The sequence below is a fragment of the Tasmannia lanceolata genome, unplaced genomic scaffold, assembly GCF_043159265.1.
Source record: "Tasmannia lanceolata isolate RefF3 unplaced genomic scaffold, GAP_Taslan_0.1 ptg000003l, whole genome shotgun sequence".
Taxonomy (NCBI): domain Eukaryota; kingdom Viridiplantae; phylum Streptophyta; class Magnoliopsida; order Canellales; family Winteraceae; genus Tasmannia; species Tasmannia lanceolata.
The window spans coordinates 11,545,237-11,604,486 of NW_027518680.1; the positions used below are offsets into that span (position 1 = coordinate 11,545,237).

The 59,250-nt window shown below is 39.1% G+C and overlaps 5 protein-coding genes across 8 annotated transcripts in view; 2 read left to right on the top strand and 3 right to left on the bottom strand.

Annotated features, from left to right (window-relative positions):
• Positions 1-696, top strand: part of LOC143861250 (BRISC/BRCA1-A complex protein) — a 10,875-nt gene extending 10,179 nt beyond the window's left edge. The window contains exon 3 of the mRNA XM_077372197.1: positions 142-696. Coding sequence (XP_077228312.1) covers positions 142-498 — 357 coding nt within the window. The 3' untranslated portion in view covers positions 499-696. The remainder of the gene's footprint in view (positions 1-141) is intronic.
• A 1,031-nt stretch (positions 697-1,727) lies between these two features.
• Positions 1,728-9,525, top strand: LOC143851089 (disease resistance protein At4g27190-like). Of its 4 annotated transcripts, none has more exons than XM_077360415.1 (4): positions 1,728-2,046; positions 2,160-2,225; positions 5,970-6,141; positions 6,262-9,525. In XM_077360415.1, exons 3-4 carry the CDS (start codon positions 6,139-6,141, stop codon positions 9,325-9,327), a joined length of 3,069 nt encoding a protein of 1,022 aa, XP_077216530.1. In that variant the 5' UTR covers positions 1,728-2,046; positions 2,160-2,225; positions 5,970-6,138; the 3' UTR covers positions 9,328-9,525. The 4 variants fall into 4 exon arrangements, with proteins under 4 accessions (XP_077216530.1, XP_077216545.1, XP_077216551.1 ...); XM_077360430.1 differs by having other exon boundaries at positions 6,006-6,141; XM_077360436.1 differs by having other exon boundaries at positions 6,013-6,141.
• A 5,707-nt stretch (positions 9,526-15,232) lies between these two features.
• Positions 15,233-17,600, bottom strand: LOC143861260 (jacalin-related lectin 19-like). The gene is made up of 3 exons (XM_077372206.1): positions 17,546-17,600; positions 16,804-17,022; positions 15,233-15,786 (listed from the first exon to the last, which is right to left on the bottom strand). Exons 1-3 carry the CDS (start codon positions 17,546-17,548, stop codon positions 15,415-15,417), a joined length of 594 nt encoding a protein of 197 aa, XP_077228321.1. The 5' UTR covers positions 17,549-17,600; the 3' UTR covers positions 15,233-15,414.
• Positions 17,601-28,275: 10,675 nt separating this feature from the next.
• On the bottom strand, positions 28,276-49,213 carry LOC143851115 (glycosyltransferase BC10-like). The gene is made up of 2 exons (XM_077360445.1): positions 48,387-49,213; positions 28,276-29,317 (listed from the first exon to the last, which is right to left on the bottom strand). The coding sequence occupies exons 1-2, from the start codon at positions 48,894-48,896 to the stop codon at positions 28,673-28,675; spliced, it is 1,155 nt and encodes a 384-aa protein (XP_077216560.1). The 5' UTR covers positions 48,897-49,213; the 3' UTR covers positions 28,276-28,672.
• A 5,468-nt stretch (positions 49,214-54,681) lies between these two features.
• Positions 54,682-58,009, bottom strand: LOC143851123 (small ribosomal subunit protein eS30z/eS30y/eS30x). Its single transcript, XM_077360454.1, has 3 exons — positions 57,852-58,009; positions 57,460-57,597; positions 54,682-54,916 (listed from the first exon to the last, which is right to left on the bottom strand). The coding sequence occupies exons 1-3, from the start codon at positions 57,853-57,855 to the stop codon at positions 54,870-54,872; spliced, it is 189 nt and encodes a 62-aa protein (XP_077216569.1). The 5' UTR covers positions 57,856-58,009; the 3' UTR covers positions 54,682-54,869.
• Between the last annotated feature and the right edge of the window lie 1,241 nt (positions 58,010-59,250).

Sequence of the window (59,250 nt, forward strand, 5' to 3'; positions counted from 1 at the left end):
CAAGTACATGGATTGTGATTAATCCTGGTAACATGGAAGTTCATCACATTGATTTGGTTTGAAAAGTTTTCTATTACTGTAATTACACTACTATTCTTCAACCACAAAACAATCTAACATGTTAGGGGTTCTTCCTTTCAGATTCTCATATACTGTAGATCATCTATTCCACCAGTATATCAATGGACTGGAACCCAGAAGCTCTTCACCTTTGATGTCCTCTATCTCCATGACAAGCCTGGCCCTGAAAACTGCCCACAAAAGGTGTATGATTCATTGGTGGACGCCCTCGAGCATGTGAGTGAGCATGAGGGATACATTTTTGAGAGTGGGCAGGGGCTCGCCCGTGTGCTCTTCCGTCACATGTGTGTGCTCCTCTCACACCCACAGCAGCGGTGCGTGCAGGACGACATTGATATCCCCAAGTCCCTGACAAAGAAATCGCCCGCAACTGACGCCGCTCCCGGTGAAGAGAGCGTTTCAGTATCCAGCCAGTGAGACCATTGGGTACTTTGGCAAGCTTATTACAAAAGCTTGGGATTCTGCGAACAAAAATATGTAATTGTGGGTTCTATCTTGATGGTTTCTTACATGTAATTGTCTCAATACTTTGATTTACAGAACATTTTGTAATACTCAGTTTCAGTATAGTTTTAATGTTACTTTGGGACTGAAATTTCGGTCCGAAATTTGGTATTAAGCTTTGAAATTTGGGACTGAAATTTCGAAATTTTGGCCGAAATTTGGTATTTTGCGAAATATCAAATTTCGGGAAATTTCGGTTTCGGTCCCCACCGAAATTTTGGTCCGAAATTTCTTTCGGATTTCGGTCAAAATTTAAAACCATGGCACATGGTTTGAAATTTCGATTTCGGCATAAATTTCGGACCTAGCCAAAACCGAAATTTCAACCGAAATTCGGTAAAGACACTCGAAATGTCTATTTTTCGGGCCGAACGGCTGAAATTTGGGAAAGGAATAAAAAATTAATTTTTTTTTCCAAATTTCTGAAATTTCTATCGAAATTTGGTACGTTTTGCCAATTTCGGTTTCGGTCTTGACTGACGAAATTTAAAACCATGGATATGCATGGCTTCTTCTTCATCTGCTTTCGATGGGACTTGAGAAGAAAAATGCGTAAGAACCAAGATAAAAAAAAATGCCATCTTTTTGCGCTGCTGATATTATTTTCCCATAGCTCCTTACTTTGCAAAAGCAATAAACTGGTGGGCCTCACATATTTTTGTGGATTTTGGCTTGAATTTCCTATTGAGGGGATAAGGGTGACATGTTAGTAGACATGCAATGATTAACTAGGAGACATCCATCGGAGTCTCTAGGGATTTCGATGCCATATTAACAACAAAACAAGGAATTTGCTAGGGTCCATCGCAGGAGACATTCCGCAGATGGGCTGTTGCATGTGAGAGCAGCCACCTCATAAATGAAGCCAAAATCTGCTGAAAAGTGAGCTTATGTTGCTGCTCTCACATGCAACAGCCCCATCTGCGAAATGCCTTGTGCGACTGACGGTAGGATCTCCCAATAAATAAATAACTAAATAAATAAATAAAAGAAGGTAGAGTTGGTGTTTTTTAACGGGAGATGATAAATTTAAATCGGGTTGGTTTTTCCCACCCGCGAAATGCCGGCCGGCCCCTTTTGTTTATCCTTTTACATGGGAAAATATCATGTCGGAAAGGAAGATGATAAATTCGCACCCCTTGCATGTGAATCGACGTCAAAAAGCGTATCATCCTACAGTCGTGTGCGAATTTATCATCAACCGTCAGAAATACTCTCATTCCGTGGACTTTCCTCTCCAATTGGGAGCTCAACGTAAGTTGAAGAACCCACTTTTTCACTTTACAAACAACATTCAAAAGGGTAGATAGATCCTGCCCATCTACTGTTCGACGAAATGCCCCACAGAAATATGAACGCGAATGGCAATCTTTGAGTCGTTTTTCAACTAGCCCAGGTCAACTTCTTGGGCGTAACACGTCACTCGGTTCTGTATGGTGGGCCCGGCGGCTGGAAATAGCTGTACTCTTTTCTTACTGTTGACTCCCTCTCTCTCAGATTTAAGTCTTTCTGTTGCCACTGTTAGCTTTTTTGTAGATAGACTTTAATCACATCTCAATCGCTTCTATTCTCAGGATCAAGTTCATGCTCTTTATTTATCTTCACGAACCCAATTCCTTCAACCCCAATCAGATTTTGAGGTATATCTCTCAACTACATAGTTCAAAGAGGATGCTTTTACTTTGAATATTATCTATTGCATAACAATTTTAACATCTTCCTTATCAGTTTTATCAAATTATTCTACAGAATGGTAGGACAACATGAGATGATGCACCTTCTATATTTATGTATTAATGACTGGCTTAAGTCCTTTTTCTTTTTCTTCCTTAAGTCACTTTTTAAGAGGGGATTTTTCAAGGCCATGAAATTCCTTCTAGTTGGAAGAAGATAAATAAGAAAATAAATGAGGTAAGAAAAACAAGAATTCTTCATCCATGTGTACTTAAGTTCAACAATTCTCATCAATTGTAACAATATGGGTAAATGACTTCAATTCCACATGTTCCTCGTAGATTCTGTGGTGCAAAACATAACCAATCCCTACGTTAGGATACAAATGACAGAAAGGTAGATTTCGTCTTGAGACTGTTATCTCAGCTGATCCCACAAAGGCAAGACCACTAATTTGTGATTATATCTTGATTAAACATCTTCTTATTAATGATGTTTTTGAAACTGTTAGTGAAATATTTGTAACAAGCAGGAAAGCAGAATTTACATGGAGGGCAGAGATTGCCCCCACTTAAAAAAAAATCTATTGAAACCACCACATATCATCATCTTGTTGGCACTTCAGGGGGTGCGGAAAAAAACCAAACACTGAAAATTACAAAATATGATATCTCTAATCTCATTGATGATGCTGGTGAAATGCCACTGCGTTGATCCACGACAAGGCATTGGACTAATTGACCTCCACCAACAATGAACTCCTACCATGATGAGTCATATACAGCCTTAGGCCCATAAGGATGGGACAAAGCTCCGTGTCATTTGAATCTCTCCTCCTGATTGGCCCACAAATGTGATTCCCTAAAGACTCCCTTGATTCTGGTTGGGCCATGGTCATCCAATGACGCGTTGTCAAAGTTGAGCTTGATTGTATTAAAAGGCGGGGGAGTCCACTTTGGACACCATTTTTCCTTGTGTACTCTATCATTGATGATGGTTTACCAATTATGAACCAAATCAAGGATGGATGGAGTACCTAAACTCCTTTCTACGTCTAGCCAACAAAAAAAAAGTCATCCACTTGATTTCTTGAACAATCCCAATGATAGTCTTTTCTTTATCGTCGAAAGTTCTATAATTTCTTTCCATCCACCGACTCCGAATAATGCAAAAGGGGCCATGCTCCAAAGTAGCCTTTCTTCTCTCTGATGTGCCTATAGCTCCAACCACCTAAGAATGCAGCTCTAAATAGCTCTCGCAACCTTACAATGGATGAATACATGGTTTCAACTCTTCTCTGAATTTAAAACTGAGTTGTAAAAACTGTTTCGAAAAATTTCGTTCCGGACCGAAATCCAGAACAAAATGGCCGTATTTTCCATTTCGTCCCGGATTTCGGTCAATTTCGTCCATTTCAGATGAAATTCGTCTGAAATTCATAATTTAGGACGAACTGGGCATTGCCAATTTATTTTCGCCTGAAATTCGTCCAAAAATTTATTTTCTTCTCTTCTTCTTTCCCCCTCTTAGTATTTATCATTTAAGTAAATGTAATGTCTATTTTCTTAAGATTACATGTAAACAAAGGATTACCTCCCTTTTGGATTTATTAAAAATAGTTGCAAGACCCAATTCTAAAAGGATAAAAAGTCAACTTTCTACTTCAAAATTCGAAAAAATCAGGTCGAGTCAAAATCTTAACTTCCAAACGATGGGGTGTTTTTCCGATCTTAAAAATTCATAAATTCTACCATGTCCAAACATTTTTAAATCCCAAAAGGCCGATAAAAAAAAATCTCATAATTTGGTCTCTAAAATTTTTTCATCTCGTCAGGCACTAGTAACATACTAGTCAACAGACTCAAAACATGCAATTCAGCTGATAGTGATTTTCCTTTAAGTAAATGTTGGATCTTTTACATGTTTGGTTCATTTAATTATTTCTTATATTTTTTAACAATTTTTTATTTTGTTTTTGGATTTTTTCAGATTTTTTACTACAAAAAGAACTTCGGCCGTCGTAGTGGAACGAAACGTTTCGAATGAAACAAGTGAAACACTGAAACGTTCTGTTCTGATTGCCAAAACGAAATGACGAATGAAACAGAATTCATAACTTAGGTGGGGGTTGATTTTAGGGTTTATATCTTCTTCAACTTCTCTTGTATAGATCTACACAAGTTTTGCACTTGAAATCTGATGCATCGCTTGATTATGTAGGATTTGAGTAAGAGCAACATTAAATTGAGCGTATTATACCCTTATCTCCTTTATCTCTTGATCATGCTTTTCCTCTTGTTGTCGAATAATCTTTACGACATCATCAAGATTTTTTTTTTTTTTTTTTTGAATCTTTTCACTAGAATCAGGACTAGAGAGCTTTCTAGGAGCCATCTTAGCTCTGACACCAAATAATATTGGACTGATTGGTAAGAAAATCTAGCTATGATACCAAACAATACAATGTAGAGCAAACCTATAATTGATGCTCTGATACCAAATAATATAGAACAACTCTAGGATTGACCCTCTGATACCAAACATGATGGATTTATTACAAAAATAAAGACTAGAGATGGTAGCTCTAGCTTATACATATCAATTAGATAACTCAAATCTAGAACTGATTTAAAATAAATTTTTACAAACAAAATCACATCAACTCACCTTTTTCTTCGTTCATAAGTCAGAAACACAAAGAACTGCAGTCAAACGATTTCAGATCTAGGTTGAACGGTAAATGGACCCCACAATAGCAACTTACAAACTTAAAGTTCCTGTGAACTAAAATATAACTTAAACTCTAACGGGAACAATAATTGATGGAGCCCACCAAAAATACAAAACTTAATAACTTAAAGTCCCTATGAACTAAAATATTACTTAAACTATAACGTGAACAATAATTGATGGACCCCACAAAAAATACACAACTTAATAACTCAAAGTTCCCATGAAATAAAACATAAACTATGATGGTTACCACAACATAAAACATAAACACTGATGGTCCCCACAGCATAAATAGAAGACAACTAGACCTAAATAAGTCATTGTAGCCCTTGGAAGTGGGTCTCAATTGCGTCAGCTATGATTGTGAACCCCATCAAGAAGATCCTCTCTCTCACATACAACAACTTCTCCCCTCTTTTTTGGCTCATGTGTGGGCCCCAATTCATTATCATGAACAATCCCTTTACTTCTTTTGGTGTATGTTTTGAAACCACTCGGAATTTCTAACTGATGCACATGCTATTTCACTTCCTCCTCAACCTCAACGTGAGCTTGTGCTTCATCACATGCACAGTCTGTGTGTTCCTCGGATAGTTGTTCAAATGTCCCTTGATCAATGAACATGCTCTTTGTGATCAACCAGGAGAAATAGTTGTCTCAGGTTCGGACACAAATCCTCACTTTGAATCTACCACGGTTTTTACCATCGTTTTCACAAATCCTTACTTTGGTTCCCACTGCCTGTGTCAACCACTGATAGTAGTTGCTCTCTTTCCCCTCAAGTGAATGCCACTAGCATCTTTCATCCTTGGTTGCTTTTTAATTTTTATATGCATCTTGTTTAAGGTGTCTTTGATACGAAGATTCCATGTTATTAATAAGGTGCATTTGTAAGAGCGCAAACACTAAAATTAGTTTTTGGATGAAATTTGGAAAGGATTTATTTGTGTTAATTAAGGCAGATGTTTCTGTTTCAGTAAGAGCAACATCGTTGTCTAAGCCCAGCTTTCTAGATTGCAGTTTACACCCAAAATGCAAGTGAGTACAAGCTAATTTCAGTTTTAGCGATCCTTGGCACGCACGTTTGATTTAGGTTGGGAGCTGATTCTTAGCCATCAAAATCTTCAATAGTTGTTAAATCGAAAGATGGTGAGATTTTCATCTGTATCTACTTTCCTGTCGTATTTGAATTGGTTCTCCACACAAACTTACTCTTTTATTGTTTCATCTCAGCTGTACAAGTGTTTGTAACTTTTTTGTGCTGTGCAGTGGCTAATGAATAATTTGGGGGCATTCACTGGACTCTTCAACTGTTTGTTGGAACCTCTTGGCAGACAATTTAATTATCTGAGAAGCCTCAAGAAAAATGTAAACAATTTAAAAGCCCAAATGGAAGAGCTGTGTGGTCGAGAAAATGATGTGAAGACAGAACTGAATAGAGCTGTGGTTGAGTTGAGAATAAAGCCTAAGAGTGAGGTACATGTATGGCTTAAAAATGTGGAAAAGATCATCAATGAAATGGAGGGTATAGAGAAGGATCTGGAACTTAAAAGACGATGCATAAAAGGGTGTTTTCCTAACTTCTACCAGCGTTTAAAACTGAGCAAGACTATTGAACAGAAGATCAAAAGGGCAGTTGAGCTTCAAGAGAAGGGCAGATTTTCTGATGGTTTATTTGTTGATCTCTTCCTAAGTAGTGGAAGGTACTTACCCAAAACGACATTGGTGGGTAAAACAACGGCCGGAAAAGTCTTGGAAATGATTTGGAACTGTTTGATGGATGCTGAGATCGGAAGGATTGGTGTTTATGGCATGGGAGGAGTTGGAAAGACAACCATCATGATGCATATCAACAATCTACTAAAGGAAACACAAATTTTTGATGATATTATATGGGTAACTGTTTCTAAAGCTTTGGACTTGAAGAAATTACAGAATGATATTGCAAACGCAATCGATTTGGACCTCTCAAATGCTGATGATGAAATGGCTAGATCAGCCGAAATGTTCGAGTATCTGTTACTAAAACAGAAGTTTGTGCTCATCTTAGGTGACATGTGGTGTAAATTTCCTTTAGATAAGATTGGAATTCCTGACCCAAGTCGTGATAATGGCTGTAAATTAGTACTAACTACCCGTTTGGTGGAAGTTTGTAGAGGAATGGAGACACAAAGAAAAATTAAAGTGGACGTTCTTTCTGAGGAAGAAGCATGGGACCTGTTCAATGATAAAGTTGGTGGTGATATAGTGTGTTCTCCAGAAATAAAAGTAATTGCAAAGCTTGTTGCTAAAGAATGTGGTTGTTTACCGCTTGCAATCATCACAGTAGGAAAAGCTATGAGGGATATGGATGACATCAGAGTGTGGAGGAATGCATTAGAGGAATTAAAAGGCTCCAGAACAGAAATTGAAGGCATGGAAGATGATGTTTTTGCACGGTTGCGGTTTAGTTATAATCACTTAAAAAATGATAGGATCAAAGTTTGCTTACTGTACTGTGCCTTGTATCCAAAAGATGAAGAGATTGATACGGAGGAATTGATAGAATACTGGATGGCAGAAGGATTGATAGATGAGGTAGGAGATAGAGAGAAGGAGATTGACAAGGGCCATGCAATACTGAATGAACTCAAAGATGCCTGGATGTTAGAGAGTTCTGAAATAAGACCAACGCGGGTAAAGATGCATGATTTAATTAGGGATCTGGCTACCAGCATCACGAGAGAGAGCCCTCGATTCCTTATCAGAGCTGGTCTCGGATTGATGAAATCACCCAACGAGGAGGAATGGATTAGAGATGTTGAGAAGATCTCTTTAATGGATAATAACTTACAAGTTCTTTTGGACAGACCTGATACTCCTAAATTGTCCACCTTGCTCCTGCAACGAAACCCTCTCTTGCAGAACATTCCTTACTCATTCTTTGAGCACATGCACAGCCTTAGAGTTCTGGACCTATCTGATACTATGATAAAGTCACTACCCAAATCACTTTCTGACATGGGGAACCTCCGAGCATTATTATTGCACTCTTGTGACTACTTAGAAGAGTTGCCTTCATTAGCAAAGCTCAAGTCACTAAGGGTTTTGGACCTTTCTTCTACGCTTATCAAAGAATTGCTACAGGGGATTGAAGGCTTGGTAAACCTCAGACGCCTTGATCTCTCCAATACACGAAACCTAAAGTTGTTTTCAAGTAGGGTGCTTCCCAACCTCTCCCTTCTCGAAGACCTATCAATGTATAGAAGTAGTTGGAGATGGTCACAGAATATGGTAGAGATGAAGGAAATCATGAGCTCTACAAAATTGGCGAATCTTGGTCTTTCCTTCATGGACGTGCCTAGCTTCATTAAATACGTGAGATCAGGGTACTGGCGAGAGTTGAGAAGCTTCCATCTTGGTATAGGGTTGTTGTCAAGTTTCCTGTCAACTTCTAAGAGGAGCTATAGTGTAGAAATCCAAGGATGCGATCTCGTTAGCCATCAAAACTCTTTAGTGCTCCCAGATAATACTCTCCAATTTGCCATCAATGGCTGCAATGATATTGTTCAGCTATCACAATTGTCGTGCTTATCGAATTTGGTTGGATTAAAAGAATGCTACGTCTCTAGATGCACTGGGTTGGAATGCATCATGATGGTCGAAGAGAATACCTTACCTAGCTTAGAGAAGTTAACTCTTCGAAAGCTGCCTAATTTAAATGCCATCTTCAAGGGAGTCGTGCCTCGAGGCACCCATTCAAGTTTGAAGATCCTACATGTCCATGGTTGTGATAATCTGAACAATTTATTCTCCCTTGAGATGTTGCATCACCTCCAAAACGTTGAAGAGATTGAGGTCTGGAACTGTAGCTTAATAGAAGAGATAGTAGTATGGGAAGAGGGAGAAGCCAATAATAGCATCACCTCAGCCATCACACTTCCGAGGTTACAACGTTTGTACTTATCTAGCCTAATTGAATTGAGAAGTGTTTGTTGGAAGGTTTTCATTTGTAATTCGTTACATTCTATTGACGTGTGGGGCTGTCCAAAGCTTAGGAGGCTCCCTCTCTCAGTTGACAACTTACCACCCACTCTCAAAAATATCAGAGGAAGTAGAAAGTGGTGGGATTCATTGGAATGGAGTGATCCCAACACCAAGAATCTTCTCCTTCCCCTTCTCAAGGTAGGTGAAGAAGGTGACGAAGAACTAGAACGAGAAGAGAAAAATGAATGGAAAGAAGAAGAAGAGGACAACAATGAAGAAGAAGAAGAAGAAGAAGAAGAAGAAGAAGAAGAAGAAGAAGAAGAAGAAGCGGACATTCATTTCCATGGGTGGCAACCAGGGTGTTCTTAGTGAACTAAATTTTGAAGCATTAATTTTAAGGAGCAGATTTAGACAGTTTAAAATTAGGAATGACACCCATGTCAGTTTCTACTATGTGTAAAAGATCAAAGGAAATTTCATGTTGTTTCTGAAAACTGGAAACTATTCTTTTTCTTTTCTTCCCATCTTTTTCTATAATTTCCCCCAATATATTTGAATCTCTCCTCAGCCTTGTGCCCTTGTTCTAGTTTAGCTAATATTGGAGATTACCTGTTTGGTGTAATGGGTAAGTCTAAGATCATAAAACATTGTGATTTTGAAGATTTTTTGTTAGTGATTAGAGAATCGACCTTTTCTAATATTTTCCTTTGAAATTAGGAAAAAGCCTTGCATTTAGTATTGCATGTACTGGTTTTGAAACATGACAAGGATGATTCTAGATTGGTAAGATCTTCAAAACTTATGATTTTGAAGATTTTTTCCTGGTGGGTATTGATCCGCCTACTTGCAGACTACTCACAGATCTCTATGCTAATGACTGAACTCTTTGGGCCGCTAAACTAAGGTCTCGCACCCCTATTTCAATCTACAGGACTATCCAAACTGCTTAACTGTTTGAATTCAATAATAATTTAGAATAATTTGTAATTATAGACTGATCTGATAGAATGATTTTCAGTGTAAAGTTCACTTCCATAGATTGCCTTAGAGCAATTACAAAAGGATGTTTATTGACCATGATCAGTTCCATAATCAAATGATCTCGAGGCTTAGGGTTTTGTCTTCTTTTATTCTATCCATTTTCTTGGGACAATTTTGCTCGACATTGGGGATAGTGGTCGTAACTGAACAGAAGATAGAATATTTACATTGAAGATCTGAAGGGCATCTTTGGATGGCATCAATATTGGTTCTTTTTTTTTCTTTTTCTTTTTTCTTTATAAATAAGAATATTTTGATTTAAACTTATTTGTAAATGGGTAGAGGGGGATCTTCTACGTTTTGTGAGGCGAGGAGAAAAAAGAGGCAATTTCATCTCCCCCCCTCCCTAGGTCGATGGAAACCTAGGGAGGGAGCCTCTCTCTCTCTCTCTCTCTAGCTTTTTTTTCTCCCCCCTCTCTTGCTGGTCTCTCTCTCCGATTGATCTCTCCCTCCCTCTCTCATTTCCTGATCCCTCTCTTTCTCCCCCTATCTCATTTTCTTTCATTTTTCAGATCTCTCCTTGATCTCTCCCTTTCTGTTTTTCTGATTCCCTCTTTCTATCTCTTTGGTCTCTCTTTCTCTTAGATCTATCTCTCATACTTTCTGATCTCTCCCTTGATGGGCAAGGGAGTGTTGGTGGCCGGATGATGCCCGGAGTTGGGCAGATCTCGCATGGGATGCAGCAATGGTGGCTAGAGGTGCGGAATGGCCGGATCTGGGTCCGAGTGGGCCGGATTTAATGGGGAAATGATCGGAACTTGGTAGGGTAGATGGAGAAAGTGGGCTGGTGAGTAGTTGAAAGTGGTGGACGTGGCAATGAAAAATGGTGGCCGGATTCGGAGAAAAAAAGGAGGTTGGATGTGGAGGTGATGGTGATGGTGATGGTGCTGGTGCTGGAGAAAAAGTACGGTGAAGGATGCAGACGGCGGTTTTGCGACGGCCAGTTATTCCAAATCCTCCTCTCCCTCGTGAAACGAGGAAGGCTTGTGGAATGTCAGAAATGGTGCGACGGATGACCGGCAAAGGGCTTTGGGAAGCTGTGAGTTGCCGGATCTGGGGTCTGTGATGAGTGGCGGAGGCGATGGGTAGCCGGAGATAGCGTTGGGGTTGTCGTCTGGAGATTGGGCTTAAAATATGGGTTTAATCAAGGTGCAGGGTTGGGGCTAAAAGGGCCGGGGTGTTAGGTTAGGATAGGTGTTTTGGGTTGCAGGTAGTTAGCTGGAATGATGGAAAGCGGTGGCTAGAGAGGTAGTGGATGAGGAATGAGGTAAGATTAGGGTTAGGTGAAAGGTAGGGTAGGGTTAGGGATTTAGGGTTTGGTGAAAATGAAGAGGAATCATGTTAGGGTGAACAATTGTGGTCTCAAGGGTTATGTGGAAGAAAGGGTAGGGTTAGTGATTTAAGTTCTGGTGAAGGTGAAGAGGAAGAAGTTAGGGTGATCAATGGTGGTCTCTAGGGTTAGACTAGGGTTTTTTTGATTGGTGGTTTAATGGGGATCCCTCGGGACAGGCGGTGGCTCAAGGTGGAGGCCGTTGAAAATCAGATTCAATGGGTCGGCTATCGTGCACGTTAGGGGCGCACAATAGCCTCAGGCCTTTGAGTGGAATTTTTGAAAATCGAACTCGTCGGCTAGAAAGTGATGGAGAAGTCTGTGTGATGTGGCAGGTCACACATATGACTTGATGGGGCCCATAAATATGGCACTGATGAAGAATTTAAAAGGGAAGCGAAATAGTTATTCGGCGTGGTGGCAGCGCATGGAAGTGTGGACCTTACTGTAGCGGTTGACTCAGAAGATCACTTCTTTTGATTTTTACTGGCATAGGAGTATGCTCGTGGTCACCCTTAATTGATTCTATGTAATGCAAGTAGGGACCCCTGGTCCCCAATGTGATCTTCATAGTATCAATGAAATTGTCAATTTTCAGAAAAAAAAAAAAAAAAAACTTATTTGTGAATGGGACTTTAGGGGCTCTTTCGAAGACGTTAGCTATATCATTTTTTTTTTTTTTTTTTAAAAGATGACATATTTTCATTGATACTAAGATTACATTGGGACCAAGAGTCCCATCCTGTATTACAATGTATCGGAGAGACTGGTTAGGGCATAGCCTGGACCAGGAAACTTTAAAGCAAAAACCCAAAAAATAACCAAGAAATGTCCATTTCCATTAGCTATATCATTTCTAAAACTGTAATACCCATTATTTTCACAAGTACCAAAAGTGGGCCGAATAATTCAGTATAACTTACAACTAATGATGAGGGACCTATTTTGTGGGATAGTCATGCACATCAATTGGGCAATATAGAGGGATTCTTCATCGAATTTCATGTAAGTGCAAATATTTTTTAAGAAATATAGTAGGGCCCACATGGGTTGATGATCAAACCATTCATTTGTTGATCATCCCCTTAGGATGATCCTAACCTTCTATAATAGACAACCTAAACAAACAAACTGAAAACCATTCACCAGCTACCAGGCATTACAGCTTGCAAAAAGAGACTAAATCAAGCTGTATGCCTCAACCACTGGAGCAACGGTCAAACGGCATGATTATTTTAACCATCCGATCAATTGATTTGTCTCTACAATCTGCAATTTTGGTATATATGGCTCATGGATGGGGGGGCCGCCAATAAGCAAGTAAACACATATGGCTTTGTTTGAGCTTTGAATTGCTTGAATCAGGAATTGGAATTGGCATCGGCTTCTTATTCCAATTTCCCTAGTTATGAAACCAAAAAAAAGCTTCCAATTGTGATGGCCCCATGACTGCTTTGGTCATGGTTGTCCTCTTATTAATAAAGGCAAAATCTACTCTTCCCTTTGGCAACTCAGGAAAGAAATGTATTGAAGGCATTTTAAGAACTATTCAGGCAAAAATCTACTCTTTTACTGCTTCAATTGATCACACTGATTCCACTGAAGCTAAAGTACAATAAGAGGGTTAGAATCACACTGATTCCATGTTCTTCAACGCTTCTGATTCTCCAAATTTCGGAGCAGGGACAATTCTAACCACTTGCAAATGAGCATTAAGAAAAAATTTAGGTCCTGTTTGTTAGAGATTGTGGCAACCGATTGTCACCCGTCAATCCAATTATTGGACTCAAAATTAATGTAATTTTGAGTCCAATAATCGGACTGAGGGTGGCAATCGGTTGTCATAATCCCAAACAAACAGGGCATAATGTAATTCTAAGTCCAATAATCACAATCGGCTGCCACAATCCCAAACGAACAGGGCCTTAGCATCAATCCACACGACCCATTTCAATCCTCTGAAGAATATAGATTTGGCAAATGCCATTCTCCATTTTTTTTTCATTTCTCCGTAACGTAGAGGGACACAGCCGCAAAAACAAGCAGTAGATGGCTTGTTGTAGAGATAGCAGCAGATGTCTCTCTCATAGAGGGTCAAAAGAGCAGCAGATGACTCTAGTGTACGTTCTCCAAAAAGGCAACAAGAGGCAACCAAAATATTATTCATAAAAGCTATCCAAGCGTTTACACAGAGTAGTCTATTTATGGACTTTGTAAATGCTTCATAACCCTACTCAAACTAGAAAACAAAAAAGGCAAGCAAATCTTACTTTTCCTAAAAATCGTCCAACTTCCCCATGTCTCTACGAGTTTGGGACGTTCAAATAAAAGAAAGCTCCTTAAATTTCTCTCTAATTCAATCTTTTAAAATCCTAAATAAACTCAAACTCCTAAAAATACTCTCTTCTACTCTATCTTGAATTCCTCCAAGGGTCGACAATCTCGACCGTTGAAAATTTTGATTCTAGATGCACCTGCATCAGACCCCCTTTCTTGAAAAGAACTCGACCACGAGTTCAGATCAAAGTTGATAGTGGCCCTAAGAGTAACATTTGGTACTTTGGATGTGGTTCTCGCTCCGATTTCAAACTGGAGGCCTTTCCAACGGACCAGATATTTCCATCGAGCAATTATTCTGGCATGCTTCGACAAACGGTGGAATTTGATTTTATCAGAAAGCTCACCCTCGATAAAATCCTTAAACTTTGGCGGCGAAGGCAAAAAGTAGCTTTCACTTCGATCGGCATCAATCACTTTGCGTTTATCAACGCGATGTGGATCTTCATCAATTTCGTCTTCTTCCTCGAGGGAATCCTCAAGTAGGGGTTCTTCTGGCATCTGCGGATCTTCAATGAAGGTTGAAGGTAATATCTCTTTCAAACCATGTTCTTCAACACATTGGTCTAATCTATCATTCATCGCCTTGACTAGCTCAGTAAGGGTGCTGATCTGAGTTTGAAACTCTTCATCACGAACTCGTTGTTCTTAATCTCGAACCCGCTTGTTCTTCATCTCGAGCCCGTTGTCGTTCTTGTATATGGCTTATAATTTTCAACATCTCGGCGATTAAATCTGCTCGTGATGGAGACATGGTGATGCTCATAATCTTATAACCCAAGATTACAAGAATACAGAGTTCTTGTTTTCCTAAGCTCTGATACCAAATAACGCAGAGGGACACAGCGGCAAAAACAAGCAGCAGATGGCTTGTTGTAGAGATAGCAGCAGATGGCTCTCTCATAGAGGGTCTCTAGTGTACGTTCTCCAAAACGGCAACAAGAGGCAACCAAAATATTATTCATAAAAGCTATCCAAGTGTTTACACAGAGTAGTTTATTTATAGACTTTGTAAAAGCTTCATAATCCTACTCAAACTAGAAAACAAAAAAGGCAAGCAAATCTTACTTTTCCTAAAAATCCTCCAACTTCCCCACGTCTCTACGAGTTGGGGACGTTCAAATAAAAGAAAGCTCCTTAAATTTCTCTACAAGTTGCTAAAATCTCTAATTCAATCTTTTAAAATCCTAAATAAACTCAAACTCCTAAAAATACTCTCTCCTACTCTATCTTGAATTCCTCCAAGGATCGACGATCTCGACCGTTGAAAATTTTGATTCTAGATGCACCTGCATCACTCCGCAATCAAAAAAGCGCGGAAGCACTGCTGCGGAGGTGCATGGATGGAGATCAGCTAATATATGACTTATGAGGCAAGATCCATTGAGCAAAAGATTTATAAAGAAGTTTAATTGTTAGGAATGCAAGTGCACAACCCATTTCCTACCACTTATGTGCAATAAAAAAATTAAATTTAGAAAATTGGGATTAATATGCTTCTATACTTGATAGAAAAATTAGAAAATCAAAGTACCCATTTTTCTCACATGGGTTAGAAGCAACTGATACTAGAACTAGATATTATAAAAGCAACCAATGACATACCTCATATAATTCCTCTTACAAGCCCAAAACAAAAAACATTCAATGCCATAGAAAGCTAGACCAACATTCAAGCATATCAAGCTAAGGCCACAAAGGAGAATACCATTTCATGAAAGCATGTTCATGTATAAGCCATGTAGGGGTTAATAAGCCTTGTAGGGCTTAGCTTGAGATGCACGTTCATCATTTCTATAGCCTAAGGATTTTGAAGCCCTTGAACCAAGTTTTTTGAGCCTCTCTTGCATCATTTCACAGATAGTCACGGGGCCCTGAAGACGAGATAGACGGAATCCGATCGCGTCAAGGTACCAACCACTTCTTCCTTTGAAACCCACTATCAATCCCCCATCCATGGGAAATGTGAATGGCGTTCCTTCTTCAACGCCAAAAGGTCCGAAAGTCCTACGGTTGGACTTGAATATGAGTGACCGGATTACGGGAGTGCCTCCATTCACGACAGGACAGTAATGGCCACTTATAGTTGTGAGGAACTCCTCTGGATACTGAAGTTTTATCTGTAGTATGTACATATAAAAGAAGTGAACAAGTTCAGTTTATGGCCCAAGCAAAGTTCACGTAGCTAAGTAGGATAAGAGCTTCTTTGAATACCCTTAAAAAGTATTTGCATATAATCTTATGGGGAATGATAGATTCGCCCTCTTTTCTTCTCTGGGCCAACTACTTGTAGTGTAAGAAGAGAATCATAAATACGCTAGAGGGGGCAGGGCCGAGGAAGAAATGGGGGAGAATTTATTACTTCCATAATTTTATAAGGAAGGGCGAGCCTCGCGCAACGTTAAGGTTGCTCCATTGTGGCCTGGTGGTCACATATTCGAATCATGGAAACAGCCCCTCTGCAAAGCTGGGGTAATGCTGCGTACATCTAGCCCTTTCCAAACCTGCAATGGCTGGAGCCTCGTGCCCTGGCCCTTTTAATAATTTTATATAATCTTATATGCATATACTCTTATTTGAACAGGATCCCTATTTGAATATAATATTTACACACACACATTGTATTATTTGAATATAATTCTAAAGGGAATGAGCTTTGATTGATCCCATTACGAAATAGTGGGTCCCACCTTTGATTGATCCGAATTGTCCATTCAATAGCCATTGCATTGGATCTCTTCTGACATAGAAATCACGACAATTGTGCAATCCTAAGGCCATGTTTGGTGGCCATGAAATTTTTTCGTTATCAAGTAGTGGGAGAGGGGGCAATGAAGGTGGTAGAGGGAGCAAACTAAGAAGTGGCTGAAATACAGGGAGTTTTGTGGTTGCCAAACATTTCCTAACATCCTAACAAAGGGTTGCCTTTATGTAGCTTTTTACCATTTGTTAGGACTGGACGATTGGCATAACTTTTCGGCCGATAAGCAAGGCCAATCGTTAATCAAGTTGACATCAATCAAAGGTGAGACCCATTATCAGAATCAAATGGTGGGAATGAGTAGATACACCAAAATATCGGTGTATATGTATACAGTGCACATCAGATCATTGTTATAAAGGTTGAGATGGCTCACATGGACAGTACGAGTGCCTCCATTCCCTCCATGTTTTTCAGCCAAAACATTCTTTCCATTCTTGTCATACTCAACTCGAATTGAATCAATGCAACGGTCATAAACCAAAGTTATTTCTCTAATCCCATTGAAACTCCCATCATCCCAACTGCTCCCTCCATTTCCTCCCCATGGCCCTACTTTTATTGTCTTTCTCCCTACATTCTTCTCAGCTGATTCCTACACCCAAAGAACAAATCCCAATTTTTCAAAGCTAAATAATCCATCAGCTTAATGCTAATCTCATATAATTAGAGGAATAATCGAGATTTAAACACACGGGACCAAACTTCAGTGCCGTCCGATCTTTGATATAACAACTGTGATCGGACGGCTTCGAAGACGTCTAACACTACATTTCGATGTGGATGTTCGTTTCTCTTAAGATGGTATCAAATTAAATAAAGGTTAATTTAGTTTAATGTAATTAAAGGTTAATTTTGAATTTTGGACTCAACTATCTAATATCATTTCTAAGTTTTTACTAACAAATACACTGAAATGAAATAATAATAATATAAAAAAAAACCTTTCCGGCATGATACATCAATATCAAGCTTGCAATTTTGGATGAAGAAAATTATGTAATTTAAGTGGAAAATTGGGCGTAAAATTTGTTTTTACGCCTAATTTCGATGGAGCCTTGAGAACTTATGTATGTAATATGAACATACTAGAAAAAGTAGTAAACACATTTCATTACCATATGGAGAACCTGGAGTCAGAAGCAAACAGAAGAAGAGAAGCTGATTTTGAATGGTATGAATGAAAGAGACTGACTGATTATATATAGAGAGACTCAGCAAGTGGAGAGTGGGATTAGAATCTTGTTCTCTTTCTGGCACCCACCATAGTTACAAAGTTCGGATTCGGGGAAAATTTGGCAAGCCAAATGTTGAAAAAACACAGGGAGATTCAAGATAATTTTGGAAAAATTTTAAGCTTTTGTCCCCTATATACACTATAATTCTATTTCAGAAGTTCCTGATTTCCCACTAAAATTTCAAACAATATATGAGAAATTGATCAATTATTGATAAAAATTTCATTTAATTAAAAAATTGGCTTTACATATTTTTAAAAAAAAATATGATTTTTTTTAATTACTCGAGATTTTTTAAAATTTTAAGAGGGGCCCTAAAAAATTGCAAATTTTTAAAGAATTTTTAAATTACAGGAATGATAGATGCAAGGGCGTCCTTGCATAAAGAGCCGGAAAAGGGCTCTTGATCGGATCACTACATTTTCGGGAACCTTATAAAGACGGTTGTGAAAGTAAATCCGGTCGCACTTAATTACGTGGATCCAATCAAGAGCCCTTTTCCGGTTCTTTATGCTAGGGCGCCCTTGCATCTATCATTCCTCTTTCAATTACTGGGAGAATTTTGTAACTGACACTCACTACTGATATGCTCATTGCTTTTATGGAAGCATAATATGATCACATGGACAATTATTCTTCTTTTCTTTTTCTTACATTATCATTCTCTTTCGTTTGGTTGCCGGAATATTTTTGGTTATTGGGACTTTTGTGGAACAAAAAACTTCCTGCCGGAATATTTTTGGTTCTTGGGACTTTTGTGGAACAAAAAACTTCCTGGGAGATTGGTGGAAAAAAAAACTCCCTGGAAGTATCCCGGTAAAATAAAAATCTCATGTTTGGTTGACCAGCTTTGTTTGGTTGCTTGAACTGTTGGGAAGAAAAAAATCTTCTGCAAGCTTATTTTTGGTTCCTGGGAGTATTTTTTTCCTTCCTTGGGTTTCGTGTGGGGTTATTTTGGTTCCTGGGATTATTTTGGGCCCACCAACCAAACGTGGGTTTCCTGGAGAAATTCCACAAAAGTCCCAAAAATCAAAAAAATCCAGCCAACCAAACGAGCGTTGGATTTGAATGGCCGAATAATGTCAATCCGACAAAGCAAACATCCAATTAAATGTGTTTTTAGTCATTGGGTTTCCTGGAGAAATTCCACAAAAGTCCCAAAAATCAAAAAAATCCAGCCAACCAAACTAGCGTTGGATTTGAATGGCCGAATAATGTCAATCCGACAAAGCAAACATCCAATTAATTGTGTTTTTAGTCATTGAATTTGAATGATAAAAAAAATAGGGATTTGCTAGGGACCATCGTAGAAGGCATTTCGTAGATGGTCTATGTCAGACCAACCACCTCATGAATGACGACAAAAATAATATATAAGAAACAACCAAAAATACATATTATTTGATGAGAATTGCTCGTGAGAATTAATTTCTGTAATTATCAGTTCTTAGAATAATTGATTTTGGCGTTCATTTGGCCCCATTTCATAATCGATTGGAAGTGATATATTAGGCCTTTTTTTACTTAGGACAGCCCCCTCTAGTGTATTTATGATCAAGGTTTTAAATTTCGGTTTCGGTACCGATTTCGGACCCCACCGAAATCCAAAATTTGGTATTTTGGCTCAAAATTTCAGACCGAAATTTTGTTACATTTTTTTTAAAAAAATGGCATTTAATCGAAATTTTGGACCGGAATTACCACCAAAATTTGGAATTTCGGGAAATTTCGGTTTCAGTCCCCACCGGATTTCGGTCGAAAATTAAAACCATGTTTATGACTACTCTTTTACACTAGAGGGGTTGTCCCAAGTAAAAAGGGCAAATATATCATTTCCCTAATTGTTTTTTGGAGTCTTTATAATATGATAATTATGCTATAAGATCTTATGTGGGTAATTATTGATCTAAGATCAACGGTCTACATTGATGAATGAGATGATTAGTGTAGCCCTAATTTCAATTACATTAAGATAAGTAGTTGGTTAATTTGATAAAGCCAGATAGAGAGCTAGAATTCTAAGAGGCCAATTTTCTATACATAAGGGGTTGGTCTCTAATGCCATCTAACTTTCCCCATTAGAGATTAGATCAGCTAGAGAGGCAGGAGAGGATCCAGTCCAGATCGATCACCATCATGGTTGAGCGAGATAAGTTCTTAATACCCATTTTGTATTCTATATTCAATGCATGGTTAGATCTGTTTGTATTGATTTCTATAGATATGTAGTACAGTTCCATTAGATCTATTGTTGCAATCATGATAATCAAGACTCATTTTTTGAATGCCCTGATCTAAGTTTTACGTATGCATCCCAATAAATGTTTGGTCGCAACCCGCCAATAATCGATTTTCAGGAGAATGAGATTTTTTAGAATTGAGCAAAAAAATTTATTTTGAGAGATTAAGGTTTCTTTTAATTTAATGTTAATTTATAATTGTAGTTGGAGAAGGGATAAGTATTGGGAATCATGTTAGTTTCATTCTATTTTAATTCTCAATTTCTTAACAATTCTTTTAATTTTTTGAAGTGATGATTTGGTTAGTGAGAGATTAATTTTCTCTTTTAGTTTTAGTCATTTCTTAAATTTTGGTTAGAGTTTGTTTTGAAGTGACAGACTCGGTCAAGTTGAGTCTACTCAATTTTGCATTTCTAGTTATTTGAAGGGTAATTAGGGCTCTAATAATTAATGCTCCATAAATTTATAAGGGAGCTGATATTTCCGCTCCACTTTTAGACTAATCCACTCCAACTTGGAGTGGATTGGTCTAAAAGTGGGGTGGAAATATAGTTGACATTTCCGCTCCCCCTTTAGACCAATCCACTCAAACTTGGAGTGGATTGGTCTAAAAGGGAAGCCGAAATATCAATTTCCATTTATAATCTCTTATATCTTATTGCTCAGAATAAGAACCAGCATAATTTATGCTCTCTTATTTTTAATACTTAGTATACAGATATAAGATATAAAAGAGTATTTTCTTAGAAAATGTTGTTCAAAGTACATATAGGTAAATGAAGTCGTTCAAAGTATATACTATATGTAATTAAATATTGTATGTGTATGTAGGTGCATAAGAAATAATCTTCAGAGTCAATATTATTAATTAGAGAACTGACCATGTTTGAAAGTTTTAAATTTGCTGAACTAAAATGATATAGAAGGTGAGAATGAGAATCTATGGCCTTGACCCATGCACTGTGATGAGGTTCACAAAGTCAGGTTTATTGCTCTTGGTCCCACCCTCTTTGGATGTATCTAAACCTTATGAAACTGACATCCTTGATCTCAAATGACATATTGGCTCTGAGTTAAGACGTGATGGTCCATCAAATCAAAGGTGGAACCACTGCTACTCCAGTTGTCGCCTTACCTTAATGTGTGTGTGTGTGTGTGTGAGAGAGAGAGCGAGAGAACAATTTTGAATTTTCAACATAAAAACGGTGGGGGTTGAGGAATTTTGATTTTTGAATTTTGAATATCAAAAGTGGGGGCGGGAACAAGGGCTACGCAAAATGTCACTTTTATGCTATGTTAGATCAAGACCATTGATCTTGTATATCATTCCGAGTGAACCCACATGGGCTTTTAAAATTTTCATCTCTAAAATACTGTGTAATGGACCAATGGAAAAGAAAAACTTTGCTTCGTTTGGTTGCATAAAAGCTCGGCAGCCATCGGAATTTGGTTTGGATTTGGCATCCTATTACACGTTTGGTTGCCAAAATAGCATTGGACTCCTTTAGATTTCACCCATGTAATAATTACTTGTGTGATGATGTGGATTCCTTGTCCGATTGTCCCCTCTAAAAGCAAATCCTTCCAAGACTACGTTCGGTTGCCGGAATTTTTTGGTTCTTGGGATTTTTGTGGAACAAAAAACTTCTTGGGAGATTGGTGGGAAAAAAAAACTCCCTGGAAGTATCCCGGTAAAATAAAAATCCCATGTTTGGTTGACCGGACTATGGTGGGAAAAAAAATACTTTGTTTGGTCGCTTGAAATGTTGGGAAGAAAAAAATTCTTCTGCAAGCTTTTTTTTGGTTCCTAGGATTATTTTGGTTCATGGGAGTATTTTTTTTCCTTCCTGGGATTTCGTGCGGGGTTATTTTGGCTCCTGGGATTATTTTGGGCCCACCAACCAAACGTGGGTTTCTTGCGGAAATTCCACAAAAGTCCCAAGAATATAAAAAAAATCCGACAACCAAACGGAGCAAAAAATTGGTTGAATTTTCTAGGAAATGATGCTCTCTATACCTTTATTGGTAATGATACCCCTACTTTTTCTCCTACTTTGTGAGGATATGCCATGCAACCAACCACTGGTTCACTATTCCCCAAGGTAATTCTAGACAAATTAAAATGCTTATCTCATCCCGTTTAACTCCCTTTGACTTCATATTCCACTACTTTCCGAGCCATCCCTAGCAACCAAACGAAGTAGCTAGCTAAAAGTTTACTCAAGAGATTGTTTTAAGACAGTTTTATTATGATTGGAAGTTTGGAACGGGGCCCTAAATAGCTGAGACTTAATTGAAAAACCGTTTCTTTTAATCTCAGTCATTCACATAAATGTGAATGTGCTGATTTGAGATACACACTTAGTCCTGATGCAGGTGAAATCAACTCTTGGTTAAGCTCCAAATCGGACATCCCATGCATAAGATTAAAAACTAAAAAAATTGATGGTGGAATCCTAAATAAGGCTTGATCCACGCATCATGGAGCAAGGCCTGGAATCATCCAATTGACGCGATGTCAATGACATTTGGCTGTCCTTAATCCTTATGGCTGATCAATTGATCTGATCAAGCATGCGTAACCTAATATGTAGGGGTGCAACTTGGACCAGGTTTGGTTGGGTTGAGCCCAACCCGATGCGGCATTTCTCAAACCTAACCCAACCCGCTTGAGCCTCAGGTCAAGGAGGGTTAATCCAATTTTCTACCCTAACCCAACCTATCTAACCCAATTTTCTAAATCAAGTTGGGTTGGTTCGGGCCAAAAAAAAAATAGGAGAAAAATAGAGAAGAAACCATAAACCTAAGATTTTGAAAACCACAATACAATCGGGACAAAAGTAGGGAGACGGGTCTAGCTCAGGTCAAGTCGAGTTGCCCAAGGCTTCAAAACCCAACTCAAAATTAAATTCAATTGGCTTTGCCCAACCCATCCCAACCTAACCTGAGAAAACACCAACCCAACTAGGGGTGGCAATGGTTCGGTTTCGGTTCGGTTTGACCCTCAAACCGAACCGAAACGAAATTTGAATCGGTTTGGTTTTACCAAACCGAAACCGAACCAAAATCAAATTTTCAGTTCGGTTTCGGTTCGGTTCTATACCATCCCTTACTCATAATTATTGGAGATATTCGGTTTCGGTTCGGTTTGATCCCCAAACCAAACCAAACCGAAATTTGAATCGGTTTGGTTTAACCAAACCAAAACTGAATTTTCGGTTCGGTGTCGGCTCGGTTCCAGTTCGATTCGACCAATTTTGCCACCCCTAAACCCAACCCAACCCAACCCGAGCTTCGAGTTTGGATTGAGCCTGACCCAAGTTGCACCCCTGCTAATTATGTCTTTTGTTCCGGGCTAACTGAGGATCAGGACGCTATGTGGAAAACGAAACACGCCAAGTCCTGTACTTTCTAGAAGTACAGTGGGGCCCACTTTTCCATAGGATAACCCTATGATCCAAACCGTTCATTTGATGGGTCACAACGTAAATATGCTGTGCCCAATTCATCTCCACACGAAGATCCTAGCCCTCAGATCTATATCCTAAGTGGGTCCCACTGTACATCCTTCACGCGCACACAACAAATAAAATCTCAGAAATGAGGGACTGAAGGTGTTGGTGCTAAAACAAGGAGGTGCGGTTTTATAAGTGATGCTTAGAAAGGAATTTATGAAAATGAAATGACAATCATTCCTGAAATAAAGCATAATTAGCACACTTCCAATGAGATTGAGGGGGCGTTCCCAACTCCCAACCTCACCCCAAGATGGACGAAAATGCCCCTAAGAAGGAGAAGATGCCGTGGGTACTTTTGTCCACATGGAAAAAGTTTCTATCCTGTAGAGGCTGTATGTACTACTATGTAGGGTTAAGATTGTCCAAATATTTCCAGCTATTTTTAGATGATATTTTCACTCCCCCTGCAGTACGCATTCGCCCACTTATAAAGTGAGTTGACGTCACTGCTCACGTCAAGTCACGTTATAAGTGGGGTGCATGCGTACTGCAAGGGGGCGAAAAAATACCAGCGCCGTATTTGTATTGATGATTCTTCTCATAAATTCGAGTGCACTAATGTCATTTACAAGGGTAATTTGGTCAACTGTTGTATGAGGGTGTTTTCGTCATTCCGTTGCCCAGAAAAATCACCAACATTCGAAAGTATGGGGCCGACATCAAAAGCCAGCTGTCATTCGGCATCTGTCAGAACGGGCAGCTGCCCGACCTGCCCGAAATTCCTCCCCTTGTATAAAACCCCTCCACCACAGTTTCTATTTTCTGTTTATCTCGAAAGTTCCAAACCCTCTTTCTCCTCCGAAAAGAAAACGCAGAGAAACCTAAAAATGGAGTATTTGAGTTCCAAAACCTTCACAATCTCTCTAATGGCGGTTCTCTTCTTCGTCTTCTCCCTCATCGGAGAATCTCTCGCTGCTGAAGCTCCGGCTCCGGCTCCGACTTCCGCTGCTGCAGGAATCTTGCCGGCGTTTTCTGCCATGATTGTCGTCTCATTGATGCCATTCTTGCTTCGATCTCTCTTCCATTGAAGATTCTGACGATGTAGAGGTCTCTGCTACATCTTTCCATTTTTTGTGCATTTTCATTGTCTTTTAGTAGCAGTTCCTTTAGATCTATGATTTCAGCGAGTTTTATAGCTTTTGTAAACCTGTTTGTGAGTAGATTTTTTTACAGATCTGTTTGGATCGTCTCTTCTATTGAGAATTGGAGGATTTTGACGCTTTTAAGCGATGGAATCTTTTCCAAAAAGTCCTCTGGTTTGTTTAGAAGGGAGATCTGAAAGTTAGGGTTTGTGGATGGAGCTGTGCTGTGCGTATGGAATAAAGTATCGTAGATGAATGTGATTGCATGTATTGGACATTAGATATTACTATATAGAGAGATTTCTTTTGTTTTCTTTGTATCTATTGTTTCTCTCTTTCTTGGATGCATTTTGGATCTGTTTCATTGTTGGTGATCGTGCTTCGATCGCTCTTCCATTGAAGATTCCGATGTTGCAGAGCATCTTTCTTTGCATTTTGGTGCCTTTTCGTGGTCTTTTAGTAGCAGATCCTTAGATCTTTGATGTCACTGAGTTTTATATCTACTATAAACCTGTTTGTGAGTAGATTTTTTTTTCTACATTGCTGTTTTGATCGTCTCTTCTACTGAGAATCGGAGGATTTTGACGCTTTTTAAGTCCTCTGGTTTTTGTAGAAGGAAGATCTGAAAGTTAGGGTTTGTGGATGGATCTGTGTGTATGGGATAAAATACCTTAGATGTATGTGCTTGCTTGTATTGGACATTTGATAGTACTACTATTTAGAGAGATATTTCTTTGTTTCCTTTATTTCTATAGTTTCTTGGAAGCATTTCGGATGTTGATTTCTAGGGTATAATGACTATTATGTTAGGGAATAATGACTATTGTGTTTTAGAATCCTGGATTTCCTCAAAAATGTAGTTGAGAGACGAGAAGAAAGAGAGCAGCCGTCGTTTTCTGATTTCTAGCCCTTCTTTCCGACAGCAAGAGAGGCTTGCTATCGTCCCATGTTTCCAGGTTTTAGAAATCGCAGATGCGGGAGAGATTTCTAAAACCTGGTTTTCTTACTTAAAATCTAAGAAAAGCTGCGGAACAGCATACCAGCAGCTTAATCATGACCCTCTTTTACACTGTTTTCAAACTTAAACCTGGATTCTAAAATCCGCGTAAAATCCGCGTTTGCCCGTTTGGATAGCTCAAGCGTTTGTATTTTGATTTGGATTTGAGTTTTGGATACTTAATACATCAATCATCTTAATGATCATGTTTTAAGAGAGAGAGAGAGAGAGAGAAAGAGAGAGAGAGAGGTGTCTTGCTGCTGTGTCTTGCTGCTGCCAGAGCAACGTCGAAGAGCAGCTACGGTGAAGGAAGTTGGCACAAATATTGATTTCCAAATAACGTCTCATAGAACAGATTTGGAAATCTAAGGATTTGATCCAGTTCAAAATATCAACTAAATCCAAATCTAAACCTCGTGGGTATCCAAACATGGCCTTAGTGATTTCCGATTCTAAGACAGAAGGCGTCATTACATCCTGTGTTTGGATATTCAGCACAAGATGCGTGAGGTCTAACAAAACAAAGTTTCATTTGAACTTGTAAAAGAGGAAAATTCACAACAGCAAATGGAAAATGAGTTCAAATTTACTTCCATTTTTAGTTTATGTGGTTGTGATAATTACGGGCAATGATGATTTGGCTGTTGTGCATTTGAAAGGAGGGGGGTTCTACACAATAAGTTTCAGTTTCACACTAATAAAGGCTCATTTAGCAACATGGACGGTTTGGATCATCCTATAGTGTGGTCTGTACAGTACTTTTTAAAAAAATTACAGGACTATAAGGGCTTACACCGTATAAAAATTCGGCAAGAAATTCCCCACCCCTTACTATTCAAAAAAAAAAGAAGAAATTCCACCCCTTTTCTTGGATCCAGTCCTATATCGCTTCATGGCTATTCATGCGAACTAACTTGGATTATCTACTCAAAACAAACCATGTTTACACCGGATTACAACCATGGGACCGACACTAAAACGTCACTTACTCGAAATGGTATTTCGAAATTTTGTTTTTTTCGAAACTTTGGGAATTTCTTCGAAATTTGTAATAAAATAATTATTTTTTATTCTGTTAGAGTTTTGAACGAAATTACCGAAATTGGTCAAAATTTCATCCCAAAAAACCGGCGTTTCGTGCGCTAATAGCAAATTTCGCCCAAAATTTTGGGATTTTGGCTGAAATTTCAGTTTCGGATAAGTCCGAAGTTTTAGCTGAAACCTAAATTTAAAACCATGGTTGCACATCAGAGCAGCCACATAGGCTCACTTTTCAATAGATTTTATCTTCATTCACAAGGTGGCTGGTCTGACATGCAACAGTCCATCCGTGAAATGCCTTTTGGGATGGACGCCAGCATAGTTACCATTTTTTATTCAGGAAAGATTCAGTGAGGCAATTGTTTGGAAAATAAATAGCCAAATGTTTTGGAAGAGAGAAAAAAATCAGAAGACGCGCATGGATGTTTCTATTGACAATACATATTTACTATGCATGTACTTTCTAAACAACACAAAATACAAAGCATGGAAGGGTGGCTAATTGCATGTAAATTAAGTTTTTTTTTTTTTTTTTTTGAAAGATAAATTGCATGTAAATTAAGTTATGAGTCCAATTTTACTACAATACCGTTTCTAATAATTTTAAATGGGTTTTATTCTATAAACAATATATGAGAAATTGTTGAATTATTTGTCAAATTACTGTCTGGTTAGGAGAATTCAGGTTTAATTTCGAAAATTAAAATAAGTGACATGTTCTGAATTGTATTAGATCGTTACGAGTTTAAAATAGGGCATACGAAATTGTGATTTTTTCTGAAAAAATTACAATTATTCGAAGAATTTTGTAATTATTTTTGAAAGTTTAAAATGGGGCATAAAAAATTGAGGAGCTACATGTATTTTTCGTCATTAAACAAAGATTAAATGGAAGAAGGCAGTTCGGCAACCTGGATCTGCAATGCCCATTTCTCCCTATTCTGCCATTTGTGAAGCTAAAAATAAGAGAAGATGAGATCTTCCAAAGCGGTAGGGACTATCTTAAACCAATTGTTTCATTGAGGACTTATCAATTGAAAATCTGAACAGCTGAAAATACTATCTTGGAGGAAAAATCACAACTCATTTAGAAATAGTAAGCCTGTGATACATGCTTGAAGGTGGGAATTACCAGCAGTCTCTAGATTGGCACCCAAAGAAGCACAATGCCAATAGAACCATATTGTCAACCGGAAAGGGCCCAGGTTCAAATTTGAACTCTATTATATGAAACTCAATGAATGGAAATGATGTCTGGTGCAAAACATCAACAGGAGAATTATGTTGGGAGAAAATTTTATTAAGGACCATCTGATCAATCTTAGATGCAATGGCGATCAGAAGTGAGCCCCAGTTGATCCCGGCACCTTCTAAATGGTCAGTGCGAGTGGGGCCGAATGCCCATCGCCATGGCCATCAGATTGACCTATAGCCAGTTTCCAATTGGATCATGAACATAGAAAATTTTGAGTGGGGAGTTGTGGACTCTTTGACAAAGAAAGCTGTAAAAAAAAGATGCACATGGGGTGGGAAAGTGCCAAATTTGAAAAATAAGTCTAGATTGTGTTACTCCACAGAACAATTGGTGGATGTGAGTTTCACTATAGAAAAAAGTTGCAAAGGATATTGAAACCCAAATGATGCTTTAAGGTATGCTATGAGCAACAATGGTATCAAGAAATGAGGGCAGTATCATCTGTTACTCAACAATGGCAAATGATAAGCAGCAAGATAGTGAACAAAATTGAAAACTCGTGGCATATAAGAAGTATGCATTGTCATCATATTTACAATAAGAAATGTGAAGAAAACTTCCCAGAATCAGAGAGAAATTATTAGCACTCCAAATTCTATAGATCTAATATCAATCGAATTGAGTATAGACTCAGATGAAAGGCGAGCAGTAGTTTTGATATACAAGTGGAAATGCTCTGGATGAAACCCATCAATGTTCGAGGCGTGTAAACTATGATAATAGTGGGAATATATCAACTAAAAAGCGTGGGTTTCAGAGGCGACCTTGATCGAATAAATTTCGAGCGTTCCATAAAAGACCCCTTCTATATGTGAGAAATCACACTGATGACTTCTTCCACAGCCATTTTTTCTCTCCATCATCAAGGTTGCCCTCAGCCAAACCCAAGAAACTTAGGTGCGAATTGTAATAGAGGCTCCAAAGCACTAGGAGCAAACTTTCTACCAAAAAGGAAACAGAGGGAAGAGGGCTGGTTGTTGTACAAACAGGTATGACCCCCCTCAAGAACCTTCGTGAAAAAAGCCTCTGTAATATCAGCCTTCCCAAAAGTTGCTGGGTGGGCACCACCTCTCGACCAATCTACCCAAGTAATGCTTCTGTTCGCTATGAGATGCGGGGATTCAATACTTACCATGGTAGGGAAATAATGCTCATCCACATAGCATGCTGGTCTGCAGAATTCTTTGAATTTTGGGTAGTATTTGGTATCTTCAACTATATTGACTCCAAGCTTTCGGTTGACAGCAAACCACTGAGCGCCTTTACGCCACTGCGTGATGTTGACCTCGGGCGCCATGTTTGCATTATATCGGCCTCTTCCGTGGGGCCCAGGATCATCGAATGCACCAACAAAGCTTTGTCGGGATCTCCTCAAGTAGTTGTAAATGATGCTGAAGTTGTAGAAAGGAATGCATGACTCAGAGAGGAGTACGAACCATTCATTAGAGATATCAAGCAAAGCATTTGCAAGTAGTCGTCTCTCAGCATCACACATACTCATCCTGCCCCACTCTGTCACCTGCAGGTCAAGGCAAAAAATTAGAATTCCCTGACTTTATCCAGTGTGAACATACAAATAAATAATGTTTAAATTTTGCTGGTAGGGTATGTGTATAGCCAGGGGTTAAGGCCCAGATACAACATCTGCAGTCTAGCAAACCAAGGATTATAGGTTAGAGGGACAAGGCTATATAAAGGATTACAGTAATGCATATTAAAATAAATTGTCAGTATGGTGAAGACTCGAGAACTTGGTAGTTAATTTATTAGATTTCTATGTATGGATATATTAAATACATGACACAGTACAACTTTGTAAAAATTATGTACTTATATAGTTATATTAGCACACCATTGTGGATGGAGGACCGAAAAGAGAGATCCTGCCCCTTACCAGTTGCTAATTCCATTTCATACCTTAAACCTTCAAATAATTCTTTTGCCAGATCCATTCTCTTGCCACATCAAACAAAAAACAAGACTGCAATCCAACATATGATGTTGTACATGATGAGAGACTAATATACCAGTTAATAACGATAGTAGTTTTCAATTGAGTTGATAATTAGAAACCAATACAAGAACAAGCTTGGTAGTAACACAGATCTCCTTGGAGCCTTAGAGACCGTGATAGCGAAGTTGCTTCTAGTCTGGAGCACACAAGCCGCTACTCTTTCTTATTATTTTTTAATGCAGGTAAGCATGAAACGTGCCTAGATGGGTCCCATTTAGATTGGAATAAATTACTTTGTTATTTAGAGAATAAGATTAGATCTAGTAAGATTCAGATCTAGTAAGATCTAATATATTTAGTATCTTGATAGATTAGAATACTAATTTAGATTAGTATAATCTTTATTTAGTTATTTTTATTCTTATCATAAGATCTTTCTATGTTTATCTTAGAGTGCTTTATATGCGCACATGCTACTATAATGCAAGCCAATGAATGAAGAAATCATCTTAGAAATTGTGTCTTTTTGCACAAAGGAGGATTGATCCTTCCCTCGAAGTGGATCAAGAGGCTGATCTTCCCTCTAAGAAGATCAAAACCGTTGCAAACCGATTAGGGTTCATAACAATTGGTATCAGAGCCCTCGATCTTGCGTCATGGTTGTACCTTCAGAATTTTGGGAATCCATACGTGGAGATCTTCAGAAGATCAAAGCACTTGTTTTGGAAATGATGGAAAGACAAAAACAATTTGCGGAAGGCCTGAAAAAAATCAGCCTGACGATGGAGAAGCCTTGCACGATGAAAAAGAGGCGGCGAAATAGAAAAAGAGGAGAAAAGAAGAAGGGAGAAAGAAAGCATATAGAAGAAAAACTGAAGAAGCCACAAAAGAAAATCGCCGTTGATTTTCAATGTCCTCGAGTTCGACGAGTCCGCCACCGAAAAATCTGTCAATCGTCTCAGCCCGTCCAACGTCAACGTAAAGATCCTCGACCACAGCCATCCGTGCATCACCATCCAGACTATTCCAAAAAAACGCAACGAAAGAGCTTTGAGAAAGGCCAGATGATATCAGTTTTAAAATGGAGCCGCCTAAACTCTTGACGACATGGTTAATGATGACTAATTACAAGAGGGAGAGAAGAAGAACGGGACACAAGATCTCATTTTTCACCAACCAATTCTTAATCTCCAACCTTGAGGACAAGGTTGATTTCAAGAGGAGTGGAATGATAAGTGCCTAGATGATAAATGTGTTATTATTTGATTATCTCATATTCGTTTTAGATCATAGTTGATTAATTCTAAGATTTATTACTTTGTTAAATTAATATCATATTGGAGGGGTTAGATTCTTGATGTTGAAAATTACAGTGGGGAAAATAGAGTGGGGATGAAGCGAGGAAAGAGAAGCAGGGAAGAGGATTGGCAATGCCCTGATTATCGCTACCACAACTATGGATGGCGTTTTAGATGTAGAAGATGTTCTCGGGCTAGATTGTCGTCCTCCCCTCTGCCTCCTTGGGGTAGGAAAGGAGTATCTTTAGGGAGACCCAAACATGTCCAAGATAAAAGACTTGGGGCATGGTTTTGCTCCCCTTGTCAATACCTAAACTATAAATGGCGGGTTGATTGCCGCCGGTGTCATTCGATTAGATTATCATTAAAATGGATACCTCGATCTTCTAGGGTGTAATTAAGGATGATGAAAATAACCCTTGGCCTGACTCGGGTTCAATTTATCGCAACAAAAACTCAGCGGTTCCAACTTTATCTATTTCCAGTAAGGAAGTAGATGTGCGATTAGGTTCCCTCAGATACTGCTTGATTGGGAAAAGAAAAACCATAATGAGACTTTGCAGGATCTGTGGAAATGGGCACAAGTGTCATGGGAACTCCCGTTGTTACATTGCCCTTCTTTACCGGCAAAGGATGAAGTTCTCTTTATGTTTGATTCAAAATTGTAGGCATCCCAGATTCTTGTTAAGGGATCTGCGGCCTTGGACAACCATCTTCTCTCCCTCTCACCATGGAAAAAGGAATTTATTCAAGGAGAGGAGGCGCTTTGAGTTCGTTTTTATGGCATCCCTCTGCATGCCTGGGTTGTTTCTACGATGGAGGCATTAGGGGGCCTCTTTGGTAAGGTTGTAGAAACCAAGATGGAGGGCAACCATAAGAACTGCATGACTTTCGTTTCGGCTAAGATTCTAGCCCCTAAATGGCTCTTCCCTAATTCTGGTGTAAAGCTCAAAATCTTTGACTAGTACTATCCCATTGGGGTTGAGCTCTCGAAGGAAACCCCTGAATCTGCCATCCTGGAATCGGGTTCCTCCTTAGCGGCGGGCAGGCCTCCGGCGCCCTCAAGGCCCTTGTCTGGTGAGCCGTTGGGCCCCATTGGGATTTCAAATTCAAATTCAAATTTCCCTGCTAAGACGCCTGAGATTGAGCCGTTCCCTATTCCAGAAAAGGACATGATGGGACCTGAAAAGATGAATGAAGATTATTTGGGTTTGTTGGTGAGTCCCAAGTAACCTAACCCTTACCTTAGGCAGAAGCATGCCCCACACGCCAGGAAGAATTTCGCTAATCACGCCCCTGGCGGTTCTTACAAAGATTCAATCTTCACAGTCAGGGGATTAAATTCCCAAGATCATTTCATTATGAATAAAATGAGCACTATTTTGGGTTCCGAACCGGGTACACAGAAGAAATTTAGCAGATTGCTTAGGCTCCTAAAGTTCTATTCCAGGCCTCCTAGGTCTGGCCCTATCTATAGCTAAATTTGTAGCTGGGGTTCCCGGGGTGGAAAAAGCTATGACAATTAAAAGTAGTTGGATGTATTGATTTTTGTATTTTTGTTGGTAGCTAGGGAGGTGTATTGTCAAACTCATAACACTCTTCCCTAGGAGTGGAGGTTCCAAGGGTCTATAGTCTTTGGTTTTGCTATTAATAGGCCCTCTCCATCTCGTTTTGAAGAAAGGATCCTTATCAAAGTAGGAATGGCCTCCCTTGAGAATCCAGGAAGACCAGCTTCCCTTAGTAGTCAGCTTTCCCTCGCTCTTTTGTTCTGGGATTTCGCCAGGAATTTGGGGATTGGATGGAGACAAAATCAGCTCCACATTAAGGTGATGGGTTGCCGTATGATGGAGGAAGGACAGGAGATCAGCGACCCTTTGGAAGTCCTGATCCCGATTTTCTGGGTTGTATATCTGCTAGAGTCCCAGTTTCAGCATAGCATGGATGAATTTTTTTTAGGTTTTGATGGCTTGCCTAGATCACCAAACTAAATGGCTATCTAAATGGTGATAACAAGTCTGTTTTGAGGAAAGCCTTGCATGAGAGGGCCCAAATATGGCACTTTTTGTTGGATTCGATCTTTTGGGGGCCTTGGGGTAGTGCTATGGAATTTTGGGGGAGTGATGAAAACTCTCTAGATTATCACTCTAGATAGTAGGGAAGTAAGCTAGTTACTCGGCAGGATGGCAGCGCATGGATGGGTGGTCCCCACTGTAACGGATGAATTAGTAGATTTTCTTCGTTGGTTTTAGCTGGTCTAATAGTATGCTCCTGGCCATCCTTAATTGATTCTATGTATTACAAGTTGGACCTCTGGTCCCCAATGTAACTTCCATAGTATCAATAAAATTGTCATAAGTGCCTAGATGGTTCCCATTTAGATTGGAATAAATTACTTTGTTATTTAGAGAATAAGATCAGATCTTACTAGATTTGATATATTTAGTAGATTGATAGATTAAAATACTAATTTAGATTAGTATAATCTTTATTTAGTTATTTTTATTCTTATCATAAGATCTTTTTAGATCTTTCTATGTTTATCTTGGAGTGCTTTATATGCGCACATGCTACTGTAATGGAAGCCAATGAATGAAGAAATCACCTTAGAAATTGTGTCTTTTTGCACAAAGGAGGATTGATCCTTCCCTCGAAGTGGATCAAGAGGTTGATCTTCCCTCTAAGAAGATCAAAACCGTTGCGAACTGATTCGGGTTCGTAACAGAGCATTACTTTATTTCAACTTCTAAATTAGATAAGATAATGATGTATTGTAATTTATCAAATCTAAAGGTACCAATCCCATTATAGGTCAAGTGGCTTAGGGATGCCTTTTGCTTCTTTGGATGTCGAGTTGTTGTACATGGGTGAGAGCCTAGTATACCAGTTAATAACAATAATAGCTTTCAATTGAGTTGATGGTTGTTAAAGAATCATAGCACTACCTAATTGGTATATTATTCTTCTTTTGCAGTTGAGTGGTGGGTGTTATATGGGACAAATGCTCCCAAGATAGCCATCATAGCACTATCTCAGGGGGTGTCTTCCTCAGCTTGTGAGAGGAATTGGAGCACCTTCAACCTCATTCACTAAAGTGGTGTAATAAGCTTGGATATGGGAACCTATACCGACATAAACGTCCACAACAACATGCGGTTGAGGATGAAGCATATCAACGCTTCTCAAAACCGTTACGACTGCACAAACCCATTGATCTGACAGGCGTCTTCTATCAGGATGATTGGAGGACCATTATAGGAGTGGGAGGACAAAGCTCAGCTCACGGCAATTCATATACGAGATGATGATGATTGGGTCCCCGAGCTAACCGTCAATAGTGATAGGAGTATGAGCATTGGTGGTCGAAGTTCAAGTGGTGTTGGCATTGGGAGTTCCATCGGGTATGGCCCACATGGTTATGGACAGTTGAGTAAATCTTCTACGAGTGGGCGGGTTTAATAAGTGTATGGCTATGGGTGTACCCCTACAACACAAAGACAAAATAACAGGACAGGTTACATGAGTATGGGATCCCATATGACTTACGCGCACATGCACATGGGGGGATTACTCGTCATATGGGACAACACCGCCAATATCTGTTCATGCCATGTACCCACGTTTGGGATTATTAATCAGGTTGCGCAGTATGTGTTTGACCATTATAGCTAGTAGTACCAGCAATTCTACCTGGCTAACATGTCTTGGCAGGAGTACTACTTCATCGAGGACCAGATTCATCATTAGATGCACCGTGATCATCATAGAAGAGATCGGGATGAATTTCCAGATCCGTATTTTAGTTATTCCAGTCCAAAAATTAGCCAAGCGGCTTCTTGCTGCTTTCCCTGCCCGGGTGTATTGTACACAAATACACTATGCTATGTACGTCATTAACACACAGCCCCTCGCAAGTTGCTGCAGCTTGGCTTCTAGCAAATCAGACCCCTTTTCAAGAAATTGCAAGCATATTTGCTGTAGATTTTCATATATGACCTCATATTTCCAAACCTAGATCAGCTATGAATTTTGTCCGATCACTTCCGCCTTTGTGCCCTACATCAGCATGTAACTCTACATGGTATTGAGATAGGGTTGGGGCCCTTGGGGTAGATGGTATGGTTATCATGTTGTACTCCTTTGTATCGAGCATAGTATACTTATGTTGTACTTGTCTACTCAATACTCCTTCACTATATTGCATTATCTTTATGAAATTAAGGAATGGGATGAATTTCTCCCTACATTGTGTTTTGTGGCATTTATGTGATGGAGATCAACGCCCATTGCGCGTTTATTCTAGGCGTGGCCGCCCTCGGGGAGCCCCGTAGAGATCTTTTTATTATTATTTGTGTCCCTTAGGGATTTTTTGTTATTTTTAGTATTATTAGGGGTATTTTGGGCCATATTTGATTTATTAGGGTTATTTTAGTCTTTAGGGTGTTTTAGTTTTTAGAAACTCTTAATTAAGCAAGTTTCTTTCTTTTATGGTTTGTTAATTGCCTATTTATAGGCAAAGCTACAACTCTTGTGGGGACCTTTTGATGATTAATTGAATTGAATTGAGTTTTGAGTGCTTTCTCCTCCCTAACTTCTTCTTTTTCTTACCCTAATTCTTCTTTTCTTCTTCTTCTTCTTCTTCTCCTATTTCTCTTTTCAGCCTACATCAATTTGGTATCAGAGCCAAAAGATCCAAGATTCAGAGATTGCAGCCAAACAAGAAATTTTGTGCAATTTCCAATTTCCCCCAGCCAAACCCCGAACCAGTTCTCATCCGTAACCCCAAGCCACAGCCCACCAACTACCAACAGTGGCATCCAATAAAACAACCCAGATTAATAAACCTAAAATCTGTAACCCTAACCCTAACCCTTTCCACGCCCAACTCTCCACCTTGCTGCTGCCCTAACAACTTTAACCCTCAAAATCCCTACATCTCTAGCAACATCCTAGCCATAGCCGAGCCACCCCTTTCCCAAACCTCTTATCTATTGTTTTCTTGCATCCACCAAAACCGATCTATCAGCCATCAACATTCCTGATTCAAGTCACAGATCCTTCCAACTTCAAAAAAAAAGAAAGAAGGAAGAATCCCGACTGCTCTGTTTGGTTGCTTATTTTGGGGGGATTGTGGGAGTTTCAAATGCTTGAGATCTCCCCAAAACATGTTTGGTTGTCAATTAGACATTTGACCACTAGACAACTTCTAAACATCATTATTGCATTTTATCCTAGGTGGCGCCTAAGTGGCGGAGATGATCCCCCTCATAATTTTCTCCCTTTTTTCACCAAAATGGAGAAATGTGTGGGGAATTAGGAGAATCTCTCGTCTTATTATTTTTCTCTCTTTCTCTCTCTTCCAGCCTACATTTTGATAATGACACCCTACATTTTCCACTATTTTTCTCATGCAACCAAACACCACTCACAAATCTCCCTCCTAATCTTCTCCCAATCTTCCATGCTTGTCTTTTTCTCTTTGACTTCTTTTTCTCCCAATCTACCACCCATCTACAAGCAACCAAACAGAGCATACCTGTGCCGCCGCTCGTAGCGCCCCACACCGTGCCGAAGCTACCCCTCTTCGTCGGAGCTTCCCGCACGCCACCGCTATCCGCCGCCCGCACCTGGCCTCGTGCAACTCGTCGTAAGAAGAAGTCTAACTGGTTTCTTCGTAGCTAAGAAACCCAATTACTATTTGTCTTCAAGTAAAAGAATAGAAAGTAGGAAAGAAACACACACACCCTCTTTACTTGGCTCACCCCCCCCCCCCCCCCCCCCCTTTCTTAGACTCTAAATACTTAAGAGTATAGTTAACCCCCCTTCTTTTATTTGGACACCCCCCATGCCTTTAAGTGGTCAGTGACCAGTTAAGTCAAAAAAAAAGAGGGACTTATCACACCCCCCTTTCTTCCTTTGTGCACCCCTCACCAATTAACAAAGGCCAATTAAGCCCCCTCTTTTCCAGTAAGCACCCAAAAAAAAAAAAAAATAGAGAAATAGAATTTTCTTTTCTCCCCCCTCTACACTCTCTCCTTTTTCTTTCATTACTTTCTCTCTTGTTTTCGGGCTATTTCCGCTCGAAATTGGCCCGCGTCCTCAACACAAAAGTTGGCGCACACGACTAGCAGAGTTCATCCATCTTATTTTCAGCAGCAGACAGTGACTTTCAGCACCATTTCAGGAGTAATCTCAGCCGTCGATTACGTCCCATCATCCGATCAACATCTTTCTGCCATCCGATCGACGATCCGCGACAGAGCAGTTGTCAGGAAGACCACCAGGACTTCTTAGGCAATTAGTAGGCTACTAAGGTACGTATCTTCCTTATTGAATTCATGATTCAATATTTATATTGGTAGTTACACTGTTAAATTTGCACAAGGGCCCATATTCACCTTGTTTTCATCAAACCCTAATTTCCTCCACATTAAAACCCCTTTTCTCGTGTTTTTTCGAACCCTAATTTTACACCAACCTTAAGTAGTTTCCTTTATTAAGTACTTGTTTCCTTGCATTACATTAGCATAGTTTAGTTGCATTACTTTTAGTTATTTGCGTCGTATATCAGCCAAAACCCATTCTTTCCTTACTCGTAGTTCATGAGCATACAAACACGTTCACAAACCAAAATGGAAGACCGCGTTAAATCATTGGAGGACGAATTGAACACTCTTAGGGAGTCACAAGTACGAATTGAGAGAAGAACTACAACAACCGAAGCTTCGGTGCAACAAATCCTAGAAGAACTTAGGCAAATGAGACTCGCAAGGGGCAACCGCCCTGTAGAGAGTCAATTAGGTGACAGGCTAGCCACTCATGTGGATGGACCTGAGTCTCATATAGGCCGATCAGATAATACTGTTGAACACCCCGTAGTTCCAAGAGGCCCCCTTCTTCCTCTTCCCCAGGGCCAACAACCTATAGCAAGAGAAGTCAGCCCTAGGGCAGTCAATTTGCAAAGTCACAATGGTAGACAATACTTTGTCGACCAAACTGCTGATGATTATGTTGAAGAGGCACAATTCCATAGAGATGATCAATACCATTATGATCAGCCTAATCCTCAGGCTAGATATCAGGATCGTCGTGTCGATCAACGACCTCTAGATCGGAACAACTCTGACCAACAGGATGTCTTTAAACAGGTCAGACTTGAAGTTTCTAGTTTTGATGGAAGGATGGATCCAGGTGCCTTCCTTGACTGGTTAGCAGACCTAGAAGACTTCTTTGAGTGGTATAATATGAATGATTACCAGCGCGTGCGATTTTGTAAGATAGAGCTAGTAGAATCAGCCAAGCGTCATTGGCAATCTGTTCAAAAGGATCTAGGCCTTGGAGGACAGCTAGACGGTTTCTCTTGAGATGAGATGAAGACCATGCTAAGGAATAAGTATGTTCCCCCTTTCTATCAGTCTCAACTTAGGAGAAAAGTATTAGACTTGTCGCAATTGAACCTTACAGTCGCTGCAATATTAGACTTGGCTTAGAGAGGACGACCTTCGCCGTCTAGATCCTGACATCCTGGAGCAGTACCACTCTCTTCACTCTCCGGAGGAGAGTTCTTTTCAGCAGGAGGGAAATGATGGAGATCAACGCCCATTGCGCGTTTATTCTAGGCGGGGCCGCCCTCGGGGAGCCCCGTAGAGATCCTTTTATTATTATTTGTGCCCCTTAGGGATCTTTTTGTTATTTTTAGTGTTATTAGGGGTATTTTGGGGCATATATGATTTATTAGGGTTATTTTAGTCTTTAGGGTGTTTTAGTTTTTAAAAACTCTTAATTAAGCAAGTTTCTTTCTTTTATGGTTTGTTAATTGCCTATTTATAGGCAAAGCTACAACTCTTGTGGGGACCTTTTAATGATTAATTGAATTGAATTGAGTTTTGAGTGCTTTCTCCTCCCTAATTTCTTCATCTTCTTTCTTCTTCTCCTATTTCTCTTTTCAGCCTACATCATTATGCTTATATGGTTGTATACATTTTCAATTTAGAATGGGCCTTAAATTCCAGACATGCACAACAATGCATGTCACCAGGTGTTTGATCCTGTTTGTCTTACTTATGTGATGATTTCTAAGTGTGCATTTGTGCTTATTTTAGCATTACCTAGAGTTTCATCTTAAATTTTCATCATCTGCATGTGTTTCCATACACTTTTGTGATTTTTACAGGATTTTTACTGACATGAGAATGACCGATACAAACATGTTTCCTTTTCCGTCGTGATTGGCATGCATATTGAAACCAACATTGAAAATCATGCTCTTGGCATCCATGCATTCACACAAATCCCACTATCACTATCGTCCCCAGAGGTTATAGAACGCTTTATCCTATTGGCAAATTGCTTTTAAGAAACGGCCAACAACAAATTGCAACACAACATCAACTGCTACAAAATGGCATAATGAATGAGAAGCCACGGGTAGCATAACATCTATGATTTGTGGACACGGACACGAGTGTCGCGTGTGGACACGGACACGAGTGTCGTGTGTCGACACGACAAACTTCCAAAATTTAGAAACGGGGACACAACTAAAATAGGAAGTACATATAATCATAAATTTTGTACACAGATTTGTGTGTCGAGTTTCGACACGGATATGATGTGTCTGACATGACAACCTCTAAAAATCTAGAAATGGTGACCCACTGTCACAAGTACATACAAATAAAATTACTAATTACTATCATAATTTACAACAATATAAATATGGTATTCATTTAACAAACTAATAAACCTTATGATTAATCAACTATAATCTAAAACAAACATGAGACAATCATATAACAACACATTCATCAATTTAATTCATTCCTCTTTTGTCTCCAATATCTGAGAAAGATAGACCAATTGGATACAATGAATATAATATTGGAATACGAGTTTGTTTAGGGTTTTAGAATTGGAGAGGAGATATGACAACAAATATTAGTTAAGAAGAGCAAAAGGAAGAGTTACTAATAAAAGAGGTAAACACAATATTCAATAATAAAATAGAATGTCGCACTTCACATGGTAGAAAAAAGTGTCAAAATGCCCACATGCCCACATGAAGTCTGACACTTCATGCATTACATTTAAAAGTGTCGAAAGGAGAGTCGACATACGTGTCATATCGGACACGGCACAACACGTGTGTCTGCAATAAATTCAAAGTATCAGCCTAGCAATAAATTCGAAGTATCGGCCAAATCATAGCATAACATAAACAACTACCACATGGAGTGAGTGGCTTAGCATTCACTCTCTTCGGTTATTGATGACCACTCAAATCTTCTTGTATAATACATGCACAGATATAGGATAATTTAAGAAGTGTATTTGTTATTTAAGCTTGGGACATCATTCTAGAGTAAGTCATCATCCTTTTCCAACCAGCCTGAGACGCACAAGGTCTCTATACCAGAAATCACCTTTAAAAACTAATACATAACCAGGTTAAAAATGTCTTCACCCCTTCATTTTGCCTAGTAAAATTGAGAACTGATAAGTGGTTTTATAGTCAACTTTGTTAGTTTGATTTTTTATATATCCTTTCATGGCTTAACCTAGTCACAAACATCTTTCACTTCTATAAACTCTTCGAGCATCAAACAGATATAATGTTCGCTCAAGGGTTCAAACAAGAGCTCAATCTTCATCGATAAATTTCTTTCAACTATCTACAAAAAACGAATAAAATTCTTGCAACTTTGTAGTTATATTGCCTTCCATAATCTGCTGAAGGCTCCTATCATATTTACTCCATGACCTTGTTACACAACTTGCACATGTTTTATCGGTCTGGAAACAAATTCTCCATTTTCATCAATAAATTTCTTGCAACTACACCCCCACCGTTAGATTAGTTGCACAAGTTTTTGGTGCTTTTCTATTTATGATGAACAATTCATCAATGATAGTAATACACCCATAAAACATAACGATGCATCCTAATCCATCTAGCATCTCCCTGAAAACATTAGTATGACTCTTGGCATAAGCTACTAACTCATCTGAATTCAGACCCTGACCTCAGATGCACTTGGACAGTCTATTCCAAGAACCACATTGTGCTATATATAGTTGAGATTACCACATGAGAACGGAGTTGAGAATAGAAAAATAATTTCTGGCAATCACTCTATAAAACATTTTCCTCATGTCATGATGCTTCTATCCCCAAGTCTGTATGAAGGTATACACATGCAGGGGGTCAATGGCCCTACACCTAGTGGGTACTTCATAAAATGTAGAAACCAAACCTCACCCCTCTGTTGTCTCTCTTGTGCATGGTCTGCTTTTGATGGAGCTAAATTGGACACTCGTGGTCATGACGGAGCTAATGAGGGGCCTACAGATGTGGTTTCTATTGTGTCCGATAGGGAAGGTCCGTATCCTGTGAGTTGTGTATGCTTAATTTTCCGAAAGCATACATGTCCCTATCAAACCGCTCACATGATCTCAGCACTGTTCTAATCATTTGACAGTCTTCATATGCTATGCATTGTTTCTTCTTCCACAAGTTCTCCCACAGCCACCCTCATTTCTTCCATATCTTCTAGACCATTAGACTACTTTGTTCTAACACCCGGAATCCTAGTCAGTTGGCATTTAAAGTAATTCATCCTTCCATCAACAACCATACTATACTAAGCCAATCATATCTTCTGCCCATTGCCCATTATGTTGGTGCTCAAGTGCAGCATTCAAACATGATTACACTGGGAACTGCCCCTTCCTGTCTTCTTCCATTTGCATAACACTTCTATATCTATTCATGACTTTCCAACATCAGCCCCTCTCTAGGGGGCAACCAATCACAATGGTACCCACGCCAAATGGAATTGAAAAACCCCCACAGCCACCTCACTCACACATCCTCTATTCTCTCAACAAAATTTCTTAAAGCATCACCACATACGCCTCATTCTTTCTAATAAACTCCTTAATGTGCGCCCTACCATACACTATCAAAAACCCCAATAATCCAAAAAGCTTTTCATGGTAAAACATGCTCATGAAAATTCTCTTTCACACTCTGCCTACTCTCTCCATTCAAGCATCTAACCTCGATCCGTTTGCGTAGTTAATTGTGGCCACAAGGTTTAAGTTCATGCAGATTTCAATCCTTCAACCTCCTTTGAAACACTCCTTCACACCCCCTTCTTTTTCTCCTCTCTAATAATCTCTTGGGCTATGCTTGGTTGCACAAACGCTTGGCATTCATTGGAATCTCACAGCCAATGAATGCCGATTCCATGTCTGAATTGCAATGAAGTTTCACTTGACTCCCCAACATGTTTGAGAGTTGAGACATCATTATTGCTTTTTTTCCTATGTGGCACTCATATGGCACTAATGACCCCCCTACTCATCTTCCAACCAAATTCTACCAAACTGTAAAATTTTGATAGAAGAATAGTGGAAAAGGTTCTCTCTCTCTTCACACTATATTGGTAATGACACCCCTACTTTTCCTACTACTCTCCGAGAGAACTAACGCGCAACCAAACACTACTTACCACTATTCCACTATTCTCTAAGTAGTAATTCTAGACATCTTCTATGCTTGTCTCCTCCCTTTTGACTTCTTATTCCACACACCATCCCCCCCCCCCCCCCCCCCCTCCTCTCGCACGCAACCGAACATAGCCTTAAACAACACTAATTTTATCCATGAAGCCAATGACGGATAGTTGTTGCCTTACCCATTTCTTCTACCTCCAAGCGCAGCATCCTGCAATACCACATCGTTGATGGTGTGAGATCAATATGACTTGATCTTCATCCACTGAATCAGCCATCTAACCAAGCAATTACCTTTGCAGCTAAATCTTCCATGAGCTATCTAATGGAAGGAGCCCAAGCCCAAGTACAGGAAGCTTTATCCTAGTAGAAAAGCCTGGTTTGGAAGCCATTAGCACCCTTTTCGACCAAGAAGACTGTTGACACGTTATCAACCAACCAAATTCAATGCTGTGAATGATCTGGAAACTCATGGAGAAAACCCGGCTCTTGACGAAACTTTGCTGAACACAAAATCCGAGTCTCCACTTTCACAGTCACTGTCCAAAAAGCACGCTCCTTTATGGATTGTATTTGGAATCACTAAACTTCCACAATTGTATCAGTCTAAAGCCTTTAGAAGAAACAAAGAAAACTCCCAACCTATGGTCAAAGCAAGAAATATTCATCTCAAGAGAACTCCAACCATCCATATCACAAAAAATGGAGAGCAACGTACGCAAAGCAGGATTGAACAATAATGGGCCACAAATATGCAGACCACATAACTTGAAACATAGATGAGAGGAGCCACCCATTGGTTTGGGATGAGGTGATCTGTTAAGATTAGTACTTAAAACAACAAAAGGCGCGACCATTTGAAAAACTAAAAACGTGTTATATAGGTAGAGGAGCACATAAGCAGCTCATCTTGCTTAAACGAGCCATATCATACTCTTTGTTTTCAGTAAGTGTTAATGGTGAGACTAGGGTTTTCTTTAGCTCATCCAGGGGCCTGTGTCAAGATGATGCTCTTTCTTACTGCTATTCATTATTGCAAAAGAAGTCCGTAATAGTGGGCTTAAAAAACCTCCAATAGAGGGTAAGGCAGACAACTATTTTTGCTCTAAAGAATGCATCGCCATTTCTTACTGTCTATTTGCTGATGATGCGACTGTTCTCCAATGGCAAGAAACGGACGATTAATAATATAATGAAGTTTGTGAATGCTTATGAATTAGCTTCCAGGAAGCTTATTAATAGAGAAAATAGCTGTTTTTCATGCTCTGACAGGGTTCTTGATGAGGAGGATGATAAATATGGCTACAGGGTTGACTTACAAAAGGTTTCTTATGGACTACTTGGGAGCTCCTCTATATAAGGGGCGGTTAAAGATATTGTACTTTGGAAAAACTTATTGATCGAATTCGGATGCGAGTTGAAGGATGGAAAGGAAAGCTTTTATCATTGAGAGGTAAGCTCATTCTCCTTAACCATGTTATGTCTTCTATCCTATATACATCTTGTCTGCCTCAAAGCCACCTATTGATGCTATTAGACGCATTGAAAATATTTTTGTTAATGTTTGTTGGGGCACCATGGAACATGGCAAAAAGTACCACTGAGTTGCAAGGAGAGACTATGCAAGCCAAAAGAAGGAGGCTTTGGAATTAAATCCTTGAGGGATTTTAGTAACATTAGTAGAATCAAGAGTATCCATAACTTGCACACAAGGCCGGATCTTTGGTGTGAGTTCATAAAGTCCACATACTTAAAAGGAGAAAGATTTTACTTGGCTGGAAATTCCAAACAGGAAGGATATGCTACACATGAAAGAAGAGTGGTCGAGTAGTAGCAGATGGATCATTGGCAGAGGTAATATTGCTTTCTGGACTGATAGTTCGTTTGGTAGGTCTCCTCTTATGAATTTTGTTACTAATCTGGCTGATTTAAATGCGATGCTCAAAGTAAAGGATGTGATGAATAACAAATGTGAATGGAATCTTTTTCTTGTGGAGAACAATCTTCCACAAGGAGTCACAGACACCATTATTACTTCCACTGTGAAGCTTTCTGATCGAGAAGATGAACTGATTTGGTCTCTTAATAACTCAGATAATTTTTTTTCCACGAAGTCTGCATCGAATTTGGTGAGAAATAAGAATTCAAAAAAAAAAAAAAAAGTAGCCGAATTTCATTTGGAAAGACCTTCAGACAAAAATCTGCTCTTTTGTTATGGAAAATTTTCATGAAAGACGTCCCGGTTCACAATAGATTGAAGGATAATTTTATCTCTACTCATTCCATGTGTACTTGGTGTACTAGGACAAGGGAAGGGGATCTTGACCATGTTTTTGTGGATAGTGATATGGGGCTATTTCGCTTCATACTTACAAGTGCCTATAATTGAGAATCGAGCAATAAATGTTAGGATTATTCAATGATTTGACGTACCTAGGAGGAAAAGTAAAACATATTTTGGGTTTGTTTTGAAAGTCATCACATCTATCATCACCTGGAAGATTTGGAAGCAAAGATGCTCTCATTGGATGGAAGGTAAGACCAAACCTATAAAAAGTATTATCAAGGAGGTTATGGTATGGGAAAAGGTTCTTTCAAGCTCTTTAAAGCCTTCTTTAGATTGCCTGCCGACCAAAGTTCAGGCCCTTGGGGTTATTGATATCACGCCTAATCCGATGAAAATTCCGAGGCTGTGTCGTGTGAAGTGGATCAAGCCCAAGAAGAATGAGTTCAAATTAAATACGGATAATGCCTCCAAAGGCAATCTTGGCAAATTAGGTGGAGGAATCATAAGAAACCATAAAGATGACATTCTATTTGCCTTTTCCAATTTTTATGACAATCACACTAACATGCAGGCAGATACTAGAAGTATGTTGATGGGCTGAGGTACTGTAAAGTATTTGGTCTATCAAACATTTGGCTTGAAGCAGACAATAAAATCTTGATTGATATGTTCATTGACAAGAATCAGCCTCCATGGTCCATTAAATATTATTGGTAAGTGCTTCAATCTTTGGTTTTAGAGAGAGACTAAAAAGGTTGCTGACTCTGGCTAGTTTTGCCTGTAAAGGAAAAGAGAATCATGCATACTGGCAGTGGAAGAATCTTCCTAGAAGGGCTAGGGGCACTTTAAGATGTGACTCTTTGGGCATCCCTTATATCCATTGTAAATAATTTTCCTTTTGGCCACGTCTGGCTGCCAGGAAATGTTTTTCCTGACAAATCGTCATCTCCTAGTGTAAATTGGAGAGAAATCAGGAAACAAAATCCCGGAGACGACGTCTCGAGTGAAGGGAAGATGCAAAAAATCCGGTAATTGAAATCTCTACTGAAAACCGAATCAATCCTTTCCTGGTTTTTACCAACTTCTCAACCCCAGACTCATCGGTTTTGGGATTTTGTTTGCAGACTTTTAGCAGCCTTCACCCTAATCTCCACTTGGAGATGGCGATTTGTCAGGGAAAACATTTTTTGGCAGCCAGACGTGCCCTTTATTTTGTGTTTGAGGTAAGGTGGTGTGTCCCCCTCTTGTACTTCTTTTATTCATCATACAAATTCCAGGTGTCACCCTGGGTTCCAAGATAAATTCCGGGTTAAAAGAAAACAAAGAAAAAGAGCAGCTCACCCTGCTCTGGATATCTTGGGGACTCCTCACTCTTTTTCTTCCAGGGAACATATACCTCCGACGGGAAAGAATAAACATAAAAAGTTTAACAAATTTAACAAATTTAAAATGTAATTTCATATATTTCAACAGACCTTTTAATATGTAGATCCTCCAAAGAAATCCCTTACTTCAAATTGGACATATGTGCACAATAACAATTCGGCAAAACAAAACTCAACTCAACTCAACAATTCGGCAAAACATAAAACGGAATTTCATTTTTTATTTTTTCACTTCTGAGAATCTTGCTGACATGAAAACTCATAACTAAATCTTGGTATTAGAAAATATCCTAAGAGGATGAGATCGATGATCTATGATGAAGAGAGGGTTTCCATCAACGACCCAACGCACAAAGGATTGTGGGGAGATCTTCTTCGTAAGCAATGAAAACTACTCTAGTTAGAGTCTCAAGACAGGCCGTTCACATTGTATAGCCTTTGGGGTGTGTCACGGTCAAACACACCCATTCGCCGCTATACAAACACTCTTTCTTCAAACTACTGTTGAATGCAGAAAGGGCTGCAAGGAGGCAAAACTGGGAAGCTAATAAGGCGGTGGGTATCCGGCTTGTGGAAGAAAGGATTGCGAGTAGAAAAAATCTTGGATTTTTGGATCGAGTTCCGGAGGACCTCCTCCTTGATATGCCGGATTTCCAAATCCAGCATATAATGAAGGAGTTGGAAAAATGTTCGGCATAGGCGAGTCGTCTAAAAGTACAAACTGAATGACTATCTAGATGGTGATGACAAGTCTGTTTTGATGAATGCCATGCTTTTCCACCCGATTTGCAAAGATGGGAGCCGGATCTCAAGAAATAAAGGATCTTGTTGAGGCTTCTAAAGGTTTCAGAAGGGGTTTATGCTAGGAGAAGACAATCTTTCTAAGGGTTTTGAAAGGGAATTGAGTTTTTGGTCTGGGTGTAGTGTAAGGTCTGCCCATAGCTTGGTGCAAGAAGAGAAGGTCTTGATTTCTGTTGTTTTTGTTCGACTTTCTGGCTCAAGGTATATCCTGGCCAACTTCGTCTGTTACTATGTAATGGCAAGAGGGACTCTTGGTCCCCAATGTAATTTTTAGAGTATTAATGAAAGTTCGTCATCTTTCAAAAAAAAAAAAAAAAACTTATAACTACATAATTGAATCAAAAAGAAGAAAACAAAAGGAACAAGACCAGACTTAAAAGGATGATTCACTCTAGAGCTTATTCATGAGTTGTTCCATTAATATCAGATGAATCCATGTGAACAATTTTGGAATGGCATAAAAAAGGCTTTAGAATTTAACATGAATATACTTCCCCAGTAATTGACCCAACAATCATGTGATGGCTCTCAAGAAAGTTACACTGAGATGATAGTCATCTGACTACAGGAACCTTGATCTTGCTTAAACTATTGATTTCCATTTTGTTATGTATCAGATGACTATTTTTTCTACCCAACAAAAAAAGAGATAGTCATCTGATACATAACAAATGGAAATCAATAGTTTAAGCAAGATCAAGGTTCCTACTGGCACTCAAATAATGAAGGCTGGGGGGATAGGAGAGGTTGCACCTTCTTGATCTTTAGGATAAATTGGTCTGAAAGATGAAGGGAGTAATAACATCAGATGAAAATGAAAAGAATGCTTTTATTCCCTCATGTAAATTACATGAGCCAGTAGGTACAACTAGAAAAGAACAAACCTCAAGAGAATTGTTCTATTTGTGAGCAAAGAAGGATCTCCAAGCCTTCTCCATATGGTCAAGAAAGAATGTTAAATTGACAGCACTGTTTGTTTTGGATTCTAAGAACATATTGAGAGTATAAAACTGATTGTTGGACTCAGAATTAAACGCAAAATTGGACTCAAAATTAAATGTAATCTTGAGTCAAACAATCTGTTTTGGACTCGCAATCGGTTCTCAAAATCCTAACAGGGCCAACAACTTGTACTCCTAAGCACAAATGAAAAAAAAAAAAAAACCAGAAATGCCAACAAGCACATCTAAATAATGCAAACATACAAGGTAACCTAGATAACCAAAAAGTAATACCACAACTGGCTGAATTCAGAAGTAAAAATAATAATAATAATAATAAATAATAAAAAAAAATTGCATTTTTTATGGAGAATTATCATCATCAATCACATAAACAAGAAAAATTACCTGGCTAGGGATCTGCCTCTGATAGAATTTCGATGTGGGCGAAAAAGTGGGACGATAAGACGGCAGCGAATGAACATAGATTGAGTAAAGCCCTTCATGCCCATCTAGAAACTTCTCCCAAATAGGATACAAGGGCAAAGGACCTCTAGTTAAGAACATGAAGGCAACCTTAGGAACCCTTCTAAAAGGATACTTTTTCACATGAGGAACAAGAGAAGCCCTCCAAAACAGCTCTTCATCATTCATACTGTGCATCAAACTGGATGGGGGTTTGATCCAACGGTCAATATTATTCGGTTCATGTAAACAAAGCTGAAAACCAGTCCTAGTAACGGGCACAACATTTTGAACTGTGAAATATCGAGTCATATACATGCTGAGGATTGAAAACCCTAGACCTAGAACCAGAAAAATCGCGAAGAATTTGAGCAGATTGAAGGGGAAAATCCTGGATTGACATCTAGCTGTTGAATCCTTGCCATCTTCTATGGAAGAAACCCTTGGTTGCATCTTAAAAATTGAAAATTGATTGCCCTTCTAAATTGGGTTCTCTTAGAAACCCTAGATTTTATCAGATTCCAGGCTTTTTTTGTATTGAAAACTCTGGTAGAAATTTCAAAGAAGAAAAAGGCCTAGATAGGGATTTCTGGGTCATGCTTCTTTCTCTATGAAGAGATTTGCAAAAGAAGAAAAGTCATATGGGTAAAAAGCTAAATGAATAAGGGGCATTTAATGGGCTTTTTTACTATCTTGTAGAGGGATTTTTGTTTTTGTTTTTTACATAATAGAAGATTGGAAGAAGAATGGTTGGGTCAAAAAGGAATAAGATAGGAAGGTGGCAAGATGAGAAGTCCAAAGAGGTGGGTATCTTTTAATTCTTAACAGCAAAAGGTGGGTGGAGAATCTTGGAAAGTACTGTTTGGATTCTTTGTGGGGAGGCCATATATGCATTTATTTTTAGGATTCTATATGGGTAATGGCCCTGCCTTGTGTGTTTTAAATGTCTTTAGTCTAAGTGGAAAGAATGTAAGGGACATATTTTAGGGAGAGTGGGAAGCATGTGTTTTTTTCTGTTCTTGAAGGGGGTGTCTGATGGAAATAGGTGGGAGTTTATTAACCACATTGGTTTGGAAAACCATATATGAGTTGCTTAACCACATTGGTTTGGAAAACAATAAGAATTTCAAAGTTTTTTTTTTTTTTTCAATGGCAGAATTTCAGAGTATTATTTGGAATTCAATTCATTCAATACTTCTAATGCTAGATCACAATCAAAGGGTCAAGATCTGATAATGATCCACAATTAAATCCGCAAATGATGGAAGAAAGTTGTCTATGGATTATGACTCTATTGCGACTAAGTGCACCACCTGAAAATCAGCCATTCACTACTCCTTTTTTTCTTTTCTTGTGAATGGGTGAGATTTAAAAACATGGCTTTTAGTGGGATATATTTCAGCCCTTCACAAAAAAAGTGAAGGAGTGGAGGAGAAATTGACTGATGAATGACAACTCTCATATCATTGAATAAAATAGCATTGTGCAAATGTGCACACACCACGTACAATTTTTTAAGACAATATTACACTATTATTATTATATGGGATTTGCAAGGCAATTTTGTGGAAAGTCATTTCGCAGCTCACTTTTGCATGAGAGAACAGCCACACAGGCTCACTTTTCATTCAATTCATCTGAGGATTCAATTCTCAATTCAATTCAATTCTCTTATGCAAAAGTGAGCCGCAAAATTTCTTTCTACGAAATTGCCTAGCAAATCCCCTTATTTTATATTTTATTAGAAATATTTGCATATTTTCATGATATTATTAGATGCTGCCAACTCGGAGAGCATGAATTCCTGATTGGGTGCATAGATGGAACAGCCATTTAGTTTAGAACCAGGGTGATGATATTTTCACCCCCTGCAGTACGCATTCGCCCCCCTTTTAACATGATTTGACGTCAAAAAACGTTGAAGTTGCCCACTGGCGTACTGATTGGGGCGGGGGTGAAAACATCATTGCGCTTAGGAAAATCACCAAAGAAGTGATTCTTTTCCACATCACATTCTCATTGTTGGCTTCTCCCAGCAGTCTTACTCTCGGTTACCATATCATTTTCCTATGGGTTATTCATAGTTGAATAAATGACATTGTATGATCGGTTGAAGCTAAGACCAATCTTGAGTAATTTCCTAAGGCTCCATTACTTTTGACTTAAAATGGAAGTAAAATTTTTTTGTACATTTCACCACAAATTGATAGGGTGTTTCTTTCTATGTAAAAAGGAATTTTAGGCACCTTTACCTCATAACATTTTCAAAATTCTATATTAAAAAAAAAAAAAGAGAAAACGGTTCCTACACATACGTGTATAGAGTTCTCTACACACTAGCTTAAAATACAGTGGGGGCCTATATTGTTTGGGTGATCCAAACCATTCATTTTTAAGGCCCTCACATAGATAGGGTGTCCACAAAAAATCAGATCCATACGATCATCTTAACCATTCGAACTGTGGAGGCAAAAAAGGACTAATTTGTGAAGGTTTAAAGACGTCCATTTTACCTCCACACATCGTAGGTTTGGGATGATCCTATGGATCTGATTTTTTGTGGACACCCTATTTATGTGAGGGCCTTTAAAATGGTTGGCTTGGATCACCCAAACAATGTGGGCCCCCACTGTATTTAAAGCTAGTGTGTAGAGAACTCTCTACACATATGTGTAGGAACCGTTTTCTCAAAAAAAAAATACTACATATTTGAAAACTCAAAACCTTAAAAACTCTCACCAGCTGATCAATCGCCTTCAAAATCACTGATAATTTTCCCTTTGATTTATGCAAAACATCCTTGCCATGCCGCTATCAGAAGATTATAGATCGACTTCTTTTCCATCAGGTCAGTTCTGATTTCTATTCTCGTGACTCTTTTTTTCTCCGATTATAATGTGAAAATTTAGATTATGTATGGGCTAAAGTTTCTGTGTTTTTTTGTGGACGGATGTTTCTTGGCGATTGTAGTGATGAATGGTTCAGATCAATGCTGCTGCATAGGTTGGCCCAGTTATCAGTTAAAAAGAAACAAAGCCAAAGATCAACATGAAGCATCAGTTCCAATTAAAATGAAAATAAAAACAAAATAAAAGGAAGAACTTAATAAAACCAATTAGATTGCTTACATTTTATAAGGTTTTCTTATTGAATTGGAATTTTATTTGGATTAATTAGTTCAAGTCTGTGAGGAGAAATTGCCAAGAAGACAATTGCAAACATGCTCATAATTATGTTATCTAGCTAATGTGTTGTAATTCGGGTGCAGTGCCATTTTAGCTAATAGTTTGTGTAAACTGCTATCCAGAGGTCCATATTGCACCTAAATTGCAATATGTTGCACGTCCAACACATCCTAGATGAAGTCTTTGATACGCATGAGTTATAAAATATGGTGTGGTGGTTCATTTTCTCAAAAGGTTGATACGGAAAGGGGTGAGAATTTGTATTTTCTCAAAAGGTAGATAAGAAAAGGGATGAGAATTTGCAAAGCATCAACCTCTCTCTCTCTCTCTCTCCCTCTCCACATTTATTTGTTTATATGCTCTTGATTGACACTGCTTAATGGCAAATGTCATTAGCAACCGTACGGAGAGACAGGATTTGCAATGTTACAAGCAACTATTTGATGGTTACACCACCTAGTTGGAATCTAAATAGAAAGTAACCCATCCTCTGGTATTTAACATCCATCCAATAGAAAATAATTTTGTTCTTGTATTGTTTGAATCACAATAAAATTGAGGAGGTCAATCTTTGAGTCTAAGTCCTCCTCGTGATGGACCTTGCAAACACATGATGGACAAACATCTTACATGAAGTCACTGAAAAGAAAAATGAACCATTAAAGGTAGTATTTGTTACGTGCCTAAATAGCCGTAACGCAAATAACCCCCCCCAAAAAAAAAGGGGAGACAAGTTGATTCGAGGCAACCGGACCTCCTAACAGCTCAATTCGAGAGGAGCCATGACTCTCCAAAACAAAGTTTCCTTTGCTGCTGTAGAATTCTTCCTTCTTCATTTCATTGAATTGCTACTATATAAATACAAGCAATAGGGAGTGCCACATCACAAGCACACTTACCCACTAACAAGACACATCATAAATAACTAACTCCCACTATCCTAAGCACATTAGCCATACCTAACAGACATTACCCTAAAACACACACCCACTACCATGCACTAACTAACCCCACATAAACCATAAGAAAATACACATAACAGTATCAGATCAACAGCTTTGAAATTCTTCCACACAAGGTCATGGATATCTTCTTAAGCTCTTTTGGTGGAAATAACTGAGCCCTGCCAAAAAATGGGAAACAAAAGCGACATAACTCCAAATAGATCCAATTAGACAAGGATCAGTTATTCAAGTCTCCTTTTCTGAAATTTGGTTAAGGAGATTCCCAACCAATGTCTATCAAGGGTAGAGGGAGAAGAGAAATACAGTGATGTGCAGAAAGGGGCAACATGGAGGAGATACGGAACCAAACAAGAGGAAAAACAGGAAATTCTTTCAAAAGGGATTTGCAGAGGACTTGATTGGCATATGCCACTCAAAGAATCACCAAATGGGTTGACATATGCTACTCAAAGAATCACCAGATGAATTTTCTGCCAAAATGGGGGTGAAATTTTTTACCATTGAAGAAGCTTCTAACAGTTCTGGGAATAATTTCTTAACAATGCATTCCTGCTATCCATGAAAACCTTCAAACATGTGCCTCGCAGACATGTGAGAGTTGGGGTGTCAATGGACCCAGACGGTCCGATGGATAGTCCGAATCCGAACCTTAATAGACAAACCTTAACAGACAGGATCTAGGCACATTAGAAGGATCCATGGACATATTTTGGATCCTCTTCGTAAGATCCGAAGTATTTCGGATCGTGATCAAGACATGGCAAAAGAATCCGACGGATAGTCACGATCCAAAGTCATTTTACTAAAATAACCTCAAAATATTTCTTATATTTTAAGTCTTAAAAGAGAGGTAGTTTCATAAAAATGAACTAAATACTGCTTATTAGCTTACGACCCCCCCCCCCCCCCCCCCTCCCTCCCTCCCTCCCTCCCTCTTTAGACATCTCTTACTCTCCTTTTCCTCAATCGGTTTTTCTTTGTGTAAACTTGCCACTCACCCTCAACAAGGATTAGTTACTAGAAAGTTTTATGCGCACCCTCAAGCATTGGAGTTCTTTTCAACAATAAAATCCTATTCTTCATCAAAATCATGGGTTGTTATTAGATATAGTGACTAATCCTTTTCTGAATTGAGGAAGTTTTGGAGTTCATTTCAAATGAAGAAAGCTGAGATTTTTTGTCGTTTTGTCAGTCGGTGACCTACTAGGACACTCCGATGGGCAGTCCGATTTGAAATAGACAGTGACCTGGACACAAGAAGTAGAATCCGAAGAACACTCCGAATCCGATCCGACCGATAAGGGATTTGAATGGATCGTGACTAAGACATAGGTGGATCCGATCTGAAGTGGATCCGTCGACACCCCTACCTAAGAGGCAATTGACAAGGCTTTCCAAGATAGAAAGCCAATAACACTTTTAATTGTTCAAGATATGGAACTAAAACCAAAAGCAGCACCTTGTGTTTTGCGTTCTTTTTAGATACAGTTTTGGTTCTGTAGCATTCCTTGTAGACACATTTAATCAATCATATGTTTCTTATCAAGATCAAGAACAGATACATTTAAAGATAGGTGTATTCCAGAGTCAATGGCCATGGCAGACAAGATTTAAGTGCACTGTTTCCAGAAACAATCCATGGCAGACATGCAAAGTTAGATTGATGATTAGCCCAAGAACCTAAAATTGGAATCTCGAAACAAAAGTTCAGGCAACTGTTCACATTCAACATATTCAACATCGGGTAGTCTGCTTATAAGATTCGTGTATATTGCCCTAAAAACATGTGCTTGTAATCGATAGATGAAGTGATGAACAATCTCAATAGTAGAAAGTCCACACTCCCACGGACCCAGAGAGAAGCTATTGCAATCATTTTGTCAAAGTTTTAAGGATGCAGGTAACATTAGAGAAAACCATGCCCAAATAATCCCGACACCAAATCCCCAATAACTATTTGCAAATACAATTCAATAGATTGAACAATAAAATAAAGAATAAATCTAACAAAGAAATACTATACCTTCTAGATGTTAACCAAACAAATCAGCACATCCAAAACAAAAATATACCTCAAATCAACACACATTAAGAGAAGCTGTTTGTACTAAATACTGCAACTAAAAGGTATCCATGAGTTCAACAAAGCTCAGCCACAACATATCCGCGGCCACGACAAATTCAAGTGTCCAAGAACACCATGAGAAAACTACAGAAATAAAACAGAGCAGAAAACAGAAAAAACCTACATCTACTGAACTCCTCACATTCCAATCTTACTTCTCTGATGAGTTGGGTCCCCTTTTCTTCCCAAATCCAACAACTGGAAGCACAAAACCCAAGCAATGTATCAGAGTTCGATGATTAATCAAGAAAACCAACAATTCATTTTCTTCTTATGACGAATAGCAGATTAACCACTTATGAAAAACCAATTTCACAGGAAAATATATGAAATGAATGAGAAATAGGACATCTTTCAAATAGACAAATATTATGGTCCCTTTTGTATTGGTGGATTAACCATTTTTTATGACCGGAGAAATTAAAGACAGTAAATGCAAACGCAGCCTCTTGATTTCTGCTAACGGCACACGCAGCGTCTGACGCTTAAATAGCATATTGTCTCTAACACCTACTAGTGCAAATTGGAGAAGAAGATAAAAAGAAAACGTCTGCATTTCTCCCTTCTCTATATTAATTCATAAAATCAAATAAAAGTTCTCCTCTAAATCACCTTATACAGCTTTTGCAAATGAGTACCTCATACAGTCATAAATCTTTTGCAAATGAGTACCTCATACAGTCATACATCATTTATACTTAAGAAAGAAAGAAATTCTCATCCTAGAAAGATTCTAAAACTAGTCCACTAAAGTATAGAAAGATAATTGCTTTAGATTCCAAATAAAAATATACTTTTCAAAGTTTATTTTTAAGGGGTTAATCCGCAATTGGTAATATGAACTGCTTAATTCTATCATGAACTGCTTGATTCTGATAAATTAAAACAAGAAAACATATGAAATGATTCAGAAATGGGAGATTTATCACATGGACAAATATTATGATCCCTATCATTTTTCACGATCAGTGGATTAAACCTCTACTGATGCCAAGCAGCCTAATCCTATAACCATTTCATATATGGGCTTATTGTTCATGCGCTCAAGCTTAGATAAGCTTATTTGCGCTCAAGAGAGGAAACAATGTGGGCCCACATTTTTGGAGGGATCCAAAGCATTCATTTGATAGGCCCTATCATAGATAGGGTGTCCACAAAAAAAAGCAACATTGGATCATCCTAATCCATCCATTTGTAGAGGGAAAAAAAGGCAGATTTGTGGACAAACAACATCTGTCCACTACGATGATCCAATGGAGCTGATTGTTTGCGCACATCCTATCTATGATAGGTCCCATCAAATGAATGCTTTGGATCCCTACAAAATATGGACCCACGCATGTTTTCTGCACTCGAGCTCAGAAACAGTTTTCCGTTCGTGTGTGCCTGCGCATATATCTGTGTGGGAAAAGTGTTAGTGAGCTAGAGCTCATATAAGCTTATATAAGCAAGAGCTCACAAACATAGGGGGCCCACATTGTTTGGATGATCCAAAACATTCATTCGATAGGCCATCACATAGAAAGGGTGTGCCCAAAATATCAGCTTCATAGGATCATCCTAACCCTTCCATTTGTGGGGGTTAAAATGGACGGGTTTATGGACATTTTGATGATCCTATGAAGCTGATTTTTTTGGGCACACCCTGTCTATATGATGGCCTATCAAATGAATGCCTTGGATCATCCAAACAATGTGGGCCCCCCATGTTTGTGAGCTCTAGCTCATATAAGCTTATATGAACTCTAGTTCACAAACACTATTCCTATATATATATATATATATATATATATATATATATATATATATATATGAGAAAACGGTTCCTAGTGTGTAGAGAATTCTCTACACACTAGCTTAAAATACAGTGGGGGCCACATTATTTGGGTGATCCAAACCATTCATTTTTAAGGCCCTCTCATAGATAGGGTGTCCACAAAAAATCAGATCCATAGGATCATCCTAACCATTCGAACTTTGGAGGCAAAAAATGAACTAATTTGTAAAGGTTTAAAGACATCCATTTTACCTCCACAAATCGTAGGGTTGGAATGATCCTATGGATCTGATTTTTTGTAGACACCCTATCTATGTGAGGGCCTTTAAAATGGATGGCTTGGATCACCCAAACAATGTGGGCCCCCACCGTATTTTAAGCTAGTGTGTAGAGAACTCTCTACACATATGTGTAGGAACCGTTCTCTCTCTCTCTCTCTCTCTCTCTCTATATATATATATATATGTGTGTGCGCGGGGGGGGGGGGATTTGCGGGACTATCACAGAGGGCATTTCACGGACCAGCTGTTGCATGCAGCCACATAGGCTCAGATCTTGTCTTATTCATTTAATTTAATCATCTGCTGTGGCAGCTCACTCATGCAACAGCTGGTCTGCCAAATGCCTTCTGCGATGGTCCCTTATATATTTTCAGACCCTCCGCTAAAATGTGATTCCAGCATGACAGTAGGTTGTGGCATCACACCGATTGCACAGCTTCTAAAACGTGTCTACTGTTTTCTTATCAGAACCAAGCAGCTTATTTAGAATTAAGCAGCAGGCTTCCACTAACATGCACCGCAAGAATGCATCAGATAACAATACCTTTGATTCCTTACCGAAACCACCAAATCACGAGAAATCTAACGAATGATTTGTGCTAAAATACACCGGTGAAGAAAGACACTCTACAAGAGCCTAGATATCGAAGCCAAGGGAATTTAAGAAAAAAAAATAGACTTACCTGCGGTGACAAATCGCCTGTTGTACTGCATTCTCTTGTGTGCTCTGCCCCTCGGCTTCTTCTTTTTGTCCTGCTTTGCCACCTTTGGAGTCTGTCCCCTCACCTTCCCGGCACGTGCCAGAGATCCGTGAACTTTTCCTGTAAATTCATACAAACAAGACAAAAAAAAAAAAAAAAAAACTCTCAGATCCAACAATTAATAGTGCTCAGAGCAGAAAGATCTCGAGATCGAGTGTAGGAAATTGTAGATTTCAAAAAAAAAAAACTAAGAGGGAGGGATATTTCGATCTCAGTAGTGAAATAGAGAAAGAACAAAAATCGATAGTAAAAGTAAAAGATTGAAGGTAAAGGAAGAGAGAAAGAGAAAAATAGGGGAAGCTTGGCTTTCTTACCCATGGCGGATTTTAGGGTTAGAGAGACCGCTGCGAGTTTTCCTTCTCTCGCTCTGCTCTGGAGAAAGACGGGAAGGTTTCTAGGGTTTGGGCTTTTAGGACGGGAGGTTATATAGAGGGAAAAACTTTCCACGTTTCTTTTTTTCTTTTTTTCTCTTTGCTCTTTTTTCACGGAAAGTTTTTTCCGCATAGGCGCAATGGTCATGCAGTGTTCTCGCGGCGTGTGTGTATGTGTGAGTTTTTAGATGCTGTGTGCGCGTGAAGTCTAGTGCGTTCAAATAGTATTGTGGGGTCCAGTTTATAGGATGATCCAAACCGTTTCATGTTCGTTTGAGATTATGAGAACCGATGGTGAGCCCCCAAACCAATTATTGGACTCAAATTACATTAATATTCAGTCCAGTAATCAGTTTGAGGCCTCACCATCAGTTATCATAATCTCAAATGAACAGAGCTTTATTAGGCCATAACATAAATAGATTGTACTCTCCATAGAATGATCTTAACCATCCGATCTATTATGGAGGTGATTTGAAACTCAAATGGGAACAAAGCCCTGGGGCCGGACGGATTCAATGGTGTTAGGTCTAAAATTGGTAACAGGTTATGGTAGGGCCGGAAGGGCTGATCTGGCAAGCCACGGCTGAAGGGCTAATGGAGTCCTGCGCTGCACAAGGGCACAGACAAGGATACAAAGGGTCAGAAGACCAACCCGGAGTGGTGCTCCGGACGGGCGCTTCGACACTCAAGTCAGTATGAGCAGGAGTGCAGAACAAAGTCAGAGCAAAAAGCTTAGGGTTTTAATCTTAGATCCCTCACCTTAGCACAAGTGAAGGCTATTTATAGTGGTTCTGAGCCACCTGTCCAGGACAGGTGGTAGCCCCTGTATGGACCAGGTCTCATACCTAGGAGGGGCAGATGGAAGTCCCCGATTGGTCCAGGTGTCATACCTAGCAGGGACAGGTGTTGGCTTTGCAGTGGTCCCTGTGAGGGCCACGTGTCAACAACCGATTGGTTGCAGATTTTGGACCCCATCAAATGGTGAATTCTTCACGACCTTTTAGTTCCTTGTTGGAGAAGATGTAATTAAGGCCATCCAACACTTCTTTAACAAAGTTGTGCTTCTGGAAGAGAATTTATATGATGGGTGGCCGAGAAAACACGTGAAGTCCAAAAAAAGTAGGTACGGCCCACTTTTTTTGATGATCCAAACCGTTCATCTGTTTGGGCACAATGTAAATAGGTTGTGTAGGATGATCCTAACCCTCCAATCTTGAGAAGATTCCATAAATGAATTTTGGAAATCTCCATATTCAGATCAGTTCAGATCGGAGGGTTAGGATCATCCTATGGAACTGATTTTTGGGGCACAACCTATTTATGTTGTGCCCAAACAGAT

Excerpts from the sequence above, each read along its gene's own strand:
- LOC143861260 (XM_077372206.1), bottom strand. Across the intron at positions 15,787-16,803 it reads GAGGCACTCGTACTGTCCAT|ATAAAACTTCAGTATCCAGA; the intron begins GTGAGCCATCTC and ends TACATACTACAG.
- LOC143851115 (XM_077360445.1), bottom strand. The coding sequence starts at position 48,896 with ATGCAACCAAGGGTTTCTTCCATAGAAGATGGCAAGGATTCAACAGCT. Across the intron at positions 29,318-48,386 it reads AGAGGCAGATCCCTAGCCAG|GTGACAGAGTGGGGCAGGAT; the intron begins GTAATTTTTCTT and ends CTTGACCTGCAG.
- LOC143851123 (XM_077360454.1), bottom strand. Across the intron at positions 54,917-57,459 it reads CAGGCGATTTGTCACCGCAG|TTGTTGGATTTGGGAAGAAA; the intron begins GTAAGTCTATTT and ends TTGTGCTTCCAG.